Genomic DNA, 72,089 nt, shown 5'->3' with positions numbered 1-72,089 from the left:
AGTCTATTTTACCTGATATGAGTGTTGATACTCCAGCTTTCTTTTGACTTCCATTTGCATGGAATATCTTTTTCCATCCCCTCACTTTCCATCTGTATGTGTCCCTACGTCTGAAGTGGGTCTCTTGTAGACAGCATATATATGGGTCTTGTTTTTGTATCCATTCAGCAAGCCTGCATTGTTTGGTTGGAGCATTTAATCCATTCATGTTTAAGGTAATTATCGATATGTGTCTTTCTATTACCATTTTCTTAATTGTTTTGTGTTTGTTTTTGTAGGTCCTTTTCTTCTCTTGTGTTTGCCACTTAGAGAAGTTCCTTTACCATTTGTTGTAGAGCTGGTTTTGTGGTGCTGAATTCTCTTAGCTTTTGCTTGTCTGTAAAGCTTTTGTTTTCTCCTTGGAATCTGAATGAGATCCTCCTTGGTAGAGTAATCTTGGTTGTAGGTTCTTCCCTTTCATCACTTTATGTATATCATGCCACTCCCTTCTGGCTTGTAGAGTTTCTGCTGAGAAATCAGCTGTTAACCTTATGGGAGTTCCCTTGTATGTTATTTGTCCTGTTTCCTATGCCGCTTTCAATAATTTATCTTTGTCTTTAATTTTTGCCAATTTGACTACTATGTGTCTCAGCATGTTTCTCCTTGGGTTTATCCTGTGTGGGACTCTCTGCATTTCCTGGACTTGGGTGGCTATTTCCTTTCCCATGTTAGGGAATTTTTCTACTATAATCACTTCAAATATTTTCTCAGGTCCTTTCTCTCTCTCTTCTCTTCTGGGACCCCTATAATGTGAATGTTGTTGCTTTTAATGTCCCAGAGGTCTCTTAGGCTCTTTTCATTTCTTTTCTTTTGTTTTTCTTTTTTCTCTTCCATGGCAGTGAATTCCACCATTCTGTCTTCCAGTCACTTACCTGTTCTTCTGCTTCAGTTATTCTGCTATTGTTTCATTCTAGTATAGTTTTCATTTCAGTTGTTGTGTTGTTCATCTCTGTTTGTTTGTTCTTAATTCTTCTAGGTGTTTGTTCTTTAATTCTTGTAGGTCTTTGTTAAACTTTTCTTGCATTTTCTTGATCTTTGCCCCCATTCTTTTTCCAAGGTCCTGGATCATCTTCACTATCATTATTCTGAATTCTTTTTCTGGAAGGTTGCCTATCTCCACTTCATTTAGTTGTTTTTCTGGGGTTTCAACTTGTTCCTTCATCTGGTACATAGCCCTGTGCCTTTTCATCTTGTCTATCTTTCTGTTAATGTGGTTTTTGTTCCACAGGCTGCAGGACTAATTCTTCTAGCTTCTGCTGTCTGTCCTTTGGTGGATGAGGCTATCTAAGAGGCTTATGCAAGTTTCCTAATGGTAGGGTCTGGTGGTGGGTAGAGCTGGCTGTTGCTCTGGTGCGCATATTTCAGTAAAACTTTAATCAGCTTGTTTGCTGATGGGTGGGGCTGGGTTCCCTCCCTGTTGGTTTCTTGGCCTGAGGTGACCCAACTCTGGAGCCTACCCAGGCTCTTGGGTAGGGCTAATGGCGGACTCTGGGAGTGCTCACACCAAGGAATACTTCCCAAAACTTCTGCTGCCAGTTTCCTTGTCCTCACAGTGAGACAGATCCACACCCCGCCTCTGCAGGAGACCCTCCAACACTACCAGATAGGTCTGGTTCAGTCTCCTATAGGGTCACTGCTCCTTCCCCTGTGTCCCAATGCACACACTACTTTGTGTGTGTCCTCCAAGAGTGGAGTCTCTTTTCCCCCAGTCCTGTCAAAGCCCTTGCAATCAAATCCCGATAGCCTTCAAAGTCTGTTTCTCTAGGAATTGCTCCTCCCAATACTGGCACCACAGGTTGGGAAGCCTGACATGGGGCTCAGAACCTTCACTCCAGTGGGTGGACTTCTGTGGTATAAGTGTTCTCCAGTTTGTGAGTCACCCACCCAACAGTTATGGGATTTGATTTTATTGTGATTGTGACGCTCCTACCATCTCATTGAGGCTTTTCCTTTGCCTTTGGATGTGGGGTATCTTTTTTGGTGAGTTCCAGTGTCTTCCTGTCAATGATTGTTCAGCAGTTAGCTGTGATGGCTTTCACATTTTTAGATACCTTGGAGTACATCTCAGTAATTTATATATGTGTCATCGCCATCTGGTGGTACTGGCTTTACACTGCAGGCAAAAGGTTCTATAGGGCAGCAGTCCCCAAACTTTTTGGCACCAGGGACTGGTTTCATGGAAGACAGTTTTTCCACGGACCTGGGTGGGGGCATTGGGGATGGTTCAGGTGGTGATGACAGTGATGGGGAGTGGCAGATCAAGCTTTGCTCACTTGTCCTCCATTCACCTACTGTGCAACTCAGTTCCTAACAGGCCATGGACTGGTACCTGTCCATGGCCTGGGGGTTGAGGACCCCTGCTCTAGGGTTTTATATTTAACATCAATTTCCTGTGTGCCTTCTGCGTTTTCTCCTACGGACATTGTGCTAAGAACTATTGCTGCAAAAACAAATGTTTTTAGATTCTCTATTTTAGATTCTTTTCCCATATAGTTCATTAGAGAGTACTGAGTAGAGTTGCCTGTGCTATACAGTAGGTCCTTATTAGTTTTCTATTTTATATGTAGTAGTGTGTATATGTTAATCCCAATCTCCCAGTTTATCCCTCCTTCCCGTTCCCGCCCTGCCCCCGTAACCATGTTTGTTTTCTCTTGAGTATGTGAGAGATAATGTGATCTAGTGATAAGCAAAGGATTTAGATAAGGGCTTGAGCAGTCCCACCACAGTAACAGGGAGAAAGGGAGAGTACAAACTATCTGCAAGAGTACTGCCAAGTGGGAAAATATTGTGACAGAAACTTGCAAAAATGACATTCTTATGGATTCTCTTTTCTTAGCAAGTGGAAGAACAGGCATCAGCTGAGAATGAGGATGAGAGAAGGATGTGGGAAATTTCAAGAAAGAGCAGATGAAGATGATTTCCAAAAGTGGGAGAGTGAATGACTAAGAAATATAGTATTTTTGCCATCCAGGACTAAGGGTCAACTTAAAGTAACTTGTCATGAGTTGAAAGACAGTCACCATGGTTTACTGCAAGAAGGAACTGAGTAGGCAGAGAGCTTGATTTAAATAGGGTTGGAGTTTTGTCAAGTGCATACAATAAATTGAGAGGAGGAAAATTAGTTGAATGTGATGAAAAAGAATGATTGCAACAATGGCCATGGAATGTAAGCTGAGTAAGAAAGAAACATGATGGAATATATAAAAACTCATTGAATTGTACACATATTATTTATGCATTTTTCTCCATGTATGTTATACTTTGATACATAAGTTTATGGAAATCTTTAAAAAAATAATGAGAGGACTCCCACAGGGTAAAATATAGCTACAAAAGAGAAAACATGGAATATAAGCATGCTGTTTTAAAGATTATTAAAAACAGACCAAGTGAGGGATATAGGGGCAATGAGAAGGAGGTATATGTTCTAAGGGAAAAATCAGAAAACAGAGAACTAGTTTCAGAGAGAGATTTAATAGAGAATGTCTCAGTTCATTCTATGAACTGTATATATAATACAGTCAGCAAAGGTATTCATATTACCATTCATGAGGAGGAACGGGTCAGTTCTATTTGCAGTGCACACAACAGTGCACTGACAGGTTACAGGCCTTCCTCTCGGTGCCACGTCAAACAATATGGAGGAACCACCTATGAGTTCAAAGCTGGCTATGTGACTATAGGTTAGAGGTCAAGAGCAAAAACTAAAGAAGCTGATTTATTCTCCCAAATTAAAAAAAAAAGTATTACTGAATGTTGTTATTAAATGAAAGACAGACTCTTCTCAGCCTGTGTTTAATTTTTTTTTCTAATTTTGCCCCTTCAAAGAGAGGAAAAGAAGTGAACTTGAGCTTCAGTTTGCAGAATTAAATATAAATATCCAAATAGAGAGAGAAGGTGGAGAATGGCAATGCCGGGATAGAACAAGAGCTGCCTCCCCTGGTTTCTGTCTACTTCAGCTTTTAAAAGATACAGTTTCCTATGCCTAGAGGTGAAAATGGAGAGACTATTGTGTCACTAGCAAGCCAGATAGCAGTTCCTTCAGCACTAGTCACCTTCACAGTCTGTTCCAGAAACAAGGGCTGCTGCTGCTAGCCACAGGGAGTTTTATAATGTGGACCCTCGTTTCCTTGCCTGCAAGGCAATGATGAGCTTCTCCTGCCAGGATAGACTTCTTCCTCCTGCTGTTCTCAGCTTTGGGCACCATAACATTGCTTCATACTCTGCTTCCACATGGATTTGGAGCTTTTCTTCTTCATGTTTCCTATGGCTTGCTGGGTCTTCACATACACCCTTGGACTCTTAGGACATACACAGCACCACAGAGAGGCGTGTGATGAAGTCACCTAAAGTCCAGCACCTGCTGTGTGCAAAACCTCATGCTACCTAGAAATGTGAAGAATATCATGAGGTCATAAATCTTTCCCAGGATTAAGCAAATAAAACTTGAAGAAGACACAAATACTCATCTTGAAAACCAGGAAAACTACAATCCAGATTTTGTAAAGTCAAAGATGTTTCCTGGACTCTTGCAGGAAGGAAGTTGGGAATCATATTAAAGAGGCAATGGTCCCACTTCCACTCGCTTAAGTCATTCTGCACAGTAGGTTCTTTGAATTGTACCTTTCTTATCTAAGAATTTCTCTGTGACAGAGGCTAAAAAGGGATCCATGGGACATAATGCCCTTTTAATTTCTTGACATTATTCCCAAGGGTCAGAATGCTCCTTTGCAATACACGTGTCCCTGATTAAGTACCAACCTATATAGTATCTAACTCCCAAATAGTTCTAGAAGGGAATATCTATTCTAACTCCCAAATAGTTTCCTAAGTTTTACCTCTCTCCATTTCTGCAACCATTTCCCTAGTCCATTCCCCTGGATTTTCACATTAAATAGGTTCAGAGTTTTAAAATATCTGTTGAATGTGTGTGGTTTGTCAGAGTCTATGCTAGCACTTCCTCAAGCATTATTTGATTTTATCTTTAAAACAAACATATTAAAAAAACAACACATAGTATTATGCAGTTGTTTGTTTGTTTGTTTGTTTGTTCTACAGATGAAAAATCTGAGCCCTTCAGAATGGTCAAATGATTTTCCCAAGGACCCACAAGTACCAGGACCTGTGTCTTTTCAGAAAGACACTCTTCTCACCTATGAGTTTATCCAAATACTTTTTGAACAACTTTAAATATTCTGCATGTATTATCCCTGTGATAGTAAGTTTCTAATGTTTTTTCCCCTTTTTATAAAGGTTTTATTATTACCTTTGATTATAGCTTACCACATTTAAGATTCTATTGTTTTAGCAAAATTCTCATTTAAACCCATGCCTGTTCTTTCTAATGTTATTAAAGTAACAAATACCAGTATCACAGGTCTTTAACTGCTAGGAGACACTAATCTTCTTGCCTGCTATGGTCAGACCTGGATGAATGAGAATCTGCAAAGAATAATTCTCTGCTAAGATAACAGCAAAGAGAACTGAGACTAATATTCAGTAAGAGGAAGACCATTTTACTAATGATATTAAAAACCAGAGGCTAGTCAATTCAGGGAGGATTGTAATTTAAATTTGAGGTTTAATCATTATTCACACTGTGGCCTGATCATTTCTAAGGTTTTTTTTTTTTTTTTTTTGAGGATTTTCTTTTTTAGGACCAAATGGTTTATTAGAATTATTTATTACTTCCACATTATAAGTAAGAAAACTAATTTAAAGGCATCAAAGTAAAAAGCAAAATAACATGTTTTTTAAAAGAATATGTCATTTATTTGACTGCAACAATAAGACATAGGTACACTATTCCTTAATGATAACCATAAGGTTCCAATCATCATTAAATATTTTCCCAAAATATTCTAAATGTAGCCAAAACTAAAAAATGAACTATTCAATTCAGTCTAAGCTAGAGTCATATGTAGCAAATGAAAGATAATCTATAATCAAATCTTTATTATAATTTAGTAATTATCACTTTCTAAGAGAAAAACTAATTATGAACTGTAGTAAAAATTTTTGTGAAAGACATTCGCTTAGCTATCTAGACACACAAATTGAACTCAAAGTTATAGAAATAAATACTTTAATGATTTAGATTAATCCCTTCTTTTAATAAGGGATGAAAAAATGAGAACCTGAATCATTCAAGTGACTTGCTCAAGGACAACAGCTGGCCAGTAGATGAGTGCAGATTAGAACAAGTTACCTAATGCAAAGTCTAATGGTGGCTCACTTCCAGACTATTTTTTATTCATTTACTGAACAAATATTCATTGAACAAACAATATCTGCCAGACTCTGGTCTGCCAGAAATGCTGTAATAATAAATAATCAGGCACAGAACTGCCTTCAAGTAATTTTTAATTTAGTGAGAAGATAGACATTAAACAATTAATAATATAAATAATTTTTAACTAAAATTGTGATGAGTTATCAAAGGACACATACAATGTGCAATGAGAGGAAATACTGCAGCAATCTGAGAAGGCTTCCATGAGGAAGTGACATTAGGAGAATAATTAGGAATACCCGGGAGAAAAAGAGGGAGGGAAGGTAGGGGAGAGACGTCAGGAAGTGAGGAAAACCAGATTCACAGTAATGAGACAGAACAGTTTTCTGAAGAACCTGGGCTAGCAGGGGCTTGGTAAAAGCAGAAAGAGGCTAGTGTGGCTGAAACCCTGTAAGCAAGAGCAAATGTTGTAAGAAATAAGGCTAATTCTAAATTCTAATTCTTTTTTATCACAGTAAGAACATTTAACAGGAGATCCACCCTTAACAAATTTCTAAGTGTACCATACAGTATTGCTAACTATAGACACCATGTTCTCCAGCAGATCTCTAGAATTTATTCATCTTACATAATTGAAACTATACCTTTTGATTAGCAACTCCTTATCTCCCCCTCCCCCTAGCCCCTGGCACCCACCATTCTACTTTCTGCTTCTCTGAGTTTGACTATTTTAGATACACCATATAAATGGAATCATAAAATATTTGTCCTTTTGTGATTTGCTTATTTCCCTTAGCATGATGTCCTCAAGATGCATCCATGCATCCCACAATATTGCAGGATTTCCTTCTTTTTTTAAGGATAAATAATAGTCTATTGTATGTATAGACCATATTTTCTTTATCCATTCATCTGTTGATAGACATTTACGTTGTCTTGGCTATTATGAATGATGCTGCAATAAACATAGGAGTATAAATATCTATTTGAAATCCTGATTGCAATTTTTTTGGATATATGCTCAGAGTGGGATTCCTGGATCATATGGTAGCTTTATTTTTAACTGCTTGAGGAATCTCCACACAGTTTTTCATAATAGCTTCACCATTCTACATTTCCACTGATAGTTTACAAGTGTTCATATTTCTTCACATCCTTACCAATACTTGTTATCTTTTATAAAATGATGGCTATCTTAACAGGTGTGGACTAGTATCTTATTTTGGTATTGATTTGCATTTCCCTGATTATTAGTCATGCTGAGTATCTTTTTATATACCTGTTGGCCATTTGTATGTCTTCTTTGGATAAATATCTATTTAAGTCCTTTTTCCCATTTTTCAATTACAAAATTTTCTTTTCTACTGAGTTATAGGAGCTTCTTATATATTTTGGATATTAACCCATTATAATATATAGTTTGCAAATATTTCCTCCCATTTTGTAGACTGTCATTTCACTCTGTTGTTTCTTTTGCTGTACAAAATCATTTTTAGTTTGATGTAGTCCCATTTGTCTATTTTTGCTTTTGTTGCCTCTGCTTTTAGTGTCATAGCCAAAAACTCATTGACAAGACCAATGTCATGAAGCTTTTCCCTATGTTTTCTTCTAAGAGTTTTAGTCTTTAATCCATTTTTGAGTTGATTTTGGTGTATGCTGTAAGAAAAGGGTCCAATTTCACTCTTTTGCATGTGGATATCCAGTTTACCCAACAGTATCTGTTGAAGAGACTATTATTCCCCTATTGTGTATTCTTGGCACCCTTGTCAAAGATCAGTTGACTATATATGTGTGAGTATTTTTCTGGAGTTTCTATTCTGTTCTGTTGGTCTATATGTCTGTCTTCATGCCATGATCTTTTAATTACTATAGCTTTAAATATATTTTGAAATCAGGAAGTGTGATGCTCTAGCTTGTTTTTCTTTCTTATGATTATTTTGACTATTGGTGGTACTTTGTGATTCTATATGAATTTTACAATTACTTTTAGGAGAAAGATTTACCTGTTCTCTCTCTTTTTTTTTTTTTCAATAAGAAATGATTTAATGTAAAATATACAAATTTCTCAGTATGAGAACTTCCACAAAACAGGGAGAATGACAACTAAAAAAATGTTTCTTAAAAAAGAACACTCCCCTTACCTTGTCCTTGCTACCCAACACTCAAGAACAAATCTGTACAAAACCACAAACACAGAAAAGGACCTTAGAAGATGTTACAACAGAAAGTCTTCAGAGCTGATCTAAACTGCTCTCCTCACCAAGACCCTCCCCCGACAGAGCTGAGGGTTCCGAGGTCCAGCTAGGGAAAGTGAGTTTTACCTGTTCTCTTAAACAGGCAAGAGACCATGGTGGTTCCAAAGTTTATAAGGAAAGACCAGTTATCAGAATCCAAAATACCATGAAGAGTGCAAGAGTTAAAGGAAGAAGTAACACCTTTGACTAGAGGAATGGTTGTAGGAATGGAGAGAGGTGAAAATCCAGGGAACTATTTGGGATTAGGAATTGCTATTGCTTAATTTTTAATTAGTATGTAGGAAATATATATCACACCTGGAAGAATAGTGATACCATTTATTGGAAGTATAGAAAATTTGGGAAGTAATATGTTTTGTTTTGTATATACTGAATTTGAGCTACTTATGAGACATTTATAGATATGCAATTCAAAAGAGGGGTCTGAACTGGAAATGCACATTTAGCATATAGATGGCATTCCAAACATAGATATAGAAGATATTTCCCAAGGAAGTAAATGTAGTTAATAAGATTGAGCCCTGAGAAAGTCCAGAATTTGACGTTAAATTAGAAGAAACAGAGTCTAGGAATGATCAGTTAAAGAGATAGGTGGGAAACTAGAAGAGTGTGGTATCATGAAAGTCAGGGGAAAATCATGTTTACAGTATTTCAACAGGGAAAGCATGGACAAATACATTAACAGTGCTCAGCTATTCGAGCGAGATGAGCTCATTAGGGTCTTTATGAAACAGTATTTCAGTGGTGTGGTGGGAGCCATCAGATTGCAATGGTTTCAAAAGTTAATGAGAGAAAATTATAGTAACTCTAGGGAAGTTTGGTTGGGGCACAAGGGGAAAAATAGGGCAGTAACTATAGGAGGATGTAGAGGGCACAAAAAGCTGTTTAAGATAAGAAGTTCTAGAACATCTTTACTCTTCCTCATTTCCTTAGATTATTCAAACTCAAGTCAACATCATTTTTAGTTCTGTCCTGCCAGCATTTCAGTTCTAATCTCTGTTTCTCCTTGCTCTTGTGACTAAATGTCACAACTTATTCCCCAGTTCTAAAAACTGTTTACCATTTTGTTTCCAGGTGTGACACCAGTTTCTTATATCTTTAGGTGCTATTTTTAGTACTGGAACCTCCATTTCAATGAAGAGCAATCTATATAAAAGGTATTTAACAAGATGATTTTGGAATTTATGCTTATGCATCCCTGTTCTCTCAAACGGCTTCCTTATCTGTTATCTCTGTTCAAATCCCTTCAGCAAAGGTGGACCCAATAATCTTCTTCATTGAACCTCTATAATTATACACTCTTTGGAAATCACTGCCTAACTCCACAAGCTTGAGGCTTTCATTCAAATGTTCTTAAGGGGGAATTATAGTAGTAATCTACAAAGTGGGGAGACACAGTGGGTGATGCAGTGAATTCTGGTATACAATTTTTAGACTTTCTATTTTATTTCTATTCATCTTAAAATATAAGAAAATTGAAACAACTAATATTTAATATTAGACAGTGTCACTTTTGTTGGATCCACATATAAGATGTCACTTCACACACACACACAAACGTGCAGTGATAATTTAGGGAAAAAGAGGACAGTTTTAAGTCTGAAGTGTTAACAGTCATGTCACCAGAACGTTGTTCACTTTCAGTTTATGTAAAAATTTCCATTTTCTTCTTTTAATTTCAGAGAGACAGAATGGACAAAAGAGAAATAAAACCAATCTGTCTGATTTAAAACAACTTCTTTAATTAATACATTTATTTTAAAAGTTTTTAAAAATAGAAATTTACACAAGTCATAAGTGTACAGCTCTGTGAATTTTTACTAAGGAAACTTTGATTGGGAAGTAGAACACTAGTAGTCCCAGAGAAAGCTTCCTCTTCACCTCTCCTAATCACTTATCTACCCTTTCCAAAAAGGTAATACCTAAACTGACTTATTACCATACATATTAGTTTGCTGGTTTTTGAAATGTTTATTAATGGAATAAGATATATGTACTTTTTCAGTACCTGACTTCCTTTGCTAAGGCCTCTATTTGTGAGATTCATGCACATTTTAGGTAGTTCATTGCTTAGTAGTATTAATTTGTAAAATGTAGCACTATTCACTTGCTCAGTCTACTGTTGATAGAAATTGGATTGTTCCCAGCTTTAATAACAATTCTATGAGCATTTTTGCACACGTCTTTTGGTACACATGTGCATGGATTACCACTGAGTATAAAGTCTAAAGAGTCCAGTTGGTATACTGAGTCATTTATTATTCATATGTTCAGCAGAAATTGCAAAAAAAAATTACCCAATAATTGAAGCAATTGACTCACCATCAGCAGTGAGAGTTCTAGTACCTCTACATTCTTGTCAATAATTGGTATTATCAGTATTTTTAATTTCAGCCATGTTGGAAACTGTATAAATGTATTTCATTGTGGTTTTAATTTTTATCTCCCAGGTGACTAAAAAGATGGAGCAACTTTTTAGATATTTATTGAAATGTAAACTAACCCTCACAAAAAGGACAAATGAATTCAAAGTAGCCCATACAAGTAAACCAAAGATTAAAAATAATATTCATAAAGAATTGTAAAAAACTAAGAAAATGGCAATGACAAATATAAGCTCTTCATCAGCTACACTTCAAAGGAGAAACAATGATGATTTCATCATATATGACTAGAAGTCTGCAAAAGTAATCAAATAATCAAGCAGACCATCTAAAAAGTTGATTTACTCTTTCTATGTTAATTATGAACCCCCTTTAGTGTATAGTAAACCATTAGATATTAAATTCTTGTAAATCATGTACAGTACATACATAAATATATGTATATGGAATGTAGATACCCACTTCTGTCTTTCCTGTTAGAGGTAACATTCAAAAACTGTTTAGAGACCTTTGTACTATGGTTCTGTTGGACACCATAGGAAATAGCTGGGGTTATCTCTGCTGTCAAATTTTTTGATGTTGATCAGAATGCTGTCTTATTCCACCTTTGAATATTTCTTGTTTTCAGGATCCTCAGTGTGATGCTCACCCCTTGACATCTGTCCCTCTTGTTAGATGGTCCTACCAACAATCCTCTGTCAAGGCTACCAATCACCTGTAGCCATCTCTTTCCAGAGACCACACTGTATGACTGGACTTCATCCCCAAACCTGCCAATGAGTTTGCCCTCAACATTTATCTGTCTCAAATGGACATTGCAAATCTTCTAGGTTGTTGTTCTCCTAGTCTAGCATATGGAAATTCCTCAAGCCCCTGTTCCAACACCCTATAACTTAGCCTACACTTAAAATATAGTGAAAATAGTTTATTGACTGGAAGATGATAAAAACCATCTCCATTATATATATTTAATTCCAGAAAAAGAAGTGCTAAAATGGGGGGACTGAATTAACCTTTTATTGATTCTCCTTTTCACTTGATTGATTACATTTTACCTGATCAAATGTTATAGCTCAAAACATTAACTTTTAAATAGGTCAGACTAAAATGCATATTTTAAAACTCAAAATATACTTGTCAAATTCCTATGTGGTTGATAAATATTCTATTTTTTCAGTTGTTGCTATTGTTTAATTTTAAATACATTGTGTGGTGAAGCTTCTATAATTACAATATTTTTTTCTTATTTTGTAAAACCGTAGCATATTTTTATCATTTATTTACCCCCTTTTTCTTTTAGTGACAATGTTTGAGTCCATCTTAACATCCATTAAATAAACCCCATTTAGTCTAGCTTTTTAATTTAACTTCAGTTGAAGTACTTGTAAAATATACCTCAAGATATTTATTTTTCATAAATAATTGAATTTTAAATTATCATTGAGTCAGCAGTGGGGATATCTTCTGTATTTTCACTGAAAAGCACAGTAATAAAACATAGTCAAAATGCACTTATTTAGATCTGTGCATAATATAGTAATTTCCCAGTTTAATGTGATCCTCCATGTAGATACATTTCATTTGTGACTTTGATTCATAATCATGGCAAAATCAGACTTTCCTCCAAAGCCATTGTTTCCCTGAAGTACTTCTGCCTGTGTTAGGAAAGAACTATGATGAATTCTAAATAACTCACTCTTGAACATTCAGAAGATAAATACTCAAATCTTTCTGAAAGATGTCTTTAAAAAGTTTTGCTGAATTTTCTTTGTAAATAAAAGATGAATAAGAGATTTTTTTCCCTTATAAATATCAGAAATAGGTTTCAATTTAGTAAATACATTTATAATATCCTTTATCACACACCAAAAAGCTGATATGTGCAGAGTTTTACTCCCTCCCCAGTCCATTATCCACAAAAGAGAGAATTGCTGAATTATGCTCCCTTTTTTTAGCCATAAACTCTTAGTTTTCAGTTTGGGCACAATTAGAAATGTTATAAAAGATTTTTATAATCTTCCCCACCCCCCTGGCTCAGAGCCAATTATCATGTTCTTTGTTCTTTGTATATGTATTATTCAAGTATTAGTCGTTTCCCTTGTTATTTGTTTCTTGCTCATATTGTGTTATAATAAATTGTGGCTGCACTCACAGTTTTTTACATTCATTTTCCATAATGCAGCAGCACATAGTCAAACTGAGCTATTTAATTGGGTGGCAGTATGAGGGAGTATTATTCTTGAAAGAGGGTGGGTCCTGGGTCTGATATCAAAGTGTTCATGGTCAGGTCTGAATGAAGCAAAAAGTTCCTTTGGGGCAACAATTGGAGACACAGAGAGAAAGTTGTTAAATCAGATTTTAGATAATCTCAAATGCCAAAGACATATAAATACCAAAGGATTTGGAGTTACTGAAGGTGTCCCATAGCTACAGCCTGGGTGAACTTGTGCAACATTGGGAGACAGAGTTCAATTATGGATCTCTTTTAATTGTCCAGCCTTGAAATATAAGTACCTAAACGTGGGTACCAGCAGTCAGAATAGAAAGGAAGGGATAGATGTGAGAAATATGTTAAAGGATGTGGCCATTGATTTTGCTAGAAACAGTGGTTAAACTTGGCTCCCAGCTGTGGGAGTGTACGGTCTGAAAAATGATGACATTATTAACTAAAAGGCAAGTCTGAAGGGAGAGAGATTTAGGGTGAGGGGATTATAAACTTGCTTTAAAAGTGTTGTGTTTGCAGTCACAATAAGATGTACAAATAGGGATACCAAACAGGCACTATGGGAGCTGTAGAGGACAGAAATAAAAATAACAGCTGAGAAAATATCTTATTCCATCCTGATTTTAAGTACACAAAGAAAAACCCTGTAAAGTAGGAAAGTGTATTTGTGCACAGTTAACGCTCTTCTTCAAGACTTTCAGAGTGAATACCTGGAATAAGATCACTCTGTTGTCTAATCCATTTACTCCTTGATTCAAAAAGCATTTATCAATCACATGATATACACCAGGAAGGGGAATGGTGAAGAAGAAACATATTTAAGACATAGTTCAGAGGTAGAACCAACAGAAATTTGTTATAGATTAGATTGCAGGAAAGGCTTTCGAAAAAATTTTAGACTTCTCAATCTATGGATTAAAAATAATTTTAGTAAGTGACAGGAAAAATACATAGAGAAATAGGCATTTGAGATTTGAATCCTCAGAGACAAACTGTCCAGAGCTGTTCCTGCAACACTGTGATATCCTGAGTGGAGCTGTTATCCCTGGCAGTCTTATGCTTATTCTGGAGACAAGAGAATTTCATCAAATCCAAGTAAAATGACTCCACTCCAGGTCACTCACTCATTTATCCATTCAACAAAGATTTATTTCATGACCGTTTGTGCCAGGCATTGTGCTTGGTACTAGATGTAGAGTGGTAGGTGACATCTCTCCAGTGTTGTTTACAATATGGTGTCTTCACCTGTAACAGATCAAACTCTCTCTCAAGAGTACTTCCAGATCCAGATAGTCTCTGGATATGCCATTTATTCCTTCTATCTGTTTTCATCCCCATTACCCTTTCCATTATTTAGATATTTACAGATATGCCAACATCCTGTCAGTTATTAATCATTTAAGTCCTTCTGAGACTGAGAATTCAAAATACCCACTTAAAACACTTGAGGTGGATGAGTTTACTCCGCCTAATGTGTTTCTGAGAAATAGAAAAACACTGTAAATTTTATACTGTTAGTTTTTATTAAGATTTTCTTTTCAATAACACTTCATACATAGGTAAATGAATTTTTTTTCATTAAACAGATATAATCTCTAATCTTTAAATTATCAAGAAGGTAAAGACTTTGCAAAACATGCAGTTTCATTGGAGAGAAATTTGTTGCCAACCAAAATTGCTAAGAATGTATATTCAGACTTTAAAACCATCTTGTAAGGGGGCTTTTTTTCTTCCTGAAAACTCACTTATGTGTCAGTACTAATTGAAAGTAGTGTCCACTGACATTTTGGGCAATGACTTTTCTATCTGTTTTTAGATTTGACCTAAAAATAACCTAAGAAACAGTAAAGTAGCCTTTGCATGCCTGCAGGCAAAAGATCATCCTGTTCAGGGAAAAAGACCACTGAATAAATGGCTTTATCTTTTAATTGATTAAATTCCCAACAGTTTTTATGTGATATACCCTTTATAAAGGTTAGAACTTCCATCTGCCTATTCTTTCATCTGAGACTCAGGAAAGTCTCAGCTGCAGATGTGGCAATCCCAGGGCAAAATGAGGGTAAGCTAAAGCTGCTTCCTTTCTAGTCAAAGACGAAGACAGCATTTTCTCTAAAAAAGCATATTTTTCCCAGCCAGTCTTTTACAAGCAGCTCACTGATTCCATAAATAAAGAGCATCATCCTCTATAGGCTGGGCTTTCCCGGAGGTGACTTTGTAAGACCATCCCATTCTCTGATTTGTGTACCTCCTGAGACCAATCAAGGTCCCTTCTCTCTTCCTTCAATTTAAGTTTTCACAAAATTTAAAGATGAAAAAATAATGCTAAGACATGACATCTGAATCATGTTGCTGAACTCTTTCTTTACTACTTCATTCTTAAACTTTAGAAATTAAGTTGATCCCCAACTCTGAAGTTACAGAAAGTCTAACTTGTAAATTCCAATAGGAGAGAAATGCTACTTGGTTGTGAATTGTGAAATGAGTAAGCCAGACGATGTGGCTTACAGATCTAGCTTAGACTTTCCCTTGCTGAAGAGAAGGATGAGACAGGGTGGATACTGAGTAGAGAGAATCATTAAATACAGGGAGGAAACATAAGAATGGCTTATATTGAAAAATCAGAATGGCATATATCAGTTATAAGACATTTGAAATTAGAGATTGGATATTTATATCCTGCAGTGGCCAACACAATATAATAGGGACTACAGTAGTAGTGGTATAATAAATGTTAGTTAAAGAGCGAAAGAGAAGGAGAGGGGAAGGAATTATCAATTCCCTTGCTGTCTACTGGAAGTAAAAGACACCACCAGATAAAGAACCATAGATAACTGTGCAACAACCACTATAAAGAACAGCTATCCTTGACAAGACCCAAGATTACCAGAAGCTAGTATTCTAACAATATGGACACACTGATATTCCTGCTGTATTGTGTGCAATTTCAGTCTAAAATAAGAAATGTGCAGTTGTTTAGAACAGTAGTTGCAATTGTTTTCTCTGTTTTCAGAAATATCTAATAGGAAAAATGACCCCACAGAGTCTGGGAGGGTCACACTTAATATCTTAGCAATCAGGTAAAACTTAGAATAGGAGCAATGTGTTTCTGAATAAGACTCACAAAGAGGTAAATGATATTTTCATCCAAAAGTCTTGACAGTCTCACTAAAGCAATGTTGCTGCTCTGAGAAAAAAAGAAAATTTTAAGAAATTATATCAGATTCAATTTATTTGGAGTCAATTAAATAAATAAAACATTTCTGAACATAAATGGACCAGATAAAGTTAAATAACATGAATATGTAGAGATTCATTAAGAAAAAATATGACTTTTCCAAAGATATGTAAGCTGAAAATACAGGCTCAAAGAAAGTAGTTTTTGAGGAATTTCTACATTTGGAAGAGTACAAAGGATTCAATGGTACTTGTTAGCAAGCAATTTATGAAAATGGCTTATGGTGAAGAAACAGGCCATTGAATTTAGAAGGATTAACAAATTGAAACAATAACCAAAAATGTGCTGTGAATGTAGAATACAGCTTTTTTATTTATAGTAAGTGGAGAAGTGAGAGACATAGAAATGGTTATAAAAAGAATGAAAATAGACCTTAAAGGTTGAGTAATTCTAAGGAAAGAAGAATGTGTATACACCCATTGTTAGTGCCAACATTTACTAAGGATTTACACAACATGCCAAGCTTTATGCTATACTTTTAGCAGATAATTTCTCGCTTAGTTTTAGCAACAACTGTATATAAAGATACTCTAAGTAAATCTTACACATGATAAATAAGGTTTACAGAGGACAGGTTTCCCAAAGCCATGTAGCTAGTAAGCCACGTTTTCTAATTTAGGTTTATCTAGTTTCAAGGTTGATATTCTTTATCACTAAGCTTTGTTTCACCCTCTCTGCAATGATAATGAGTTGCCAAATGTGAAGTAGTGGAGAACATCATTACCATCAGGAAATTTGTATAATTGTGAGACTACAGGTGTTTAAGGGTCATCAACACAAATGCTAAAGGCTAATGTCAGGGGAAGGATAAGCAAGATACTGTGAAAAGGGGAAGACGGAAGAGGCAAGAGATGACCCCCCCAAAAAAATAGATGTCCTAGGCAGAGGAATCATATTCCAAAAGATACTATTTAAGCAGTACAGCACAACAATGTCCCAGAAGTAGACATAAAGCAAAGATCAGTATGGGTTCCAGAAGGCATGGGACAAGTGAGCTTCACTGGAGAAATAACAAGAAAAAAAGGAAAGAGAATTTATCGATTTCATAGACTCTGTTCACCATGAAAGAGGGCATCCAGAGATCCAAGTAAGAATCAATGGCATGGATGCAGGTGTGCTGAGGAGAGCAGTAAGACTGAGTGGGATGGTGGTAAAATTGTGACCTCAGGACTGAGAGAGACCCGTGGAACCTCGCTCCACTGCTTACCACTTCTGTGATCTTGTGTCAATTACTCTGTCTCTCCTTGCCTCTGTTTCCTTATAGGTGAAATGATAATAAACAATAACACAGTCCTACAGAGTTATTGTTTAAACTTTGACTCTGACTTCAGAGCTCTTATTACTCTGTAACCATCACATTCTAAGAAAGATGGAACAATATAAGAACTTATACCTTCAGCCTTTTGATTTTCTGTGTCCTATTATCCAGATTATAGTCCTCTTGTATTTTGTTTCAGCATGATGGTGGTAATAAAGTTTATTATACTATTGTCTCTATTTTAGTATAAATATGAAATTTTCTAAAATAGCAAGCTTAAAAATACATAATTCTCTAGAGTTCCATAAATCAGCAACACCCTCTGGAGAAAGCTGCTTGGCATAGATTTCTCCCCTCTAAGAGAAATGAAACCTAGTTTTTTCTCTTATCGTCTTCTACAAAGGGTGGTTTTATAAATGCCCTTGTTAACGTGTTTGCTCTCAGTAGATCCCACGAAAAATGCTGGGGGTGCCAAAAACCTGAAACCAACTGTCCATTGCTGAGATGCTAAGTAGGCAGGATTGCTAATTCATTGTGCTGCCTTTGTCTTTATAGAGGTCACCATCACAGGACAACCTGGAAAGAAGTGATACCTACCAGTGGGTAGTGATTATTCAGCGTCATAATGTGAAGGATCGCATACACCATGTGAACACGAGCCAAAGGTGCTGACTATAGTGCAGTGTAAAAATAAAACAGGTCAGAGCCAAAAATATCTCAGCAACCTAAAGAACAAGACTGTGCTTCACTTTGTTCTCTTAGTTCTTTCAAGAGGAAAAAGTTCTTTTATTCATTCATTCACTGAGTCAGTCCAGTAATCACTTATGGAGTACCTTGACACTGTTCTGAGTGCTAGAAATACTGTACTGAATTACACCAACATGATCACTTATATTGCAGGGGAAAAGAGGTTTATTTTTCAGACATGAAGACAGATATTAGGCAATGTGTTGCTGTGATCTGAGGGAGCCCAATTCATAATAATGCTTTTCCCAGCCCTTGTTCTGAAATAGTAGAGAAATAGATAAGGAGTGAGGCAGATAGAGGTCAAAATGTCAGCCCTATTCCTGATCCCTCCGATACATGGGAATAGAAGACTTCCTAACACTGCACCCCAGAATTAGGCATGTAATGTACCTACCCAGGCACAGGTACACCAGGACAATCATAGGCTTGCCTGCTGTCCTTCCTAGATGACCTGCCCCTGAAAAACTTGTGACATAGAGCAACAGAACAGAATCTTGGAGTTTACTATGTAATGCAAAATTGATTGCCAGAGTGACTGTATCAATTACATTTTTGCCAGCAGAGTAGGAGAGCTCCCACTACAATTCATCCTCTGAGTCAGTGTAGTATACTGATTACAAACATGGTGCAATTCAACCCTGCTCCCTGTACCGTTGGTTTTTGCAATGTGACGTCACAGCACAACTTATCAAGAGTCTATGTCTCTATTCCTTGAATCCTGGCTGGATTTGAGATTTATTTTAGCCAAAGAAATGTGGCAGAGGGGATGGTGTGCCTCTTCTGAGAGGCTGTGCATGATTCTGCTTTGTCTTTTAGGTACCTTGACACTGCATGAGAATGAGTATGAGAATGAGCCCAAGCGAGCTTGCTCAGGATGTGAGATGATGCAGAGCAGAGCTGAATTTTCCCCAACGCCGCCATCCTGGTCTATCCAGTCCCAGCCTACTCACAGACTGATGGCTAACGCATGACAAACCCAGGAGTGATCAGCTTAGTTTGGGCCAGATAAGCAAAACAGCTAAGCCAATCTCACAAGACCAGCATTAATTTGCTAACACTTTAAGCTGTTTCATTATACAACAATATTTAATTGATCCCTTGCTATTGTCATACTTATTTTCTTTGATTAATTATAATGTGGTAACTCTGGGATGACACATGTACATGCTTACCTAGAGACATAAAAGGGAATGTCCATGCCATAATTGTTTTAAAATAGAAAAAAAGAAAAAGAAAATAAAGTCAAAAACAAAATAAGGGATTTTAAATATTGTAATATTTTAAAAGTTGTAGACATATTTGGAACATTATTCATCATTAGAAATGAATACATGAGATACAGCTATCACTGTATCCAGCTATCACTGAAAAATTCAAGTAAATATTGCTGAGTAAGGGAACAAGTCACAAAAAATTAAAAAGTAGAACTCCTTTTATAGAAGAATGATAGCAGATAAAACTTAAAAGACACTATTTAAAGACCTTACATGTGTGGTAAAACTATTTTTAAAAAGGCAAAGGGATGATTAACAAATTTGAGAACACTCGTTACTTCTGATGTGTGAGAATGGAGAAGATACTGGGGGGAATGCACCAAGGTCTTCAAAGATCCTGAAAATGTTCTATAGTGTAATGAGGTTTATTTTATGGTTTTCATTAATTCTATATCTAGGAGATAGATTCTTTGTATGTATATTTTGTAATAGTGTTTTAAATAAGGTGCATGGAAGACAAAATGGAAATGAGGGAAGAAGTTAGGACGCTACTCTAATAGTCCACATGAGATATGGGAACTTGACATTGTATATTACTGGTAGAAATGGAAAATGTCTATAATTTAAAGATGTGCAGCTCTACCACTGATTATGTGTCTTCGGAGAAGCTACATAACCTCTCTACTTCTCATTTTGTCTGTTAAGAAATGTAGGGAATTTTAGGGCTTCCTTGGTGGCGCAGTGGTTGAGAGTCCACCTGCCGATGCAGGGGACACGAGTTCGTGCCCCGGTCCGGGAAGATCCCACATGCCGCGGAGCGGCTAGGCCCGTGAGCCATGGCCGCTGTGCCTGAGCGTCCGGAGCCTGTGCTCCACAACAGTGAGAGGCCCGCGTACTGCAAAAAAAAAAAAAAAAAAAATTGTAGGGAATTTTAGTAATGAGTTAATAGATGTAGAGCTCTTAGAATAATGCTTCATACACTCTAGGCATGCAATAAATGTTAGATATTCCTATTAAATAATGAATCATTTGGCATAAGTTCAAACATCCACATTTTAAGAATTTTGAGAAGGTGGAACATGGACAAATCCTGATGACCATTGTCTCTACAGACCAGGACATTTGAGACAGAGTTGAGGGACTGAGCTTATTCATTCTAAATCTCCCCAAGTTTGGGAATAAATGACAATTTTATGTGATCCTAAGGAGTAGAACAATGAACCAGAATCTGATTCCCAAGGCAGAATTTTCAAACAGGAGGAGAAACAAATAGTTAATGTCAGAGTGATCTACTTTATGAAATAATGAGCTTCCTGTTACTGGATGGATCCAAGTTACAACTGAATAAACATTCAATCATGGTGCCATAGAATAAAGGAGGGATGTATGTCCAAACCCAGTAGGGTCCAGTGCAATGTTCCAGAGGCACAAGATGAGACTCAACTTTAGAGAGATTCATAAACAGAGCTTAGGCAGGGGCCAGGACCTCCATTGGTGGTATACAGTGTAGGACTAGTCAGTTAGGGACTGGAATATTAAAAAATGCAATGGATCAAAACTAAGGACTGGGAACCAAAACAGAAGCCTTAAACAAATAATAAGCATATCATTTGGAATAGGGAAAGAAAATACCAAGGAATGTTTTTCTAAGGGTGTAGTGGTACTCACAGCTATGAAGACACAGACTTTATTTTTTTTAATGTACTATTTTTATGGACATATAATTCACCACTTTTATGTGTACAGTTCAGTGGTGTTTAGTATATTCCCAAGGTTGGGCAACCATGCACTGTCTAATTCCAGAGCACCTTCATCACCCCAAAAGGAAGCCCTGTACTTACTGGCAGTCACTCCCATCCCCTCTGTTCCCTGCCCCCATCCCCGGGCACCCACTAATCTACCTTCTGTCTCTGTAGATTTGCCTATTCTGGATATTTCATTTAAATTGAACAATATAACACATGTGGCCTCTGTGTCTGTCTCCTTTCACTTAGCATCATGTTTTCACATTTCATCCATGTTGTAGTGGGTGTCAGCATTTCATTCCTTTTTATGACTGAATACTATTCCTCTGAGTGGATGTGTTTAAAGAATTGGGTTTTTTTAAACATCTTTATTACAGTATAATTTCTTTACAAAGGTGTGTTAGCTTCTGCTTTATAACAAAGTGAATCATCTATACATATACATATATCCCCAAATTTCCTCCCTCTTGCATCTCCCTCCCATCCTCCCTATCCCACCCCTCTAGGTGGTCACAAAGCACCGAGCTGATCTCCCTGTGCTATGCAGCTGCTTCCCACTAGCTATCTATTTTACATTTGGTAGTGTATATATGTCCATGCCACTCTCTTTGCCCCAGCTTACCCTTCCAACTCCCTGTGTCCTCAAGTCCATTCTCTACATCTGCATCTTTATTCCTGTCTTGCCCCCTGGTTCTTCAGAACCATTTTTTTTTCAGATTCCATATATATGTGTTAGCTTACGGTATTTATTTTTTCTCTTTCTGACTTACTTCACTCTGTATGACAGACTCTAGGTCTATCCGCCTCACTACAAATCAATTTTGTTTCTTTTTATAGCTGAGTAATATTCCATTGTATATATGTGCCACATCTTCTTCATCCATTCAGCTGTCAATGGACACTTATGTTGCTTCCATGTCCTGCTACTGTAAATAGAGCTGCAATAAACATTGTGGTACATGACTCTTTTGGAATTATGGTTTTCTCAGGGTATATGCCCAGTAGTGGGATTGCTGTGTCATATGGTAGTTCTATTTTTAGTTTTTTAAGGAAGCTCCATACTGCTCTCCATAGTGGCTGTATCAATTTACATTCCCACCAACAGTGCAAGAGGTTTCCCTTTTCTCCACACCCTCTCCAGCATTTATTGTTCCTAGATTTTTTGATGATGGCCATTCTGACTGTTGTGAGATGATATCTCATTGTAGTTTTGATTTGCATTCATCTAATGATTAGTAATGTTGAGCAGACTTTCATGTGTTTGTTGGCAATCTGTATATCTTCTTTGGAGAAATGTCTATTTAGGTCTTCTGCCCATTTTTGGATTGGGTTGTTTTGGTTTTTTTTTTTTGATATTGAGCTGCATGAGCTTCTTGTAAATTTTGGAGATTAATCCTTTGTCAGTTGCTTTATTTGCATATATTTTCTCCCATTCTGAGGGTTGTCTTTTCATCTTGTTTACATTTTCCTTTGCTGTGCAAAAGCAGTGAAGTTTCATTAGGTCCCATTTGTTTATTTTTGTTTTTATTTCCATTTCTCCAGGAGGTGGGTCTAAAAGGATCTTGCTGTGATGTATGTCATAGAGTGTTCTTCCTATGTTTTCCTCTAAGAGTTTGATAGTGTCTGGCCTTACATTTAGGTCTTTAATCTGTTTTGAGTTTATTTTTGTGTATGGTGTTAGGAAGTGTTCTAATATCATTCTTTTACATGTAGCTGTCCAGTTTTCCCAGCACCACTTATTGAAGAGGATGTCTTTTCTCCATTGTATATTCTTGCCTCCTTTGTCATAGATTAATTGACCATAGGTGTGTTGGTTTATTTCTGGGCTTTCTATCCAGTTTCATTGATCTGTATTTCTGTTTTTGTGCCAGTACGATATTGTCTTGATTACTATAGTTTTGTAGTATAGTCTGAAGTCAGGAGCCTGATTCCTCCAGCTCTGTTTTTCTTTCTCAAGATTGCTTTGGCTGTTCAGGGTCTTTTGTGTTTCCATACAAATTGTGAAATTTTTTGTTCTAGTTCTGGGAAAAGTGCCATTGGTAGTTTGATAGGGATTGCATTGAATCTGTAGATTGCTTTGGGTAATAGTCATTTTCACAGTGTTGATTCTTCTAATTCAAGAACATGGTATATCTCTCCAACTATTTGTATCATCTTTAATTTCTTTCATCAGTGTCTTATAGTTTTCTGCATACAGGTCTTTTGTCTCCTTAGGTAGGTTTATTCCTAGGTATTTTATTCTTTTTGTTGCAATGGTAAATGGGAGTGTTTCCTTAATTTCTCTTTCAGAATTTTCATCATTAGTGTATAAAAATGCAAGAGATTTCTGTTCATTAATTTTGTATCCTGCTACTTTACCAAATTCATTGATTACCTCTAGTAGTTTTCTGGTAGCATCTTTGGGATTCTCTATGTATAGTATCATGTCATCTGCAAACAGTGACAGCTTTACTTCTCTTCTGATTTGGATTCCTTTTATTTCTTTTTCTTCTCTGATTGCTATGGCTAAAGCTTCCAAAACTATGTTGAATAATAGTGGTGGGAGTGGACAAACTTGTCTTCTTCCTGATCTAAGAGGGAATGGTTTCAGTATTTCACCATTGAGAGAGATGTTGGCTGTGGGTTTGTCATATATGGCCTTTATTATGTTGAGGTAAGTTGCCTCTATACCTCCTTTCTGGAGGGTTTTTATCATAAATGGGTGTTGAATTTTGACAAAAGCTTTTTCTGCATCTATTGAGATGATCATATGGTTTTTCTCCTTCAGTTTGTTAATATGGTGTATCACATTGATTAATTTGCATATACTGAAGAATCCTTGCATCCGTGGGATAAATCTCACTTGATCGTGGTGTATGATCCTTTTAATGTACTGTTGGATTCTGTTTGCTAGTATTTTGTTGAGGATTTTTGCATCTATGTTCATCAGTGATATTGGCCTGTAGTTTTCTTTCTTTGTGACATCTTTGTCTGGTTTTTGTGTCAGGGTGATGGTGGCCTCGTAGAATGAGTTTGGGAGTGCCCTTCTGTCTGCTATATTTTAGAAGAATTTGAGAAGGATAGGTTTTAGTTCTTCTCTAAATGTTTGATAGAATTTGCCTATGAAGACATCTGGTCCTGTGCTTTTGTTTTTTGGAAGATTTTTAATCACAGTTTTAATTTCAGTGCTTGTGATTGGTCTGCTTATACTTGAAGACACAGACTTCAATCTCATTTTTAATGAAGGAAATCTCTGTGGTCATCACAGGGTCCAGGGGATCTATTTAATCACAAACTCCACACCTGGAATAAGCCAACATAGGAGGCAAGCAACACAGATCCCAGCTTTTAAGTATAGTCCTGGATCTACTCCTAAGCTTATAATTATTAAGGAATTAAGATGACAGAATAAGGGGGGAAATGTCCTATTCCATGGCAAAGAAATACATGCTCCTATTATCAGTAGTCACTGACTGGAAGGTTTTTTTGGGGTTAAACCTCTCTTCAACATTTTTCCAAAGAAGATATACAGATGGCCAACAGCCACATGAAAAGATGCTCAACATTGCTAATAATTAGAGAAATGCCAATCAAAACCACAATGAGATATCACTTCACGAATGTCAGAATGGCTATCATCAAAAAGTCTACAAATAACAAATGTTGGTCAGGATGTGGAGAAAAGGGAACCCTTGTACACTGGTGGTGGGAATGTAAATTGGTGCACCTACCGTGGAAAACAGTATGGAGGTTCCTCAAAAAAATAAAAATAAAACTACCATATGATCCAGCAATTACACTCCTGGGTATATATCCAAAGAAAATAAAAACAGTAATTCTAAAAGATATATGCACCCCAATGTTCATAGCAGCATTATTTACAATAGCTAAGATATGGAAGAAACTTAAGTGTCCATTAACACAGCGGTCCCAAACGTTTTTGGCACCAGGGACCGGTTTCGTGGAAGACAGTTTTTCCACGGATGGGGGTTGGAGGGGAGGGGGCAGGGGGATAGTTCAGGTGGTAATGCGAGCGATGTTTCAGGTGGTAATGTGAGCGATGGGGAGCAGCAGATGAAGTTTCACTTGCTTGCCCGCCGCTTACCTCCTGTTGTGTGGCCTGGTTCCTAACAGGCCCGGTCTGCCAACTGGGGGTTGGGGATCCCTACATTAACAGAAGAATGTATAAACATGTGATTATATATATGAATATTACTCAGCCATAAAAGAATGAAACTCTGCCATTGCAAAAAATGAATAGACCAAAAAGTTATTATTCTCAGTAAAATAAGAGAAAGACAAATACTGGATACTATTTAGAATCTAAAAAATAAAACAAACAAATAAACATAACAAAATAGAACAGACTCAGAGCTAACTAGTGGTTACCAGTGGGGAGAGGGCAAGAGCAAGATGTAAGGCAGGGGCAGACGATTAAAAGGTACAAAATACTATGTATAAAATAAGTAAATTACAAGGATATATTGTACAGCACAGGGAAATATAGCCATTATTTTGTAATAACTTTAAATGGAGCATAATCTATAAAAATAATGAATCACTCTGCTGTACACCTGAAACTAATATAAAATTGTAAATCAACCATACCTAAATTTTTAAAAATTCCCAAAACATTTACATAACCAGTCTGCTGTATTCCTAAAAGATAAGCAGCTTCTATGAATCCCTTTATTCAGAACCCCAAATCTGAGTTTACCCTATGAGTAATAACTGTATTTCTCTAAGATTGCATAATGCTTTCTAATATTTTCAATTTGTTTTTATAAATCTATTGTTTATATCAAGTGTAAATTATTTTTCTAAGATTTAAAAAGTATAAACATTTTCAATTGTCTTAGTTATTTTTATCCTGCTGTATTAAATAAATATATATTGACTGCCAAGTTCATCTCCAACTCTATATTAGGCTTTAGGGATTCAGCAATAAACAAGACAGACACAATTCCTGCCTTCTTAAATCTTATAGTCTGATAGATAATACAAATAAGACTAATAACCTAAAAGTGTGATGAGTGTAATTAAATTATGCTACTGAAATATATTACAAAGAGCTCTAATTGGGACTTAGGTAAGCAACACAATGTCTCATAACTAAGTGGTGAAGCAGGCATTGTGAATTCAGCCCCATCGTATAAACATAAGCTAAGCTATTTAACTAATATTCATGTTCATTGTATAATTTTGGAAAATGCAGAAAGGTGTAAAATTGCGTGCTAATATTTTGAGTTTGTAATTTTTTTTTTACTTTTTATTGTTTACTTTTTAGTGTTAATGAAGGCTCATGACACAACAACCATTTTCTTTCATTGTTCTAGATGGTATACAGCAAAATATGCCCCTTTCCTTGTCTTCCAGCCACCCCGTTCCCTGTTCAGAGGCACTTCTTATACTCATTTTCTTAAATACTCTTCCAGAAATTGATGAACGAGAAATTCTTGTCTGTTTTAAGTTTCAAGAGAATTGTCGCTAATGACTTAATATAAAGTATAGAATATATAAGTATAAACAACATTATGCTGTAGAAACACCCTTCTACACTAGAATGCTAACTTTGATTCAGAAAAAGGCATTCACAAGTTTTGTTTTGTTTTGGGACATCGAATAAGGAGAGTTGTTTTTATCTTTCCTTTTACATGTTGATGTTATAAAATAAAACATAACTGTGGGGCTTCCCTGGTGGCGCAGTGGTTGAGAGTTCTCCTGCCGATGCAGGGGACAAGGGTTCGTGCCCCGGTCCGGGAAGATCCCACATGCTGCGAAGCGGCTGGGCCCGTGAGCCATGGCCGCTGAGCCTGCGCGTCCGGAGCCTGTGCTCTGCAACGGGAGAGGCCACAGCAGTGAGAGACCCGCATACCGCAAAAAAAATAAATTAAAAAAAATAACTGTGACAGGAAAAGAGGATTCATAAACATTTTATGTTCATTTCACTTGTCACAATTAGCTGATCATTTTCTCTACAAATTATTTATTGCATACATACCAGGTGTGTCTTTGTTCAGTAAACACCCAGTGACGTTTGTCAAGAAGAGAGTTAGAAATATTTTCAAATAATTCCACATTACCCCCACTCTTTCACCTCCTTTATCTCCTAAATAGCTAGGTGAGATCTGTCCAAAAAGTGTAGAGATTTGCATATTGTTGGCCTTGCCCATTGTATTCATCAGTAAAATTTTATGTTGAAACTTTACTCTGTGTAGGGAAAGAATAGTGGCAGGAATAAGCAGGAAAGCTTTGGGAAAAGACTGCCTGGATGGTAAGTCCTGGTTTTCCCACTTTCTAGATGTCATATTGTTTCATCAATTAAAGAATGCACATTTTTTCACATTCTGACATCTCTGAAATTGGTTTCTTCAAAGTAGATGGCATAAGTCATAATTTACCTCCAGTGTTTTTTTTCTTGTAGTTTTAACATAAAATAATGATGCATCATATAAGGAATGGCACAATAAAGTCAAATAAAAATATGTTGACCTTGGATATGTTATTTAAGTTCCATTGCCTGTAAAATATAATTAATTCAACAGTCGCTTATAGACTTATGGTAAAAAATTAAATGTGTTATTACATATAAAAACATTTACAACTGTGGGAGGCATTTAGTAAGTTCTCAATAAATATTATCTATTTGTTATTGTGGGAAGATTAAAGATCATATGTACTAAGTGCCTAACACATCCTCGAGACGCTGCATTAAATGCCAAGCAAGAACGAGCTAGATACTTTTCCCTCTTTCTTTACATTCAATCCGCACAGCAGCATCAAAAGTTATATTATTACCTCATATAATAATAGGTAATAAAAGGTAAGTATACAGCAAGTTACTTCTTAAAAATTAAATAACGAATGTAGCAAAACAATGATTTAATTGCAGATTTTTTCTGACTCACATCTTTTAAAAAATTGCTTAAATTCCTTATAAAATTCATTAATATGTCTCATAATGGCATTCAAGCTAATTAGAACAGGAAAAATGTTCATGCCTAGAAGTTGTAAACATCACTAACACTTTCATCCCATCTTGCTCTGATATCATATTCACAGCCGAAAATTTATTCCAACTGAGATAACATATGACAAATTCCCAACTAAATCCAAATAATTTCATTTTCTAAAACTTTAAAACTTCAAAAGGTGTTTAAATCTTATGGGTATTTCAAAATATATATGTGTATCATATTCTAGTAAATAACTGAATAACAAGCTGCAAACAACACAAATAGAAATGTTAAGGGCAATTTCCTTTGATTTTGACAGAATCAATTTGGCCGATCAGAAAGTAGATCATAGAACATGTCAACTGATTGTTATAAATCTTGTTAAAAAATGGTATCCTATTGAATATATCAAGTTTACCTAAAATGCATTTGTCTGCTGACACATTGTGAAATAGACTGCTGGGATCGATATAAGAACTGCTGAGAGACTGAAATCTTTGAAATATTCACCATCAATTTTTTAATCTGCTATTTAGCAACCAAGCTTTTATATCATGATGGCCAGACTGAATATGTAATTCATGAGTTAATGAAATGTCAAGGAGAAATGCAGGCAATAATTTGCTTATTTAAATATACTGTTTCATTAAAGAGTGACTGTAACACTTGTATATAAAATTCTGATAGTGACTGTCTTAATCTTCGGTCAACATCTTAATAGCCTTATATTTGTTACCCCAAATTTGTCTTCTAATAAATCAATCTTTAAGGGCTCTAGCTTCTAATTACATGTTTACACTTATTTGTTATCTCAACTTATAATGAAGATGAAGCCTATTAGAGCAAGCAGTTCATTGCAAGTTCAAACACTGAGGAACCATAATTCAGTAATTCAGCAAGCAGAACTGATGCTCAAAAAGTGACCAAAGGCAATGCTAGTTCATGCCAATACATGGAATCCTAATGATGCCTTTGAACTTTCCCATTTATGTTCCAAATCCTGAGTCAACGTTTTAGATCTCTTCTAATTTCTGCTTTTATCCCCTTCTGCCAACAGGAATTCATTATCTACCCACTAAGTAAAAACAAATAATTGCACAAAATAAACAGGGAGATAATTAATTAGTATAAGAAACACTAAGCAATTACTTTAACAAGCTAAAATAGCAAGGAAAGCCATTCTGTCCCTTTACTCATAATTGAAGATTTCTTCCTAAAGACAAGAGAGAAACATCTTGTGCTAACATGAGCACAGATGGGCATATACATATATAGGATGAAATTGAACTGCAGTACTGGGATTGATGACCAACACCAATGAGTTTTCCTTCACTGAGAAGAACTCTCAGTGATATTTTGCTTTTGTATTTACTTTTTATTCCTAAGTAACTGCATGAAAAGAGCCATAGCCTGGGATAGAGAAAGATTTCATGCACTGAAATGAATTTGGGAAAGCTGGATTCAAACAATACAACCTCTGACACCTTCACCATGTCCCTAACCCAAGATTTCACTGTTTTTCCCTGTTAACCAAGTGATTGGAAATTAAAATTATCAGGGCTCTTTCAATGTTAACAAAAGTTTAAAATTCTAGTCTGTCTTCTGAAGAAATAAGTGGTTGAAATAAAAGGAAGATCAAGAGGGAGAGGGCATTAGAAATTAAATTTGGATAAGTCCTTGTTGCAAAAAGGGAAGGAGTTCCAATTTGAGTTTCTGACAATTTTAGAAGGACTAAAGGGTAAAAGAGATCTTAGAGGTCTCAAGAAGAATTATGGCCTTCAAAACCAAAGGATGTTGAGTCATTTTGGGAAAAACAAAAGTCATTAACACTGAGCTGTTGCTCATTTTATATTCTGTAAAAACAGTAACATAACTCATAGCTGTATTATCGAAATCACTTCTAGCTCTTAGGAGCAGATTATTCTCTTATTCCTTAAGAGTTTACTTAGATAACCCTGTAGAATAAGAAGAAACTTTTTAATTTTCCTTTTCCTCCAAATATAATTAATGTTTATAGCATCTTACACATACTTTTACAATCATATCAACTCCAAGAGGCATATTTTCTCCCCTACAAATTAGAATTCTGTTATAGGCAGTGCTCACAGTATAAAGCTCAAACTTCCATTTCAAGAGAGCCACCAAATTCAAACAAGAATATGAAAAAAATATTCAACTATCTATTTAGCATGACATGAAAATAAGAATTGATGAAAAGGATGCAATGAAATTGGCAGCTTTAATAAATAATTGGGGAACTCTGTGGGTTTGAGAAAGCTCTTCCTCTGTTTGTTAGAATTGTCTGCAGAACATTTCAGGAATAAAAGGAATAACTTCTTCACTACTCTTTGAGACCATCTGAAGGCTCTAAAAGTATTTGATAGAAAGTTATCTTGTATCTGTGGCAGTAATAGACAAATACTGAACATCAAAATTGAGAATGTGACAAATATTGTGACGCAATTGTACAACCACAGTGACATACACAATAAAGTACTAGACATAAAGAAAAACACTCTGACAAGGATGCCAAGTGCAGACACTTTCATATCAAAAGAGACAACAAAATACAATTACAGTACAGGAAGAACATTTTCAAAAGGCAGAGAGAAAAGAGAAAGGCCTTAGAATAAAATGCCAAGACTTCAGAGTGAATTTAACAGAAAGCAAGACTGATGTCCCTTTGGCTGCAACATTGACAGTGACATAATTGACACACTCTTGGGGAAAAAAAGATAATTGGTTTCATCAAGCAGAGGAGAAAAATGTCATCAGGAAAGCAGTGACAGAGGTCATGGTAGATGCCCAGCCATTGCAGAAGAGCAAACACCTGCTCTAGCTGTGAGAGGCCAAGCAATATGATCATGTGTTCCTTGGAGCAGAGCACGGACCACAGACCCAAAGATAAACATCACCTAATATGTTTCTAGTTTCTCAACTTGCAGTTGAGAAACTGGGTTTTCAGTTGAGAAAATGGGTTTTAATATAACATATTAATTTATGTCCAATGCATATTGCTGGGAATTAAGTATCACAGTAGCTCTCAATCAAACTCCATTTCCAGACAGCAACAATAATGCCTACCTTTTGACTAAGCAGCTTTGTGTGGCCAATTTATATAAGTGTAACAAAATCATTTTTATTAAAAAAAAAAAAAAGGCAGTTCTTGGTAGTTGACCTATTGGAAGCAATAAATTCAGGCATTGGATTCATGAGTCTAAATGCATTCTATAATGTGAGACTACTTAAATTTTAATCTGGTGCTGCCCTTAGATATATTACATGCATTTCTCCCCCCTGTAAAAAACTGTCCATCTATTTGTGTAATGTCTATATATTAGTAGAGGAAGGTGGGGGTAAGGGAGCTAAGGTTATGGGATATCATTAAATAAGTTAACTATCTTAACTGAACTGATAGTTGTATAGATGATGGATAATGTCAATATTAAAACAAACATAATAGTTTTCATGGTTACTAGACAATCACTGAGAATGTTTTTCCTGCTGGAAAATATTGTGTCTTACACTCCATTACCTTCCCCAGTAAAATATCAAGTTTAATTTCCAAATCTATTTTAGCCAAACTAGTTTGAACTGGAGGTTTCTAAGATGGAGAAGATTACAAATACAATGATTTAGCAACGTGTTAATGGGATAATAAAGGAATAAAATTGAAAATATTTTAAACTGCTGGAGAAGCAAGAACAAAATACTTTTATTCATGAAATAGTCATGATAATTATTAGAAAGGCAGCCAAAATCAATGGGACCTGACTTGCTCTTCACCTCTGTTCTATTTATATTCTTACTGATAAATACTCTGGCTCTCTCTCCTCTATACTATATGTAAACTGCCATTTTGCTCCTGAGTATTTGGAAAACTTCATTCCATCATCAGAAAGAATCCTACCTTCCTTGGAGCTAAGCAGAAAAACCTGAAGTTGAGAGAAAGATGAAAACATTTCTCTACTCTCCCCCTCAGGTCACCTCCCTTTTCTCTCTCTGTTTCCTGCATGGTACCAGCTGCATCTTGCAGTTGTCCCCTATACTTCACCTGGGAGAACCCAGTTTAGCCTGGATCCTCACACACCTTAAAGTGGATTACTTACATAGCAAACAGAACTTTCTCTTGCTATTATCAATCAGCTTTCATAAAATTCCTTTGCTGTCTCCTTATGCTATAAACCACTTAGGGTAAGATTGAGACGAGACAAGGAGTGAAGGAGGCAGACAACTTCATGCCTACTTTACCTACCCCTCACTTGCAGCATGGTATTGTGATCAAGCCTATAGTGTCTAAAGCAGTCTTCCTAGATTCAAATCCAGGCTCCACTTTTCATCATTTGTGTGACTGTGATTTGTCTGTTTTTCATTATTTAGCATTTCTTGGCCTCAGTTTCCTCATCTGTAGAATGGAGGTGGCTACTACTTCATTGGAATTATCATGAGGATTAAAGCAGAAATAACATGCAAAATGCCCAATGTTGTTTTCAGCACATAAACAGTCTTTGATTAAAATTAGTGTAACAGGGTATTACATGTGACGTTTTCTTACTGTCTTGGAGTTTGAACTGAGATTTAAAGGCTAAGAACTCTACCATATGTGCTCAGAACTCCATATTCTAGGTATGAAAGTATTAGGCCTTTGTAGAGATTAATTGTAGAACTGGTGCTGCCAGTATTAATAGCCCATTGCCAACCCCCAGGCTCCATAAGGGAGGAGAAAGGAAACTTCAGGAAGTTAAAGTCAATGGTCAGAAGGATTTTTTAGAGTTTGCGGAGAGTCGTGGGAGGAAGAGGGAGGATCATCTATACCAAACCTTGTAAGCGGGCCTTCAGAAAAATATTTAGGTAGCTTGACACATCCCTGGGGGTATGGGGCCATCCCTTTGTACACCAGTTGTACCTGACTTATGGCTACAGAAGACAAGTGACCTGGAGTTGACAGAAAAGGGAGAGGGGGCCACTGAAGAACAAAGTGTCCATTAACTAATGGCAGAGACTAAGGTACCCAACATGGATCCCCCAGAGAGGAGGTGACACTAATTCATCTTGAAAAGTACACGTACCCAAGAGAGCTCTACACCTGCTCTGAAGTGAGCTCAGCAGAAGGAGGCAGAGGATGAGGCTGAGAATGCAGATTCTGAGTCAGAGGCCATGGCTAACAGCCAGAGGTGGTAACACCTGTGCCAGAAATCTCAGAAAGAGAGGTTTCTGGGTCTAGGTATAGGGGAGGCGGGGGCAGTGCTGCTCTGAAAAGTCCTCAAAGGTGCTCCATGCAAGAAAAACCCAGCAAGTGTGCATCTACCATGCTGAAAGCTTGGGTGCCAAGTTACAAATGCACCCACCAACTGAAATTTTTTCTGCCCTTTATCTCTCCCCGCCGTCACTATTCCTGGGCCTAGAATAAGAAAACCATGTACCCTGTCCTAGTGTGCCAGGGGCAGTCCCACTTGATGCTTGCTGTGCAGGAGTAATTCCTAACAATGCCCTTTTCCTCATAAGAGAGTCCCAGTATAAATGATATGCTATGCAGCCAGTTTTCTCTCAAAGGAGACAAAAAATTCTTAGTGAGTGAGCACTGAAGAGGAAAGAGTAATGTGGGAAAATTGTAGGCTGTCCCCTGGGCTTTCCTTCCTGGCCGTTTCCTGCCATAGGACTCCAGGAAGGAATCAAGCCCACTAGGGCAGGAGAGTTTTTCATTAGGTGAGGGTCTAGAGTTTTAATATAAAATTAGCTGAGGTTTTTCATTTGTGAAAGCAAACGGAAAAGCTATTGGACCTGGTGGACATTTAATCCACAGGGGGAAAGAAGTTCATGGAATACATTTGCAGAGTGAGTACTGGGGGAAAGTAATGGCTTTCTACTCATACCTCTATATCCAGGGCCTTCAATAAGCAATTTTATATTACATATATTATTTTGTATTTAACAAATATTTACTGAGTGACCACTGAGTGCTAGTAGGAATATAGTTGTACACCAGGTCCTTACATTCACGAACTTTAAACTAATTGATTGGAGATAAAAAAATAAACAGAAATACAGTACATGTAGGAATAAATAGTGTAAACATAAAAAACAGAAAACAGTGATCTTTGCTTTATACAGAATTAAAATCAGTGGATATGGTAGAGAATCAGTGGGTTGTTACTTTACTTGCAACACCAGAGAAGGCTTTTCTGAAGACATTGTAATTAGCCAAGGTCGAATGTAAAAAGGAGAAAGTTCTGTGAAAACCCAGAAGAAGATCATTCTAGCAAAAAGACAAATATTCTTAGGGCAAAACAAGCATAGAATTTTTAAGGATCTAAAAGAAGTCTAAAAGAAGTCAGCAATTCCCCTCCTGGCCATATATCCAAAAAAAGACAAAAACTCCAATTTGAAAAGATACCTACACCCCAATGTTCATAGCAGCACTATTTACAATAGCCAAGACATGGAAGCTACCTAAATGTCCATCGACGAGTGAATGGATAAAGAAGGTGTGGAACACATATACAATGGAATATTACTCAGCCATAAAGAAGAATGAAATAATGCCATTTGCAGCAACATGGATGGACCTAGAGATTATCATACTAAGTGAAGTCAGTCAGACAGAGAAAGACAAATATTGTATGATATCACTTATATGTGGAATGTAATAAAAAAAATGATACAAGTGAACTTATTTACAAAACAGAAACAGACTCACAGACATAGAAAACAAACTTATGGTAACCAAAGGGGAAAGGGAGGGAGAGAGGGAAGGAATAAATTAGGAGCATGTGATTAACAGATACAAACTACTATACATAAAACAGATAAGCAACAAGGATTTACCATCCTTATTGAATTGTCCTTGTTGAAACAGGAATATAGTTCCTGTATATTCAATATCTTATAATAGCCTATAATGAAAAATAATCTGAAATATATATATATATAAAACTGAATCACTTTGCTGTATACATGAAACTAACACAATATTGTAAATCAACTATACTTCAATAAAAACAGATTTGTATCCAATGGTTAGACAACAGAGGTCTCTAATAAAGCAGACAATTAAGCATGACTGAGTACCTGGGAAAAGTCTCTAACTTAAAGAATCCAAACCAAACAAAGATAAGTTTAAATTTAGAAGAAAAGTAGACTGTTCACAGGAAACAAAGCATTAAAAGTTAAATCACAATTAATATCTTCAGAAATTTAAGATATGGCATCTATGAACCAAGAACAAGATTCTATAAAACACACAACAAAAAAAAAAGTGTTGGAAATTACGATATGGCATTAAAAATGAAGAAAAGAGAAGACAGAGGTAAGGAAATTTCCTAGAAAGTTGAACAAAAGACAAAGGAAAAAAAAATGGAAGAGAAAAGATAAGAAATTTAGAGGTCCTGCTCAGGAATAATATAGTTACAGGCAGAGAGAATGGAGAAATGGAAGAGGAGAAATTCACCCAAACACACTATTCAAAAGAATTTTGCCTAAGTGAAAGTAAAAAGCTAAGGCTTATTAAAAGCTTAATATATGCCAGGTACTCTTCTAAGTGCTTGACTCAGAGTAATCTATTAAATCCTCACAACAATCTTATGTGAGTCTGCTACTAATATCATCATCCTCACTTCTACACCTAGGATCAGAATATCCAAACATAATATTTATGGAAAGTAAAGACAGTGAAGCCTACAAAAGACAAAAGGAAAATTATGTCTAACAGTGGATTTTATATACTTAATGTGAGAATAGAATAAAAATATTTCAAATAGGCCAGATCTTGAAAATTTTAAATCCCATCACTCCCTTTCTTCACAGCTACTAGAGGTTGTGCACAAACAAAGTGAAAAAGTTAGAAGGAAGACATGGAATACAAGAGATAGGGGTTTTATCAGAATACAGGTAAAAAGAGGCCCTGCAATGCTGGTAAAGGAGTTCTCACAAGAACTACCATGTCCCCAGTATCAGGGCAACCAGAAGATTAAAAGATCACAAAAGTATCTTCAAAAATTTGAAACTATAAACTTTTAAATCATCTAAATAGATTGAGATTTAGACAATAGACTGAGGATTTGGGATACAATTAATGATAAGTAAATAGAAATTATTTTATATGAAAATGAGGCAACTATACAATTATAAGGGGGGGAAAAGATAGGCAGGACAGAGAACATAATCCAAAGAAGCATCATGGCTCAGCTGTGACTAGTGCTTACATAGTCAAATACTATACACATGGAATTGATCTGACTGAAACTGCCGTATAACAACACTGGGACAATGGGAATGGAAAGGAATGTTTTGTGTGTAACAGGGGCTGTCAAACGAGTGTGAAAAAAGGAAAAGACTATTTCCTCTTTTTCTAGTGGAGAATAAAAAATAATCTAATTGAAAAATAAAGATGTCAATAAAGCAAGTTACCTAGGGATATAAAAATAGCCCTAAATAGCTTAAGTAAATGAAAAAGCCAAAACATAGTCAAAAGAAAGTGTTCCTGTTGTCGTGAGGGGTAAGGGTTATAGGCAGTGCTGAGAGCTAAGAGATTGAAGATTAGTCAATGCCTTAAAGACTATGTGTGTGTAACTTTGGTAAAAAACCAAAACCAGAAAGGATAGGAAGGAAGCAGGAAAGGAAGGGAGGGAACGAGGGAGGAGGGAAGGAAGGTAGGAATGAGGGAGGGAACAGGGGAATGAAGCAGGTTCAAGAAGCTGGCTATTTGTGCAGTTAATGTTTACAGCACACAACATAGTGCATTATCAAATCAATATTTTACTAAATGATTTAAATCTTAAAATGATAAAATACCCTGACTTAACCTCAAAATCCAAAATGTATTATTTTAATGTTTTTTCTATTTTCCTGATGCTATTGAACTTTACTTATCCCCATGTAAAAACCTTTGCTCAGCAAACTCCATCCTTGAAAGTTAATTCTTATTTATTTATTCTCTACCCATCTGCTACATTTCAATTCAGGTAATAGGACTTGTGCAACTAAAATCTCCCTCAAAACATCATTCCCTCAGCAGGTGTTACCCGTGAAGAGGATGGCTCCACCTCTGATAACACTGAACCTGCCTGTCCCTCATACTGTATACCTCGTAAGAGAGATTCCTTCTCCCAAGGGTTCCAATCCCAGAGGCCACGGAACTGAATAGACCTTGTATCCCAAGCTGAAGGGAAACACTAGCAAAAGTGAAAAATAAAATTTTTGGGAGCTGCAAAACATCCAAATGGATATTTTTTAATCTGGTGAATGAATGACACATATTTATTCTGATTGTGTAGCTACGCTTTCCGTGCAAGAGCAAAGAGCATGAAGAACAGGAATGCCAATGTATGCTCTTCTCAAGGTAAACAATACATATCCTGATTATCACTCTCAAAGCTTCTACTTTCTGAGGCACTCATCTTGAGAACTGAGCAGAAACAAGCTACAGTCCTCAAGTTCACATTGAAATGGGCCCAAATCCCAAAGCGCTCCTCCAAAAATTAAGAAGGCAGCAGAGACCAAAGTGGAAACACAGATAAATTTTCAAGAATTCTGCTTTGTCTTGAGGGTATTTGGATCAAAGAGGAGAAATCCACAGACTGTAACACCATTTGTTTGCAACACAAATACCATCCCTGTGGTTCAGTCACATCTATAGCACTCCATCTGCCAGCTGTGAGAAGGAAAAGGAAAGCAATTAAGCATACTATTAATCAAAGCTCTAAGTGGCAGGTTCAAGTACCACATGATTCATGATATGTGAAGAAAGACCTTCATAATGTGTGTTCTTCCTTTAAGTGAAAAACATGTAGAAAATTCAGGATTATTTAAAAAAATGTTGATTTACTTATGGGCTAGAGTGGCCAGCCACCTGATTAAAGAATTATATACCAAATTTATTGGATTGGAATTGCCTTTCCTATTAACACACATGCACACACACACACACACACACACACACACACACACACACACACCATATAGAATGCTTCAACTGTCTTCTTTACATGCCATGACCCACATCCTTCTCATCCCCACTCCCTTCACCCTCACAAGGACAGGAAACAGACAATGTGCCTAAAAGACAAAGATGACATGCCTAAAGGACAAAGAATAAGGAGAAAGAACTTTTTTCTTCATATAATTACCAAGTCTAGACTAGCAGGTAGGTGGCCTACTGGCATGATGTCAGTATTACCACTTCCAAAATAGCTGCTCTTCTGCTCACATATCTAAATGGTCAATGAGTAAAAGACAGTGAGTATATCTTTATTTGTTTGGCTGGAAAAAAACATAGGCTCTGCTTCCTATTATAATACCAAAGTCCATGAGCAATATTATACTTTAAGACTCTGCAATCAGTATTGAAAAGTTCATCATTTCACAAGAGCTGGTGTTGAGAGGGGAAAGAGATAGAGCACATAGAAACATTGAGGGCTAAGGGAGCTCTCTTAGGAGGAAAGACAATGATGCAGAAAAAGGATTTTATGGTGCTAAACACAGGTAACACTACAATGCACAAAGTCCTGTGTTTTCGGCCCATGTCCTACTTCTCCAGCCTCATCCCGCTCTATCATCCTGTTAGTCACTGTGGTCCAGACATTCTGGCTTTCTTTTTAGCTCCTCAAAGTTTCCAACTCCTAATCCTTTCAAGACCTGTCCATATGCTGTTCTTTTGTTGAGAATGCTCCTCCATACCCATCCCTTTTACTCACCAACTTCCAATGATCCTCTAAGCCTTAAATGTTGCCTTCTCAAGGAACCCTTTTCTGATTCCCTAAACGTTATTTATAGGGAGGTGGATGGACCTAGAGTCTGTCATACAGAGTGAAGTAAGTCAGAAAGAGAAAAACAAATACCATATGCTAACACATATATACGGAATCTAAAAAAAAAAAAAAAAATGGTCATGAAGAACCTAGGGGCAAAATGGGAATAAAGATGCAGACCTACTAGAGAATGGACTTGAGGACACGGGGAGGGGGAAGGGTAAGCTGTGACAAAGTGAGAGAGTGGCATGGACATATATACACTACCAAACATAAAATAGATAGCTAGTGGGAAGAAGCTGCATAGCACAGGAAGATCAGCTTGGTGCTTTGTGACCACCTAGAGGGGTGAGATAGGGAGGGTGGGAGGGAGGGAGATGCAAAAGGGAAGAGATATGGGGATATATGTATACGTATAACTGATTCACTTTGTTATAAAGCAGAAACTAACACACCATTGTAAAGCAATTATACTCCAATAAAGATGTTAAAAAAAAAAAGTTATTCAATCCTATAATTCCCTGTATGTCTAGTTCAGAGAACTTGTGAAAACTATAATAAACTTGCAATTAAAATTATAATTAACTATATTTTCATATAATTTAATTACAATAAAATTAATTTTGCCTATTTTTGTTTTAGTATTCATTTCCTCCAATGGGATAGCTGTTTCCATCAAATAGAGGTGATTTTTTTTTTTTTTTTTTTTTTTTTTTTTTTGCAGTACAGGCCTCTCACTGTTGTGGCCTCTCTCGCTGCAGAGCACAGGCTCCAGACGTGCAGGCTCAGTGGCCATGGCTCACGGGCCCAGCCACTCCGCAGCATGTGGGATCTTCCCAGACCAGGGCACGAACCCGTGTCCCTTGCATCAGCAGGCAGACTCTCAACCACTGCGACACCAGGGAAGCCCAGAGGTGATTTTTTCCCCTGCTTATTCCCAGTGTTAGCCCAATGTCCAACATGTAGTGTTTAGTACATGAAGAAAACATCATCTTCAAAATTTTGTAGAGGTCCAACTTTTTTACTTCCTTAAATTTGAGTGAAAACCACATGAGAAATTAAAACCTTAGTCCAAAATTTCACAAGAAAAATAAACGATCCTGAAATATTAGCTAGTGGGCAGCAATATGTTTTGAGATTCTATTCTATGGACAGCATATTTCTAGATATGTGACTCATCTGTGGAGTTTCTGACCTCTCGGTTCTGCCAATAAAATATAGGAGTTTAATGAGAAAATGTAACTAAGACAGAAAACCTCCAACAGAGAAGACTCACCGGTGAATGTAAGCTAATGCAGCTGTCTTAGCGTTTGGTGATGAAGAGTACAAAAAAATCCACTCCCAACGCCTACCAGCCAATTACTTTGTGCACGGTATTTTACCTCTCTGTGCCTCATTTTCCTTATTAGTAAAATGACTATAAAAAAAGTACCTTCTTTATAGGGTTGTGTTCATTTTTTTGACATATGTCTAAAGTGGTTAAAGAGAGCCTGGAATAAATATATTTTTATTATGTTTACATAAACATATTTATATAGTTAAATAAATATATATTGTGCTTAATATATTATTATATATAATTTATATAATTATTATTACATAATTTATGTAATTTAATGTTATATTTATATATTTATATGATTTATATAATTAATTTGTATATTTATGTTTTATTATATATCTATATTATAGCTAAAGTTTATTGAGTACCCTGTAGAATTCTTATCACCCAAACTAAGTAAATGCTAAACTGGAGGGATTTGCCAGAATCTAGGAGAGTTAATCAGAGGAGATGAATAAGATGGTGAATTTAAAGAAAAAAATCTGAAGTTAGATGTGGACAAACTTACTACAATGTAAGAAGAGCATGTTTTTAACCAGAAGAAAAAGAAGCCTGAAAGCTCAGAGACAGAAGTGACTAGGTGAGCTTAAATGAAAAGAGGGAGGCTTATTCTATCTTAATATGTGTACCATAGATTAAAACCAGTAAAATAAGCAACAGGGCTTGAAGGCCTTGGGACAGATGCTGAAGAGTTTGATTCAAGTGCTAATTAAGAGCCACAATGGTTTCTTGTGTAGGGAGCAATCTGATTAAAGTAATTTAGGGAAATAATAATTGTTGCTTTAATTACAATGAATTAGAAAGGAAGAGAAATTGTCCATCTATGATTTGATCAGCAGCAGGACTCAAAAAGAAGACTGTAAAAATTGAGAAGGTATGTTTCTGGGAAGAGATACAACAGAATTGTATTAAAGTTTCCTAATGTATAATAACAGAAAATATAGAACAAGAAGGATCAGGGTATACTCTTATGCTTGTTTGTAATATAAATATGTAACTTATTAATATTTAATGCTGTTTATAATTCAGTGCTTTGATATTTTTGTTGAGAGAAGAAAAACTCAGTAACAGGACTCATAACCCATCCTTTTTTTTTTTTCCAGCCAAATTGCTAGAATAGCCAGCAATAACTGATGACAAATTAGACCTATCAGACATATCTGCTACTTTGAAGACATTAGCCATTAGGAGCTCAGCTGACTCACTGAATTCATTTTTACATGGCTTACCAAACAGATGTCAGGCTTCAATTGATTTTATGTCACTTGGAAACCAAGAACTTAGAAGGTAAAAAAACCATATCATAAGGTTGACAATTTAATCTCACTCACCTCTGATTCTGTGATGGACATTGTTAAGAGATTAACGAGCACTTGTTCTATGACTTTTTATGCCTTATAAACACTATGTTCACTATCAATTCTAGTTTATCATCTGTTCATTTGCTCATTTTCAATTATCAAGTGACCTATATTCATAAAAACTCTACATGCTTTGAATATCTTATCTATAAGATGGACAAAAACCTATTCTTTTGGTGATAAATTATATTTGGACACCTCTCAGGAGAAAAAGAGGAAAAAAAGTAACTTGCACTAAGTACAATGTGTTGAGTGCCAAGATCTGCACACGTTGCTTCACATTTTATCTCATTTGGTCCTTTATTGAATTCTATGAGGTAAAAATAACTATTCTCTTTTTTTCAGGTGAAGAAACAAAGGCTTGGAAAGCTGAGGAACACATACAAGGTCACATGGCTAATAAATGTCAGAGTTAAACCATGCAGTCCGCTCTGCAAACTTGGGATGCTTTCCCATCACACTGCCTCTCTCCTTCTCTCCTCATGCGGTCTACTTCCAACGTTCCTAATCCTCAGAGCACAGTCATATGTTACAGAATACCACATCCACTGCCAATCTACAACCAGGTAGGGGAAACAACTAGCCAAGCAAGAAAACGTAATAAAAGGGGCAATCAATAGCCTGTGAGGCAGAGATGGACTGCCCTCTTCATCTGGAGTGAAATGGAACTTAATTCTTTTCACAGACTGTATGGCATCTTTAATAGTATTTGCAAAGCACTAGCCCAATGCTTGTGTGTGTACAGATAAAGAGAGAATAGTCCATAATCTTAAAGGCTTACAATTTAATACAGAAGAAAATCTTCTTAACAGTGGGCCACACAAGAATGAATGAGAAAACTGCTATTTTGGAGATTAGAAATGCTTTCTATAATAGGTGTTTTGATGCAAGTAGGATTTTATTAAAATAGCAATAGAGGTAAAGGTTTTCTTGATAAGTGGAGAAAAGAGTGCAAACATCTACCAGAGAGGTACAAAATGACTTGACATGTTTGGGAAGGATGAGCAAGCCAATCTAGATGTAGTATAATGTGTGTTTGTGTCTGTGTGTGTTATAATCTGGAAGTAACAAATTTCATGACCCTGAATCCATACTATTGAACCTTAACTTTCTGGCATGAGCAAAGTGACTGGAAGGGTTTATACCAAATAGTGACATAAGGACTGTATGATTATTTTCATTATTACTAGTATTATTATTACCCATAGTAATAATAGTAATAAATAATAACCTTTTTTAAATGCTTGTGAAGCACTTTGCTAAGCACTTACTGTGCATTTTTCATTGATTTCTTACAATTTCTTTTATTATTTTTATTCTAATAAATTAGAATCATTTTATTTCTATTTGATAATGATGGAAACCAAGTGTCAAAGAGATTATCACTTGCTCAAGTTTTCACCGACAGCAAGAAGCAGCTCCTGGTATCACACCCATATCTGTCTTTCTCTAGAAGTCTCTTCTTAACTACTGAGTTCGACTCTCTTCAGTCCATATGAAAAACAAGGTAGGTAAAGGGGCAAGCTAGATCTCAGCGAGCCTTGTCAGAAAGACCATTTGTTCAACAATTGGTAGCAGGTTTTTCATTTCCTTCCTGTCTCCATGAAAATTTTTACAAAAGTAGTTTGAGTGTTTCCCTCCCTTTTCTGTAGTTTGATATTCCTTGGTTTTCTATGTATGCAACACTGAGAAAAATACACTCCTTGGAGAAGGAAGAAGAAAACTGAGATTTCTGATATTTGGTTTCCACTGACATCTAAGAATCTCAAAGCAATTTATCAACATTACTTCCTTCATTCTCACCTCATCTCTGTTAGTGAGAGACAAGGAGCAATTTCGCAGACTAAAGAATGGTGTTTCTACTGACTACATAGTTTCCAGTAATGACTTCTTTCAGCCATTTCAGTATTGCTGAAAGAAGACATACACCAAGAGATTCTCTAAGGTATGGTGAAAATAAGTGATATTATTGACTTTAAAAACCAGGGCTGGGCTTCCCTGGTGGCGCAGTGGTTGAGAGTCCGCTTGCCGATGCAGGGGACGCCGGTTCGTGCCCCGGTCCGGGAGGATCCCACATGCCGCGGAGCGGCTGGACCCGTGAGCCATGGCCGCTGAGCCTGCGCGTCCGGAGCCTGTGCTCCGCAACGGGGGAGGCCACAACAGTGAGAGGCCCGCGTACAGCAAAAAAAAAAAAAAAAAAAACCAGGGCTAGCAAGTTGCAAATCAGAGTTTTAACTTGTTTAATAATACATAGGAAAAATCTCCTGGTTGAAAAGAAAAACAATTAAATCACATTCTGGCCAATTCCTAAAGAGACTTTTATAAGCCTTCTCTTTGGTCCACATTTTTTTTGAAACTAAATACTGAGGAGAGTGACAGGATGGGAATGAACGTGCCATGTAGACGATGGTGATGTTCTTAAGAGTGGAGTGGATAAGAGCCTCAGTTTTAACCACAATCTGCCATTTATTGGCTGTGTGATATTGAGAAAGTCATTTACCTTTGCTGATCTTAGGACAACAATTGTCTTAGGACACAAACAGTAAATGAAGGCATGGAATACAATATTGTAAACCAAATATACTTCAATTAAAAAAAATGTTCCCAGTAGAAAGGAAAATAAAGGCATGGAGATCAACTATTTCAAAGTTCTTTTTGAATCCCAATGTTCATTATATTTATAATGCTATAAATTGCTTTTCTGGAACAGTTACTAACAATCTCTTTTTGTCCATTCATTCAATTCAAGAAACATGCATTGCAAATGTCAGTATTCTAAAATGTCTGCAGGAATAAGGCAGTTAGCATAAATAAATGTTTCAAGATGGATAAAGGATAATAAAATAAAAGATAATTCATGCCCTCCACCAAGACTGTCAAGGTCACATTTTTTTTCTTTTTTTTGCGGTACGCGGGCCTCTCACTGTTGTGGCCTCTCCCGTTGCGGAGCACAGGCTCTGGATGCGCGGGCTCAGCGGCCATGGCTCACGGGCCCAGCCGCTCCGCGGCATGTGGGATCTTCCGGGACCGGAGCACGAACCCGTGTCCTCTGCATCAGCAGGCGGACTCTCAACCACTGAGCCACCAGGGAAGCCCTGAAACTCTATTCTTTAGGCTTCCAAGAAATCTATCACCCTTGAATGTCCTACTCGGACTTCCAGAATTATTTTGTAGGCTTCTCCTCCTCCTTCACCAACCCTTAAATAATAACATTTCCTCTGGCTCTTGTTTTAGCCCACTAGCCATCGCTCTGCATGTTCTTCTTAGAGATTTCAAACACTCATATGTGGATAACAACTCTGACTACATTTAACCCCTGAAATCTTTTTGGAACATCACATCTAAAGATTTGCTAGTTATTTACATTAATGTGTTATAGGCACCTCAATCCTATGGACAAAGAATGTCTGTAAACCTGCCATTTCAGTAAACAAAATATGTGGCAGCCATAAAGCCATCAGTTACTGCAGCCACCTGATGGTGCACCCTGAAGGGAATATAAGATGGAGAAAAACAAGATCCTAGAAAGTTAAAATGTATATCAAAGGAATGATTTCATAAAGCCCAGACTCTGGCATCTTCCCATACATAAAAAAGCCCTAAAATCATTAACTTGAGATGTATATTGTGATCAGCTATAATCTTTTGATGTTCAACTACATGGGTTTTTTTCAGCAGAAACTCCTATACATCCTGGCTCCTCCTTTACGTCTTTGGAACAGTCCCTCAGAGCTATGTGAGAGGCTGCCATCCCAGGCTATAGTTCTCAGTAAGGCCTATGAATAAGACATAATTTAAAATTTTTAGGTTATGCATTTTTTTCAGTCAACAATCCCAATGTCCAAAACTGTACTTGTCTTCTTATCTATACTAGTTCCAATTTACTCATCTCAGCTCCAGATCCACCCTTCTTTTCCTTGCTTTATGATACTGGATCTGGACTCTGAAACCTCTGCCAGCCAGCTTATTGTTAGGCTTTGTTAATAGAGGGTAATGGAGGGACCCTGCAAAGCCACAGTAGAAGGAAGGGCTATCCTTTCCATATTCTAGTGTGCAGGCTTTGTTTTGTTGCCAGCAGATTGGTATGTGGGAGGGCCCAGGTGTGTAGGTAGCCCCAGTAGCACTCACCCTCATGATCCTCACAGAACTATGGCCTGCACTCTCCAGCAAGTTTTTCTAACCACCCACCTGGCTATTCTTATGTACCAGTCCAACTAGCAACCTCTGGTGAGTATTTCCAGTCATGTGGAGGACCACTCTTACACACTGCACTACCTCTGGCCTGCAACCTCTGGCAAATTTCTTTGTTACTAGCAGACTGCATTTTCCTATTCCAGGCACCCCCTCCAAAAAGGTTTGAATTTCAGTCTTGTGGTAAAAGAAATCTGATCAATTCTTAGTCTTTCCTTGTTTGCTGTGCCTAAACCCTAGAGGAAGTAGCTGTTTTTTTCATTTGCTACTTCTATACCACTTGAGTTCTCTAATGTGAACATCAGGATATTGATCAGAAAACAATAGCCCCTAAAACTTTAAATGAGGACGTCTGGTTGGACTCAGATGAAACTGAGCAACTTGAATCTCTGAGACATGTTGAACCTCCCTTACCAGTAGCTTCCACTCTTCTGTCTGAGGAGACTACTCTTCTTTTGCTTCAAAACTCTGGGACAGATAACTTGTAAGCGTACACTCTAGGTATCAGTTACACTGTGAGACCCAGATGAAATAGATTATACTCCAAAGAACTGCAAGACTGTGAATCCTGGAGAGTATATGTGGGAAGGTGGAATATAATAACAGGTCAAGCAAAATGCATTTATATGAGTACACTTACTAGATAATCAGAATTTAATGAATTGGTTTCATGTACCTAGAAGTGTTTCTGATATCTTACTTGATTGATTGACTGAAACCACGATTTAATGGCTATGTACAATGAGAAGGAAATGTTAGGGCTTCCCTTGAAGGATGAGCAGGAGGGAATTCAAAGCTTAAGGAGACAGGAATGTTGGAGTGGATTAATGTGTGATCTGCACAGTCACTGACCAAGAAAACCAGAGGATACTCCCTTCATTCTGCATGATCAAATACATTAAAGATTCACACCCTCATCCCTGAAAATCTCTGCTTCTTCTCCTTGGTTAGCCAGAAATGACAACCGAGATGTAACAATTGAGATGGGCCCCTGATTTCAATAAAGATGATGGGATTCCTAGAATGGCAGGGACCAAGTGGTAGCACTTAACTGCCAAAGACAAGATGAACATGTTTGCCACAAAAAGCAGCAGGGATATCCCAGTAATCAAAACATTTTAGGGGATTAAGAGGTACAAACTATTGTGTATAAAGTAAACTACAAGGATATATTATACAACTTAAGGAATATAGCCATTATTTTATAATAACTATAAATGGAGTATAACCTTTAAAAATTGTGAATCACTATATTGCACATCTGTAACATATAATATTGTACATCAACTATTAAATAAAAATAAAGGTATAATAATAATATTTTTCAATAAAATAAATAAAGGTATAATAAGAGCACTTTTAGAAAAACAAAACTGAGAGAATTTTTAGTCATCAGAGCTCACCAACGAAAATCTGATACTGGATCAGATTTTAAGGACGTCCTTAAAATTTTAAGGACGTCCTTAAATTTTAAATAAAATGATTGACAAGTGAAAATGTGGATCTACTTGAAGTGATGCAGAGTTCTGGGAACAATAAACATTTCAATAAATATAAAAAAAATTTAATATAATGTTTTTTTTTAAAACTAGCCAAATACTTAGAGAATAAAATAAAATACAAAATAACAATGTAATATGGGATTTGTAGTATTTAGATGTACAATGTATGACAAAATAGCAAAAAACTCAATAGCAGGAAATGAATGTATAGTGCTATAAAAGTCATTATAAATAGTGTTACAATACTTTTTGAAAAAAATATTTTGGCTTTTAAGGATCTCTGACAGTGACTAATTGATCACAGTGTCCCTAGTAATGAAACAGATGGGTGGCCTACCAGGATACTGTTTGAACCATATAACAGAAATAACTCTGGATCTGATAGCCAAAACCTAACTTGAGTCATCACAATGCGAAATTATAACCTTTTAGTTAAAGCCTTTCAAAGACACAGAATCTCTTATTCTTTATTTAAAAAATTTATTTAAAATTTGTTTCATGCTTACAGAAATTTGTGAAAATGGTACAAAGAACTCCTGTATATCTTTCTCCCTGAGACCCCACTCAAGTTTTGGCAATGTTCCAGAAACATCCATCATAGCACTGGGTCCAATACAGGATTACACTTGGCACTTGGCTGTCATGTTCCTCGAGGATCTTTCAATCTGTAACAGCTCCTTTGTCTTTGATTGTCATGACTTTAAAAATTTTGAAGTGTGTTTTGTAGTTATTTTGTAGAATGTTCCTCAGTTTGTTGTTTGTCCATTGTTCCCTCTCCATTAGACCCAGGTTAAGTATCTTCAGTGAGTATATCATAAATGCTGTGTTTTTTTCATGGAAACCTATTGAGTGGTATGTGCATGGTGTCTATTTGTCCCCTTACCAGTGATTTTAACTTTGATTGCTTGGTTAAGATGGTGTCTGCAGATTTCTCCACTTAAAGTGATATTTTCCCCCACTTTATATTTAACACATGTTTTGTGAGAGGTACTTTGATACTGTGTAAAGTCCCATTCGTGACTCCACCTTCACCCACTAGTTGTAACATCTCTTGCTGTTTCTTGCCTCAATTAATTATTACTTCTGTGGTTGCCAAATGGTGAATTTCTAATACCATGGCCCTTTTTACATTTAGTAGTTGCCTTTCTACCACAAGGAAAAGCCTTCCTTCTCCCCATTTAGTTATCCATTTAAAATGTTATAACTGTGTGTGGATTTATGGTTCTTATTTTATTTAATTGCTATAATCTGTTACTATTATCATTTACTTTGATGCTCTATTTTTTCCAGATTTGGCCAGTGGGAACCCATTCTAACTGGTTCCTATACCCTTTTGACATATTTCCAGCATTCTTTGAGCACCTCCTTACTTTTTGGTAGCACAAGGTGTTCCAGGCTCATCTTCTACTTTCCCTACCCTAGCCTTAGAATCAGCCATTTCTTCAAAAAGCTCTGGTTTCTTTTAGTGGAGAATAGTATTTCAAAACTAAGATCTGGGTGATAGATGTGCTCACTGCTAGTGGGATGTCACTGCTCTCAGACATTATTAATGTACAGAGCTAGGAAATTACATACTATATAATATACACAAATTTACATCTATATTTATTGGAAACCATGCAACACAGAATCTTTTAATTGAAGAGGAATTTGGATCTCCTTGTAGAAGAACACTGCAGCAATGCCATTGGTATATTCCATAATTATTTCTTCAAGCCTTTCCCAAAGGGAACTACAGCCAATAACTAGAATGATAGTGCACAAGGAAAAGGGTAAACTTTCTGGGTATTACCAGGCATGGTGAATTGTCATTAATTCCTAGGGGCTCAAAATGCTATCGTAACCCACAAATCAAAGTGAGGATGAATAATGGTAAGGTGATGAATGGAGTCTTATCCCAAATTTGAATGATAGTGAACCCAGCAAATCCACAGATTCATCATGTGTTTGTTTGTTTGTTTGTTCTTACAGTCATTGAATAATTAAAATAGACTAATTGGAAATTAGCAGAATACCTAAACTGACCCTTTGGGCCATGGGGTAATGTCCATAATAGAAAGGCCCAATTGAACGCCCTTGGAATATTCATACAAGCAATATTACATTCCTGGGAGAATTTCAAAGATTACTGCCAACACTGAAAACTTGTTAAGATGCAAGGGTAGTAATACTTATCCCATGCTCACTTAAATAATACAGTTAGCTGGTTAGGAAGTTGGACGGATACTGAAGGATGACTGGATTCTCACAAAGTTGATCAGATAGTGAATTTAATTGCAGCTGTTTTCCCAGGTGTAATATGTTCACTTGAGCAAACTGATGTGGCCCCTGGCACCTAGTATGCAGCTACTGACCAGGCTAATGTGTTTTCCTGCAACAACATATGACAGCAAACAAAAGTAGTTTTATTTTACCTGAGAAGGCCAAAATTACACCTTTACAATCTTTCCTCAGGGCTAATACTGGGTTGGCCAGAAAGTTCGCCCAGGTTTTTCCATAATATCTTACAATACAACTGTCCTGCTCTTTGTCACAACATAGTTCATGAGATGTTGGACATCGCAATATTCTGCAAAATATCACATTGGTTCACTATGATGACTGGATCTGATAAACAGTAAGTAGCAAGTACTTTAGATGTCTTAGTAAGAGGCAATTCAGAGAATAAGGAATAAATCTCATGAAAATTCATGGACCTATAAACTCAGTGAAAATTCTGGGGGTAAAATTGTCTGGAGTGTGTGATGATATCCTCTTGAGTTTGAAAAATGAGTTACTGCATCTCTCACAATCTACCATGCAAAAATAGGTACAACACACGGTAAGTCTTTATGGATTTGTGAGGCAACATATTCCACATTTGAATGTGCTACTCTGACCACCTACCAAGTCTCCGGTAAGTTTGCTGGGTTTGAGAAAAAGAAGGCAAATCCATACTGCAGTGAAAACTGATTTTCCACTAGGGTCTTTTGAGTGTAGACCTAATGACATTAAGTGTCTTTGGCAAATGAGAATGCTATATAGAGATTGAAAGCCTATCCATTTAACATAATTTGGCCATGCAATCTGAGCTTCCTATCATAAACTGGAACCTGATAGACCAAACCATGAGTTTGGGTATGTTTGACATAATCTGCAATCAAAGGGAAAAAAGTATAAAAGAATCTGGGTTCACACAGGTATGGAAGATACAAGATGTATGAGCAGGTAGCTCACCCTCCTTTAACAATTACTCATGCTGTGTTTCTTCCTCTCCTTCAATACACACCTACAGCCTCATACGGAGTTCCACAAACAGGAAGAAATAAAGTGGATGGATGCAGCAATAGATAGTGTGACAGTGAATGACAGCAGTAAAGGAAAGTATTCCCCATGGGTAAAAGTTCAAATGGTGTATTTAGTTTTCCACTTTGGACTGAAAGATGGCTGACCCGTAGGCAACTGCTGATGGTTTGATTGGATGATCATAGATTTGGAAGGAACAGGGTTGAAAGATAAGTATCCAAAAAAGTCTGGAAAGACTCATGTGGATGAGCCTCTCAGAATGGGCAAACACTGTGAAATATTTTTGTACCATGTGAATGTTCACTAAAGGAGGCTTTCAATAGTCCAGTGGACAAAATTACGCACATCAGTCAGTCCTTATCCATAGACACTTCATTACAAGGTAAATGAGCCCATGTACAAAGTGCCCTTGGTGGCAGGGATAGAGACAATGCTTGGGTTCAAAACTTGGACTTTCTGTTACCACATCTGACCTAGAAGCTATTACTGCTGAGTGACTAACCTGCCAACGGAAGAGATCCCCCCTGAAACCCCTTTCCAGTGTAGAGGAGAATCAGCCAGCCAATTGGTGGCAGTTGATTATGTTGAACCTTTTCCATTATGAGGGGTCAGAGATTCATCTTCAATGAAATAGACACATATATTCTGGATATGGATTAACCTTCCCTGCGCATATGCTCTTGCCAGCACCACCATTCACAGACCTATCTACTTTGCTATTTTGCAGAACGTTGATCCTGATTATCCACTGTGATAATATTTCAAATAGCATTGCTTCTGATCAAGTAAATCTTTCAAAACAAAGAAAGTGCATACAGGGGCCCGTGTCCATGGAATTACTGGTATTTCCTCTTTGCTTGTTATGCACATGTGTTTATTTATATGTTGACTTTTTTTCTTCTCTCTTTCTCTTTCTCTTATTATTCTACATACAAGTTGATGGTGACCAGCTTTAAAATGTAGTCTAGCACAGACCAAGATGTGCTAAATGTTTCCTTCATCTTAAATAAATTTTAGACAGGCTTTTTCCTGACTACAGACACCCCCACTCCAACTTCAGATTTTTTGAAGCATTTACATTAGAAAATTTATAAGTGTAAATCCTTTTTCTGTCCCTTTGACATAAAAATCTTTTAAAAAACTCCTTGCTAGTTTTGCAACCCAGGAATGAGCTTCTAAAGGACTTAGGAGCCATCCTTTTGAAATGTAATCATCAAGGAAGATAGGGCCTATCTCCCAGTTTCTGTAGGAGGGAAAATGCCTAACTTCTTTAACACTCACTTGAACTATTGCAGCAGCCCCCTACTTATTTCCACTCTTTTTTTTTTCTTATTTCCACTCTTATCTCCTTCAACTTCATCCTCCTCTCTGCTACCTGAATATTCTATTTAAAGAAGAAATATGACATGTTACTACCTTTCTACGATCCTTGAATTTTCATCATACCTAAGATTTTACTCCTCAAACTCAGGCATGCCTATTATCACACATATAGAGATGTACCAAGAGAAACTCAAAGCATAAAAACATGGCACATATTTCTAGACCATCAATTTTACTCAAATATTTTTGGAAGCAATTTAGCAAGTAATTTTCAAATTATTACTATATTACTAAGTAGACATATAATGGAGTAGAATCTAAAATTTACATGAAATTTTAAGCTAAGTGATAAAGTATCAGTGCAGTATTATTATAGCAGTCTCTGTTGTTAGGTGTACTTTGGTGAGAAAGATTAAGAAGCACTGAGGGACAGAATAAAAGCCAAGCTGTGTAATATCACAAAGATTGCTGTGACTTGTCTTCCACCGATAGCCCAAGCTCATCTCCCAGCACACTGTCCCTTTAAGCCTACCTCTTAGACATTTAGAATTGCTTTTCCTTCTACAAATGACACATAATTATATTGTTTCACGTTGTCATTGCACATGTTGTTTCCCTCACCAGATTGTTCACCTTGTGCCTTCATACACCAAGAGTCTTCTACCAAATTCATTTTCTATTCACATTTAAGATGAAAATGATCTGCCATCTTCATGTTTCCTTGACCCACAAGAAAATCTAAGATAAGATTCCTCCTCTTTGCCCACTACTACAACTGCACTTGCCATACTGTATTAAAGCCATCTGCCTACATATTTATCAATCTATTTATATTGTAAACTTTTGAGGAGTAGGAACAACATGTCATTAGTGTGTTATTCAACTATGTATCCACAGTACCTATCATCGTGTCTGTCACATAGTTAACACTCAAAAAATGCTGTTTGAACAATAGTAAAGTACATAACAAAGCACTGTATTAGTGCTTCCACCATTTAAACCTGAGTTTGATAACATCCCTATATTTTTAATTAAAAATCCAAGGCTCTCAGAGACCTTGGATCCACCAATCATGCATGTAAACACAGTTGAATCCCCCTTTGTAAGATCTTGTGAGTTCATGAGACATGCACAAAATATATATTACACATAGCTATAAAATTATGATGAGTAGATGACTGTGTTTGAAGGGCTTTCTCTATGTTGATTTTGCTCAATCTTAAAGCCATATCATGAGTGTCTGTGCATGTCTGTTGGCTGCCGTCGCCAGGCTTTTGGATGTTATTCGATTCTCAGTGCTTTTGTGTGTGATTTGGGCTTTGAAAATTAAGTAAATAATAGTACATATTTTAGTATTTTTTTTAATTTTTAAAAATATATTCAACCTAAAATTATTTTTCCAGTACTGAAAAGAAAAATGTTGACAATATTTGCATAAGTATCTAACAGCTAGTTAAAAAGTATTTTCTCATATCAAGCAAAGTTAAAAGTACTAAAATACTTCTAAGAAATTGTTTTACTTTTGCTGGAAAAGTAACTGTTTTGTTACTTTTGTCAAAATTTGATTACAGTGCTACTACTGATATTATATATTTATATAAATGGCTAGTTTACATATATAATTTGATATATTATAATTTATATAAGTAAATAAATTACATTAAAAGTTACTCAACAAATAGAATTAAAAGGTTAAATTAAATGTTTATAGTTTTTCAGTTTTTTAATTTTCTTTTAACTTAAAAGTATTATTTAGTCATTCTTAACCCTGTATTGAATAAAGAGTAAGACTTCTGCTTACCTTTTATAAGTATGAAGCACAGATATACATATAGTATATAAATGGATATACAGTATTCCTAGTATTATTAAAATCTCATAAAGGAACAATTAGGAAAACGTGTCAAAAAAGGCTTCTTAGTGGGGCATTAATGAAAAACAAGATTGAGAAATATTATCTTAAACCACACAGTCAGGAAGTGTAGAAGCCAGAAATCAACCCTGTTTTGTAGCTGCAAATTCTATGTTTAAAAAAATCATCCCAGCTGGCACCTGGTAATCAGAAATCTGATGGAAAAGTCATTCTACCACAAGAACATGTTGATTTTTTCACCTCTGCCTGGGGCCTCCAGTGCCCTCTTAATGGCCTGTGATTCTCTGCTCAGCAGAAAAACATTTTCTCCCCAGACATCCTGGGAAATACTCTTCTCAAGACCAAATACCTTGCAAATCACAACAGACCTAGAGCTTGACCTAAAATTCTGTAAAGTGCTTTCCTACCATCTGTGCCAAACAGGAGCTGATTAAAAGACAGTTTAAATAAAGTGAGTCCATACTAAAAGGGGGATCACCTACAGGTGGGACAATTCACTCTTCTATTTAGTATCCAGTCTTGGCAGGATGCCCACTGGACAGGCATCACAAGACATTCACCAATAATGCAGGTAAATATGGTTGAATCTCCCCTTGTAAAACATGCACACACACAAAATAAAACAAAAACAATATCCCTTATATAGAGGCTAACAATGCCTTCCTATTCATCTTCCCTACTTCCAAAAAGTTTTAGTGTATAATTAATGATCTTTAATACTTTTTCAAAGAGAAACCAACAAGTCTTAGACCCGATTTAGTCATTCTACTATGACTTACACAAAATCATAGAAATGTAACAGAGAAGGATTTACCCCTTTGTAAGTTGAAGCTAAAATTACTAAATAATAAGATCATCTAATTAACACAATGGGAATAACTCATAAAATATAAAATTGCAGTCTGTGGGCATTCCAGAAAGCCAAAGCCAACAACCAAGAGGGAAAACTCGGTAACTCCAGGCCAAAGGCTGGTGTAGAGGATTTGACCAATCTGATCAAATGTTATAAAGTTACCATTATGTTCTATTTGCAGTTATCCTGGTCAAGTAGGGATGTGCAATGAGTCCTCTGAAACAGAGCCCCCAAGATACTAGATGGTAAAGACACATTATTTTAAATAAAGGATGCCTGTATTTCCTGGAAGAAGTAAGGAAATAGATTTTGAAGAAGACAAGAGTTGAATATAAAAATAATACAAATGAACTTATTTAGAAAACAGACTCACAGATCTCAAAATCAAATTTATGGTTCCCGAAGGGGAAACCTGGGGGGAAATAATAAATTAGGAGATTGGGATTAACATAACACACTACTATATATAAAATAGATCACTAATAAGGACCTACTGAAGAGCACAGGGAACTCTACCCAGTATTCTGAAATAACCTATATGGGAAAAGAATCTGAAAAAGAACAGAGATAAATATATATATATGTGTGTGTGTGTATATATATATATATATATATATACATATATATATGATTCACTTTGTTGTACACCTGAAACTAACACAACATTGTAAATCAACTATACTCCAATAAAATGTTTTTTAAAAAGAGTTGAATGTATATCCTTCATTGTAGTAAGGTTAATTAGGAAAACAATATACCACAAAGTGGTTTCCACCCAAGGACTTCCATCACAGGAATACAGAATAGGGAGAAATATGTGTTTCAAGACAGTTCACAGCATCCTTCAGTTTTGTCTTTATTCTTCATACAAATTTAATAGAAACTTTGGCTTTCAGACACTCTTCTAGGCACAGGGGCTAATATAAATGTTCACATTAATAAATTATCATAATTATAAACATAAAGCCACCACCCAGGTCAAGAAATTTAGAGCATCAACAGCATCACCAAAGCCTTAAGCAGGCCTCCCCCCATTAACAAAAGTCTCACTCTTCTCAAAAAATAATTACTATCTTGAACTCCTTGATCAACTCCTTCCTTTTTTTTATAGTTACATCAGCTAGGTATGTGTCTCTAATGTTATGGATTAGTATTTTTACAGTATGTAGTATGCCTGTCATTTTATTGAAATCTTCTAAAATAATTATGTCTGTAGGACTCATCCACATTGCTGTGAGCATCTATAGTGTATTACTTTCATTTCTGTATAGCATTTCACTGTATGAAAATACCACAGTTCATTTTATAATTCTACTGTGCAAGAACATATGCACTGTTTCCAACTTGAGTTGTTATGAATAATTCATCTATTCTAGTGCATATTTTTAATGCATATGATCATTTATTTCTGTTGATTTTATATCTGGAAGTGGATATGTTTATATCCAATTTTAACAGATAATATCAAACTATTTTCCAAAGTGGTTGTCCTTATTGACAATAACATCAACACTGTATATGAAAATTACTATCAGTCCACATCGTTTCCAACATTTATTATTCTCAGTCTTCTTCATTTTAGCCATTCTGACAGGTGCGCACTGGTATGATATTGTAATTTTAATTTACATTTCCCTAATAATTTCTATGATTGAATACAGTTTCATTTGGCTTCTTGGATAGCCTGTTTGTGAATTGGGTGTTCATTTTTTAATACATTTTCTCTACTGATTTATTAGTTTTCTTCTCATTGATTTGTAGGAATTCTGGATAAGAGTCCTTTGATAGTTACATATGTTGCAAACATTTTCTTGCACTACATGGTTTCCATTTTCACTCAATGATTACCTTTGATAAACAAGTTCTCAATTTTCCTGTAGTCAAATTTATCAATCTTCTAATTCATCAGTCTTCTTCTGTTATAGTAATGCATAATGTGTCCTGTTTAAGAAAAGTTTTCCTACTGCAATGTCATGAGATATTCTTCATTCATCTTCTAAAATCTTTGTTGTTTTGCCTTTAATAATTGAAATTGATTTTTGTATACAGTGGGAGATGGGAATGGAGTTTCATTTTCTTCCAGGTGTATATCCATTATCCCACCATTTTTATTGAAAAGATAGTTTCTTTCATATTGCTCTGTATTCCAACATTTACCATAAATCTGGTGACCATATGGAATGAGTCTAATTCTGAGTATCTCTTTTCTGTTCTATTGTTCTTTCTTTCCTCTTATCCTGAGGATACCATACTGTCATACATTTTGTAGCCTCTTATCAAGACAATATCTATTAGAATGAGCTCCCTACCTTGTTTTCTTTTTCAAGCGGCATCTTGGATATATCTGATATCTATATCTATTAGATATATGATACCTATAGATAGATAGATAGATGTTAGATAGATAGTTGATAGAGAGATAGAGAGATAGGTAGAATTCTTATTAGAATATTTCCATCATGTTCCACTAAAAATTAGTACTAGATATTTGATCAATGAGATAATTCCAGAGAAAACTGATATCACTTCAGGTCTTCTAATCCATGAAAATTATATATCTCTCTTATTTATTTGATTTTTCTCAATAAGGTTTAGAACTGCAAAGATAGTGGAGAAAAAACCTTATGATTGTTTAGGTAGTAAAAACAATTTAGCTATAAAAAAAAGCTGCATATTTCTCATGAATAATACAACATGTACAAAGAAGAGAGAATTGCAAGTTTTAATAAAACATAGTTTGACACAAAATTTTACCTATGAAGTTGTTATTTGGGTGGGAAATGAGGCATTCGTGAATATTCAAGGCTCTGAAATAATCACATATATCTATTAGAAAATTTATCTAATAAGATAAATAGATATATTTACTATATATTATATATAGTAGATATATCTATTTACTATTTATTTAAATATATATTTACTATATTATAGTAAATATATCTATCTATGTATAAATATATCTATAATATATACATAGATATATTTAAAAATAGACATATTCTAGCCGATTGAAATAGAAATCAAAATTAAGAACTCAGGAAAAGGAAAGTCAAAATTTTAAAAATAATAATATAGAGCATTGAAAACAATTAAGCATGTCAATTAAGGTACTAAAAAAATGTGATTAACAAAAAAAAAGATAACATCCTGAGAAAAAATTTTGAAATATAAGGTTCTTGTGGTAAAAAATAATCATTTTAATAATGAATAATGTCTAATAATCTCTCTTCTAAGAAGTATGAAGGAAAATGGGAAAGACATGGTAGGTAAAGGGAAGAACAATTTCTTCCCCTAAATATGGGTAAGACGATTATTTTTAGCTTTTATTGACTATAATAATTAAGAAATTAGAAACTTTAAAATGTCTGGTAAATTTGAAAGCAAGCAGTAGTTTACTTAAAAATAATTTTAGAAATAAAACGAAACACAATCTCCTTCTATGTGATAAGCTTAGTAGGAAGTGGGGATATAGTGACCAATCTGACATAGTTTCTTGCTCTTAAGAAGAATATAGTTTAATGATGAAAACAGATGTTATGATTATATTTTGTAATTTTTTACTGCCTAATAGAACTACCTAATACTTTCAAAACAAAGCAGTGATGTTAATTATCAGTCATTGCTCCTCTTTGAATCTAAAGGGAATGCTCTGATTTCAATCTTAAAGTGCAATACTGACACTTAATTTGAGAGATAAACGTATTTTGAAACATCACAGAATTATGTATTTATTCTTGGTCTAATAAGATTTCTTCTTTTGTTGAGATATTATATTTTACCAAATATTTTTCCATGATTCAAAAAAAACCTTTTGATTAGTTAGTTAATATGGTCATTGCATTCATAGATATTTTTAAATGAATCATCCTCTATAGCTAAAACAGACTTCATATTGACTTTGGTGTTTTTAAATAAGCTACAGGTTTCAATTAGCAATATTTTGAGTTTTCTGTATAAATATTTACACATGCAATTTATTATGTGCTGTATTTGTTGAATTTTTAAAATACTATTCTATGGTGTTTAGAAGAGAATTAATTGTGTTGATCTCAAAAACAAGAATTCAGGACAGACAATGCTTTTGCCTGCCATTTTGATAGAGAAGCGAGGTTCTTTTTTTTTTTTTTTTTTTTGAGTTTCCATCCTTCTTGATATTTTTTTAACCTCTTTATTGGAGTATTATTGCTTTACAAGGTTGTGTTAGTTTCTGCTGTATAACAAAGTGAATCAGTTATATGTATACATATATCCCCATATTTTTCCCTCTGGCATCTCCCTCCCACCCTCCTTGTCCCACCCCTCTAGGTGGTCACAAAACACACAGCTGATCTCCCTGTGCTATGCAGCTGCTTCCCACTAGCTATCTATTGTACATTCGGTTGTATATATATGTCAATAATACTCTCTCACTTCATCCCAGCTTACCCTTGCCCCTCCCCGTGTCTTCAAGTCCATTCTCTACGTCTGTGTCTTTATTTCTGTACTGCCCCTAGGTTCATCAGAACCTTTTTTTTTTCTTTTAGATTCCATATATATGTGTTAGCATACAGTATTTGTTTTTCTCTTTCTGACTTACTTCACTCTGTATGACAGTCTCTAGGTCCATCCACCTCACTATAAATAACTCAATTTCATTTCTTTTTATGGCTGAGTAATATTCCATTGCATATATGTGCCACATCTTCTTTACCCATTCATCTGTCGATGGACACAGGTTGCTTCCATGTCCTGGCTATTGTAAATAGTGTTGAAATGAACATTGTGGTACATGATTCTTTTTGAATTATGGCTTCTCAGGGCATATGCCCAATAGTGTGATTGCTAGGTCATATGGTAGTTCTATTTTTAGTTTTCTAAGGAACCTCCATACTGTTCTCCATAGTGTCTGTATCAATTTACATTCCCACCAACAGTGCAAGAGGGGTTCCTTTTCTAAGGGAGGCTTTTTTAGGTAATTTTCTTACTGTCTTACCTGAATATTTATCTTTTTAATTTTTCTCCATTTTCTTCTGTTAGTTTTAGTAATTTGTAGTTTGGGAAACTACACAGAGTAAAGAACAGTGAGCTGACTGACAGTGGTTAACAACTAAATGTAAGTGGAGAGCTGGAGCAAGAAAGTTCTCCAGGAGATGATGAAAGAAAGGAGGTGAAGTGAGAAATCAACAAATAATCTAATGATATAGTTTTTTTATCACTATGAAACAATGTATCACAACCTTAGCTAATACTTTTAGATACTTAGTTAATTTTATGTGCCAGGTAGTGTTCCAAGTAGGGTAACGATTTATGGTTGTTCAGGCAATATAGTGAACAATTCTAAGAACACCACTTACACTGGTGCTCCTGGAATTGCTTAGTGTAAATCCTGAGTGCCAAACACAGTGGCCTCCCCTTAAGCACTTTGTATAGTAACATATGTAACCCTCAGAACAACCTTAAGAAATAAGAACAATTATTATCATCTCATTTATAGATAATGGAACAGAGCTAGAGAGTGATCAAGTAGCTTGCCCAAGATCCCTCACCTAGAATGGGTACAGCCAGGCTTCAATCCATCTCCAAACCACCACACTACTACATGGAAAATGAAGTTTTGTTTAATTAAACTAATTTGTACAGAATTACACATTTTCCTACAGGCAGAGAGAAAAGAAGAAATCAGAGCAGGGTGATGGGAACAGGAGTGATGGGTGAAATTTAAAACTGTCTTAATTTAAAACTGTCTTGAAGGCATGAGTGGAATCAGAATAGATGAATAGGTAGAGGAAGGGCTCTCCTGATGGCTCTAACTCATCACCCAAGACAAAAGCTCAAACCCTATCAATGACTTACATTCAAATATATGGTCTTCACCACAAATGCATGCCCCTGCTCCTGTGCACCCAAAATAACCTTCATTATTCAAATCTATATTCAACATTCTCTTTATACAAAGTGTACTGAATCATAATATATACTTCAAAAAAGTACATATGTGTACTGTGTTCAACACCTGTTTTTCTTGCTTTAACTTCTATATATTAACAACCATAATTCTTCCTAAAGTATGTGTGTGTGTGTAAAATCTATCATGATTTATATGACTTTTGAAGACTCATTTCACTCAATATATTGCTATGATTGATCCATTTTGCTGTTATCACTTTTGTTTATTCTTTTTTGACTGCTCCATAATATTCTATTGTATGATATAATAGAATTTACTTACGAATTATTCTATTAATGGATACCTGGATTGTTTAAAGGTTTTGTTAATGCAGACAGTGCTGCCTTGAAAATTCTTGTACAGAATTCTTATACTCTAATGATCTACTTTTGGATAAACTACTGAGAGGATTTCTTGTGTCATAGGTTTGTGAATGGTTAACTTTAGGAGGTAATGTCAAATTGCTATTCAAAATAGTTGCATCAATGTATATATCTGTTAGTAGTGGATAAGAAAGTCCTTGCATTGGCATCCTCATCAATATTTGGTATTTTCAGATTTGTAATATTTTGTTACTTGAATGAGTACAAATTGGAGTCTTACTAAAAACAAAACAAAACAAATCTATGTGTGTATATATATATATATATCTGTATAAAAATTGTATTATGTTTTACTGCATTTTGGTTTCAGCTGAAGAGCTTTTTATGCCACTAGACCAGGGCATATATTTGGCATAAAAAGTAAAATCTAAAAGCAGAAGGAATTTATATTTTTCTGTCTGAGAGTATGTGAAATGTCAGTAACAGAATCACTTAACTTCACATTTTTATATATGAATATGCCATAATTAGTCTTAGCTCTATGATATACATAAAAATTTTAATGTAGAAAAAATTTTCTACATCATGAATCAAAATGATCATTGAGATGACTGAATACATACATATATATCTTAATCACATAGCTTTATGTGCCTCAAAGATTTCACTTAAACTTTTCAAATCAAAGTTATTTTTGAGGTGATCACATTTTTTCAACTTGATGCAAAATTGTAAAGTAATTAAAACTTAACATCAATTATAAAATGAAATATACATATATACATGTGTGTATACTTATATCACATGTATTTAAATACAATTGAAAGAATACTGAAATTAATCAATTATGCTGTGACACAGATTTCCATGTTGCAGAGATTAAGTGATCTGATCACAGAAGGCTAAGTCAGAAAATAAAATAAAATTAAATAAATGAAGTAGAATAATGAGAATTTGCTCTCTTGCTTGACTGGGACATCCATCCCTGAATCAGAGTCCTGGTTCTCAAACATTCCATCTTGGACTGAGACTTTAACACTATCCACCCCCTATTCTTGGGCCTTCGGACTCAGATTGGGATTAACACCATTGGTTTTCCTGGTACTCAGGCCTTGGATTTGGACTTGGAACTACAGCATCAAATTTCCTGAACCTCCAGATTGTGGATAACAGATCAAGGGACTTCCCAGCCTCAGTAATCAAGTTCTTACTGAAGACTGTATGCGGTGACACATCTTCTGTCTTGGTTGTACCTTCATGTACCCAGTTAAAAGGTACTCAGAGTTGTTTCTGTTTTCCTGGCTAGACTCTGATTAATATAAGAGTTTATAAGAGATCCATCAAGATGGTGGAGAAGAGGAAGTGGAGCTTACCTCCCTCCAATGAACACATAATAAATACATCTATATGTGGAACAATTCTTACTGAAAATTAACTGGAAACTGGGAGAAGGACTCCTGTACAACCAACAGGAGTGTTGTAAGAAAAGATACACACATAATCCAGTAGGGAGGGAAGAAAAATGATTGGGTTTGGATCTGTGCCCCTGGGAGGGGACTCAGAGGAAAAAGGAGATTGCATGGGTGGACACCTGTCTTGGGGATTGAGTGGGCTGAACCACAGACTGGGCGTCCCAGTCCTAGGGATCCCTAGGACTAACAGGAGGGCTATGGGAAGCCTGAACTCAGCTCCTGAGGAGCTCTCGTGTGCTTGAAGCCCTGGGGCAGGTGAAAAGAGGTCTGCATTAATAGCTGCCAGGTTTCCCAAGCAAACACTCCAGCCCCACTCACTCCATGACACATTGTAGCACTGGACTGGAGAGAAGACTTGGCTGTGGGACACAGAGGCAACCCAGTAATGGGTGGGGCTGTGGCTGCCATTGTTGGCATTTACTCAAATAGCACATCAGAAGCAGCCAGATCTCTGACAGTGGCCACTCCACTACATACATGCCTAGAGTCCAGGAGGGCTCTGCCTACCTGCAGTGCAGCTCCACAAGATGGGGGCAACAGGACTTCCCTGGTGGCAGTGGTTAAGAATCTGCCTGCCAATGCAGGGGACATGGGTTCAACCCCTGGTCCGGGAAGATTCCACATGCTGTGGAACAACTAAGCCCGTGCACCACAACTACTGAGCCTGTGCTCTAGAGCCCACATGCCACAACTACTGAGCCCACATGCCACAACTACTGAAGCCTGTGCACCTAGAGCCCATGCCCCGCAACAAGAAAAGACACTGCAATGAGAAGCCCATGCACTGCAACGAAGAGTAACCCCCGCTCGCTGCAACTAGAGAAAGGCCACACGCAGCAGCGAAGACCCAATGTGACCAAAATTAATAAATAAATAAATTTATTAAAAAAAAAAAAGATGGGCAGCAAAGGCTGAAGGCAGTGATGGGCTATGAGAGACAAAGGGTACTTGCACCCAAGGCTGCATGTGAGCAGAGCAAGGGAAACAAATGTGGGCACCTGCACAGGCAGCACATCTGAGACAGCTTGGACTTCTGTCTGTAGCCAAAAGGAGCTGAGCCCACACAGGTACCACTTGCTTCAGCTCTCCTTCAATCTGGGGCAAGTGTCCTGATGAAGGGAGAAGGGAAAACACACTTAAAAGGAGCAGAGCCAACTTGGGCCTGACCCTCAGGGATTCTGCTCCAGCAACTTAGTATCAGACCCTGCCCCTGAGAGGGTGGTGATAATCGCTGAGCAGGGCGGAAGTCTCAACTAACACCCAGTTCCAGCTCTAACTACTCCATCTCCAGCCCCACCCCCTACCAAGGTGATAGCTGCCAGCAGATGCTGAGGCAAGACATGACTTTCATCCACGTCAAATCCAGATCCCCAACCAAAGGAATTAGTCCTATGCGGTCTGTATAGGAACACTCCCACATAAGAACATACCTTCAAGATCACCATAGGTAGCCGTTTCACCTAAATTCATAGAGGCAGAGAAAGTTAAGCAAAATGAAAAGGCAGAGAAACTACTCTCAAATGAAAGAGCAAAAGAAAACCACTGAAAAATTAGTGAAACAGAAATAAACAATTTACCAGATAAAGAATTGAAACCATTGGTGATAAAAATAGTAACTGAATTATGAGAAAGGATAGATGTGCACAGTGATAATTTTAATAAGGAACTAGAAAACATAAAAAAGACCCAATCAGAAATGAAGAATTCAGTAGCTGAAATATAAAACACACTAGAAGGAACGAGTAGCAGACTAAGTAACACAGAAGAATGCAAAAGTGATCTGGAAGATAGACTGATGGAAATCACCCAATCAGAACTGCAAAAAGAAAAAAAAATTTTTTTTAATGAAAACTGTTTAAGAGATCTCTGGGATATAATTAATCATACCAATATTTCCAATGTAGGTGTCCCAGAAGGAGGAGAAAAGGGGGCATTGAAACTGTATTTGAGGAAATTATGGCTGAAAACTTCCCAAATCTGATGAAAGAAACTGATATCCAGGTACAGGAAGCACAGAATGTCACAAACAAGATGAACCCAAACAGACCCACATAAAGACATATCATAGTCAATATGGAAAAATTAGAGAGTATTCTAAAGGCAGCAAGAGAAAGACAAAGAGTCATATACAAGGGAATCCCCATCAAGCTATAAGCTGATTTCTCTTCAGAAAATTTACAAGCCAGAAAGAAGTGCCATTAAATATTCAAAGTGCTGAAAAGGAAAAGCCTACATCCTAGGATACTCTACCCAACAAAGTTATCATTTAGAATAGAAGAGATAAAGAACTTCTCAGACGACCAAAAACTAAAAGAGTTCATCAATATTAAACCTACCCTGTATTCAGTTTCCTCACAGTCTTGACTACAAACGTATCTCCAGCTACATCCTCCTTCAGATTTCTCACTCCAGTTTCTATTTTACTCAATATTTGGTGAATGTTTTGTGATTTCAGGTCTTCTTGGCACTGCTCATTTTGACTGAATTAGAGATAAGAGTCTATATAAGAATGATGTGTAAAGTCAGACCACAATTTTTCTAGCATATATCTGGTAATAGGTACAACTTGTTTCCATTTCTCAGTTATTATAAATAATGCTGTCTTGAACATTTGTGTACAAGTTTTTGTGTGAACATATGGTTTCATTTCTCTTGGATATATATCTAGGTGTAGAATTGCTTGGTCATATAGTAACTACCAGATTGCTTTCAAAAGCAGATGTACAATTATATACAATTCCTACTTGTCTATATCCTCTTTAGCACTTGTAACTGTCCATCTTTTAATATTAGTCATCCCAGTGGGTGTGAAGTGGTATCACTGTGGTTTTTATTTACATTTCCCTATTGACTACTGATATTGAACATTTTTACGTGTCTTATGTCTGTATATTTTCTTTGGAGAAATATCTATTCAAATCTTTTTCAATTTTTCAATTGAGTTATGTGCATTTTCACTGTTTTAATGTAGGGGCGTTCCATTTCTGCTAACAGACTAATAATCTAGATACCCTAGATAATTAGTCTTTTATCAGAAACATGACTTGCAAATATTTTCTCACATTCAGTGAATTGTCTTCACTTCTGGATAGTGTCTATTGAAAAATAAAGATTATTAGTTTTGATGAAGTCCAGTTTATTTTTTCTTTTGTAGCCTGTGCTTATGGTGTCATATCTAAAAGACTATTGCTTAATCTGAGGTCATGAAAACCTATGCATAGGTTTTCTCTTAAATTTTATAGTTTTAGCTGCTACATTTAGATCTTCAATATACTTTAATTTTTGTACATGGTGTGAGTTAGGAGCCTGACTTGATTCTCTTTCATGTAGATATCCATAGACCCTCAATTCTATTCCATTGACCTGTATGTGTATCCTTATGCCAGTACCACATTGTCTTGATTACTGTAGATTTGTAGTGGGTTTTAAAAGCTACAGATATGAGTCCTCCAACTTTGATCATCTTTTTCAACATTATTTTGACTATTTGAGGTCCCTTGCATTTTTGTGTGACTATTAGAATAAGCTTATCTATTTCTGCAAAAAATGGCAGTTGGAATTTTGATCAATTCTGGTTAGATCAATTTAGGGAGTTCTATCATCTTAAAGTCTTCCAATTCATGAATTCAAGATGTGTTTCCATTTATTTAGACTTTATTTAATTTCTTGCAATGATGCTTTGTAGTTTTCAGTGTACAGCCTTGTACTTTTTTATTATCCTTATTCCTAGGTATATTACTCACTTTGATGCAGTTGTAAATGGAATTGTCTCCTTAAATTCATTTTTGGATTATTTATTACTAGCATATAGAAATTAAATTGATTCTTGAATACTAATCCTGTATCTTGAAATCTTGCTGAATTCATTTATTAGCTCTATGTTTTCTTTGCGGATTCCTTAGGATTTTCAGTATACACAATCAATCACATAATTTGCAAATAGAAATTACTTTACTTCTTCATTTCCATTCAGAGTGCCTTTTACTTCATTTTCTTGCCTAATTCTCCTGGCTAAACCTTTCACTACAGTGTTGAATAAAATTCCTGAGAGTGGACATTCTTGTCTTGTTCCTAATCCTAGGGAAAAGTTTTCAGTCTTTTACCATTCAATATAATATTTGCTATGTTTTGTTTTGTTTTGTTGTAGATGTCCTTTCTAACACTGAGGGAATTCTATTCTTCATTTGTTGACTTTCTTAATCATAAAATGGTGTTGGCTTTTGTCAAATGATTTTTCCGTATCGACTGCAATAATTATGTGGTTTTCATCCTTTATTAATATGTTGTATTGCATTAATTGATTTTTGTATATTGCACAAACTTTGCACCCCAGGATAAATCCTAATTGGTCACATTTACTTTGAGCGCTGGAACAAATTACCACACATTTACTGGCTTAAAACATCACAAGTATATTATCTTATAATTCTGTAGGTTAGAAGTTCAACATGAGTCTCACTGGGCTGAAATCAATGTATCAGTAGGACTGCATTTCTTTCTTTCTGGAGGCTCTAGAGGAGAATTTGTTTACTTGAATTTTCCATCTTATAGTGGCTGCCCATATTTTTTGGCTCATGGCATGCTTCCTTTATGTATAAGCCTGCAACCGTGGGTTGAATCTTTCTTATATAATGTCATTCTTGACTGTGCTTTTGTCATCACATCTCTTTCTCTGACTCCTCAGCCTCTTTCTCCTACTTTTTTGGACCCTTGTGATTACATTTTTTACCTGGACATTTATTCCTATATCCTCCAATTATAACAATTTTGGTGCATAAATATTTATTCAAACCTAGAGTAATTAATGAATGAAATAATAAAACATTCATTCATTTATTTTTTATTTCCTACTTACTACAAAATGTAAAGAGAAATACAAATTTTGAAAGGCATGATAAATTAGCATTTCATAAAACAAAACCAAAAAAATAAAATGTGTCTCTGTAGACAGTGTATAGTTGGAGAATGGTGGTGGATTTATTCTCCAATCTTTCCCTTTTGACTGGATCCACTTATATTTAATGCAACTTAATATATTTGATGTAATTACTGATAACGTCAAATTCATCCCATTTTGCTGCTTGTTTTCTATTTATCTCATGCCTTTCTCTTACCCTATTCCTCCATTACTACCATCTTTTATGTTAAATTGGTATTTTCTTCTGTATTATTCTAATTTCCTGGTTTATTCTTTTACTCTATTTTTAAAGTTATTTTCTTATTGGTTGCCCTGGGGTTGAAAATTAACCCTTAATTTATAACAATCTAGTGCAGTTTAATACCAACTTAACTTCAGTAATTTACAAAACTTTATTCCTGTATAAAAACGTTGTTTCTCTTCTCCATTTTGTTGCTGCACAAATTATATCTTTATACAGTGTAAGCCCATCAACACTGATTTATAATTACTGCTTTATAAAATTGTCTCTTAAATCATATTATATAAATAAGAGTACAAATAAGGAATTACATTAATACTCCCTTTGTATTTACCTATGTAGTTACCTTTACTGGTGCCCTTTATTTCTTTATGTGGATTCAAGTTATGGTGTGCTGTCCTTTCATTTCATCCTAAGGGACTATCTTTAGTATCTATTTAATGACAGGTTTGCTAGTGATAAATTTAGTTTATAGCTAGATTTAGTTTATGAAGGAATGTCTTAATTTCTTTTGCATTTTTGAAGGATAGTTTTGCTGAATATTGAATTCTTTCTTGACAGGTTTTTTTCCCAGCACTTAGAATATGCAGCTTTTCTAACTTCTGGCCTCCAATGTTTGTTTGGTTTTTTGTTTGTTTCTTTTTACTGGAAATCAGAAAAAAATATGTATTTATTCCTTCAAAGAGAATATATTCCATATAACAATAATTGGAAACAAAAAATGAAAAAATAAAGATAAAAAATAGAAAGTATTAAATAAGAAGATTGAATCTATTGGTAATGACTGCCTAGGAATTGGGTAAAATTACATATGAAAAGACAGATTTCCAGATTGGATCACAAAGCAAAAAAATTTTTATACAATTTTTAAATGTTACTTTCCATTTACAGTTATTACAAAATATTGGCTATATTCCTCATGTCGTACAATACATTCTTGAGCCTATTTTACACCCACTAGTTTGTGTCTCCCACTCCCCCATCCATATATTGCCCTTCCCTCCCACCATCCCACTGGTAACCACTAGTTGGTTCTCTATGTCTGTGAGTCTGTTTCTTCCTTTTTATATTCACTAGTTTTTTGTATTTTTTTAGATTCCACATGTTAGTGATATCATACAGTATTTGTCTTCCACTGTCTGACTTATTTCACTTAGCATAATGCGCTCCAAGTCCATCCATGTTGCTGCAAATGGCAAAATTTCGTTCTTTTTTATGGCTAAGTAGTATTCCATTGTATATATATACCACATCTTCATCCATTCGTATGTTGATGGACACTTAGGTTGCTTCCATATCTTGGCAATTGCAAATAATGCTGCTATGAACTTTGGGGTGCATGTATCTTTTCCAATTAGTGTTTTTGTTTTCTTCAGACATATACCCAGGAGTAGAATTGTTGCATCATATGGTATGTCTATTTTTAGTTTTTTAAGAAACCTTCATACTATTTTTCACAGTGGCTGCACCAATTTACATACCCACCAATGGTGTACAAGGGTTCCCTTTTCTCCACATCCTCACCAACATTTGTTATTTGTGGTTTTTGATGTTAGCCAACATACTTGTGAGATGATATCACCTTGTGATTTTGATTTGCCTTTCCCTGATGTTTAGTGATGTTGAGCATCTTTTCATGTGCCTGTTGGCCATCTGCATTTCTTCTTTGGAAAAATGTCTATTTAGTTCTTCCTATTTTTTAATTGGTTTGTTTGTTTTTATGATGTTGGGTTGTACAAGCTGTTTGTATTTGTTGGATATTAACCTCTTACAGGTTACATCATTTGCAAATATTTTCTTCCATCAATAGGTTGTCTTTTCATTTTGTTGATGGAGTCCTTTGCTGTACAAAAACTTTTAAGTTTAATTAGGTCCCATTTGTTTATTTTTGCTTTTATTTTCTTTACTTTAGGATACTTCAGATCTAAAAAAATATTGCTGCAATTTATGTCAAAGAGTATTCTGCCTATGTTTTCCTCTAGGAGATTTATAGTATCTAGTCTTACATTTAGGTCTTCAATCTTTTTTGTGTATATTTTTGTATATGGTGTTAGAGAACATTCTAACTTTATTATTTTACATGTAGTGGTCCAGTTTTCCCAGCAACATTTATTGAAGGGACTTTCTTTTCTCCATTGCATACTCTTGCCTCCTTTGTCATAGATTAATTGAGCTTAAATGCATGGGTTTATTTCTGTGTCCTCCATTGTTTATGATGAGAAAGTAGCTGTTATCTTACTGAGAATCCCTAATCATTTGTCTCTTGTTATTTCCAAAATCCTTTCTTTGCTTTTGCCTTTGAAAGTTTATTAAGATATATCTAGGTGTGGATCTCTGAATTCCTTTTTCATCAAATTTTGGAAGATTGATATTATTACTTCAAATGCTCTTTCTTCTCCTTTCTCCCTCTCTACTACTTTGGGACTACCATTATGCATATGTTGGTACTCTTGATGATACCCTACTGGTCTCTGGAGATCTGTTCATTTCCTTTCATGTTTGTCCCTCTGTTTCTCAAACTAGAAAGCCTCAGTTGACCTATATTCAAGTCAAATATGCTGTTTACCAGCTCAAATCCACAGTTGAACCCTTCTAGTAATATTTTTTTTTTGAGGTACGTGGGCCTCTCACTGCTGCGGCCTCTCCTGTTGCGGAGCACAAGCTCCAGATGCGCAGGCTCAGAAGCCATGGCTCACGGGCCCAGCCGCTCCATGGCATGTGGGATCTTCCTGGACCAGGGCACAAACGTGTGTCCCCCGCATCGGCAGGCGGACTCTCAACCACTGCGCCACCAGGGAAGCCCCTTTCTAGTAAATTTTTAATTTCAAATATTGTACTTTTCAATTTCAGAATTTCTATTTAGTCTTTTAAAAATATAATTTCTATCTCTTCATTGATCTTTTCTATTTGGTGAGAAATCACTCATACATTTTTTCTTTTGATATATTTTCTTTAGTTCTTTGACATATTTAAACAGCTAAATTAAAGTTTTGTCTATTAAATTCACATTTGGTCTTCCTTGGTGATATTTCCACAAGGATTACATGAAAACTGACTTCTTTTTTGCCCTCTTGGGAACATACTTTCTTGATTTTTTTACTTAACTTTTTGTTAAAATGGGCATTGTAAGTAATATAATGTGGCCACTTTGAAAATCAGTTTGCAAAAAGTGCCAGTGTTTTGTTGGTGGTGTTTGTTTATATTGTTTTTGCTTCTGCTTGTTGTTTGTTTAGTGACTTTCCTGGACTAAGTTTGTAAAGTCTGTGTTCTTTGTAGAGTGGAGCCACTAAAGCCTCAGTTCAGTTAGTTTAGTAGTCAACTAATAATTGGACATAGATTTCTTTAAGTACCTGTAACCACTAAGTTTTCAGCTTTTCCCAAAGGACTCTGTGTCTGTTGGGGCATACCTTTAACACTCAGCTTGGCAGTTTAAAACTCTGCCTTAGCCTTCACTTCCTTCTTGTGCAGACCTCAAGGTCAGCTAGAGGTAAGAGTGTAGGGCCATCTCAGGTCTTTGCCAAGCATGCACATAGCCTTATCTATGAACACAGATCTATGCATCTGAGGGAACTTCTGGATTCGCATGAATGTGTCAGAAATTTTCAAAACTCCTCTGTATATTTCCAGAAGCTTTTCCTTTTAAGTTTTTGATCAGCCTGTCATTTGTCCCAACTGTTATCACTATCTCAGGCAATTGCCTCTGATTGCTTTCAACAAATGCTCCCCTGGAGAAAATGCTGTTTATACTGGATGAGCTCTGAGTCAGATCAAATAATGACAAGTCTTGTAAGTGGTATTTTCTAGGGAACTGCCATACAGGTCAAATAATCACAGCTGAGAATGGGGGTTTGAAGAAGCTCCAACCCCATACACACTCTCCAGTGGCTGCTAGACTGCTGGTTTTCCATGAGACTCTATGGCTCTTTGTTTTCAAGCCTACCACAGAGACAAAAAGGATGGGGATATGGTAAGTTAAAACACACAAAGCTCATTGCTCTTAACAAGATTGAACAACTTTTCTTGAACGAATGTTCACAAGAATGTTGAAAGCCTTTGGTTAATTCACAGAGTTCTAGAAATGTTGATTTTGTCCATTTTTCCAGGGTTCTCATTGCTTTTATGAAAAAGAGAATTTTCAAGTTTTTACACCATCATTCCCATTGATGTCACTTGTTTTCTATAGAGATACTAGATGATGGGACTCTGTAGCATAACATTCTAATCTTAAGAAACTTTTAGAAAAACTTTTCATCAAATCCTCCTGGAGAGTATACAGAAATATAAGCTGGATAATAGTACAATTAAGCAGATTCACAGTTAGGCAACTATATTACCAAGGAGTTGATCAATAAATTGGCTTAAGACTGGAAAGAGTTCCCCAGTGGCTCAGATTTTTGTTTTATATCATTCAGAAGCTTCTGAACAATTTGGATAAATATACAGAAGATTTTTAAATCAAATTT

The sequence above is a fragment of the Lagenorhynchus albirostris genome, chromosome 9 (genome assembly GCF_949774975.1).
Source record: "Lagenorhynchus albirostris chromosome 9, mLagAlb1.1, whole genome shotgun sequence".
NCBI classification, from domain to species: domain Eukaryota; kingdom Metazoa; phylum Chordata; class Mammalia; order Artiodactyla; family Delphinidae; genus Lagenorhynchus; species Lagenorhynchus albirostris.
This window is presented reverse-complemented; position numbering follows the sequence as displayed.